This window comes from Panthera leo, chromosome D1 (assembly GCF_018350215.1).
Source record: "Panthera leo isolate Ple1 chromosome D1, P.leo_Ple1_pat1.1, whole genome shotgun sequence".
Taxonomy (NCBI): Eukaryota; Metazoa; Chordata; class Mammalia; order Carnivora; family Felidae; genus Panthera; species Panthera leo.
Window position 1 is genome coordinate 60,876,438 of NC_056688.1, and position 72,089 is coordinate 60,948,526.

The 72,089-nt window shown below is 36.8% G+C and overlaps 6 protein-coding genes, 1 non-coding gene and 1 pseudogene across 7 annotated transcripts; 3 read left to right on the forward strand and 5 right to left on the reverse strand.

Annotated features, from left to right (window-relative positions):
- Window positions 1-11,272: 11,272 nt before the first annotated feature.
- Window positions 11,273-12,220, reverse strand: LOC122199937 (olfactory receptor 52E2-like). Its single transcript, XM_042905327.1, has one exon. It carries the CDS (start codon window positions 12,218-12,220, stop codon window positions 11,273-11,275), a length of 948 nt encoding a protein of 315 aa, XP_042761261.1.
- Window positions 12,221-21,395: 9,175 nt separating this feature from the next.
- LOC122201059 (olfactory receptor 52K2-like) lies at window positions 21,396-22,340 on the reverse strand. Its single transcript, XM_042906951.1, has one exon. The coding sequence runs from the start codon at window positions 22,338-22,340 to the stop codon at window positions 21,396-21,398; it is 945 nt and encodes a 314-aa protein (XP_042762885.1).
- Window positions 22,341-28,321: 5,981 nt separating this feature from the next.
- Window positions 28,322-29,266, reverse strand: LOC122201089 (olfactory receptor 52E4-like). The gene has a single exon (XM_042906997.1). The coding sequence runs from the start codon at window positions 29,264-29,266 to the stop codon at window positions 28,322-28,324; it is 945 nt and encodes a 314-aa protein (XP_042762931.1).
- Window positions 29,267-30,118: 852 nt separating this feature from the next.
- LOC122201213 lies at window positions 30,119-37,162 on the forward strand (annotated as a pseudogene).
- TRNAR-UCU lies at window positions 33,025-33,109 on the forward strand. The gene has a single exon. It is a non-coding gene; the product is annotated as a tRNA-Arg (tRNA).
- Window positions 37,163-44,943: 7,781 nt separating the features above from the next.
- On the forward strand, window positions 44,944-45,894 carry LOC122200626 (olfactory receptor 52A1-like). The gene has a single exon (XM_042906334.1). The coding sequence runs from the start codon at window positions 44,944-44,946 to the stop codon at window positions 45,892-45,894; it is 951 nt and encodes a 316-aa protein (XP_042762268.1).
- A 10,780-nt stretch (window positions 45,895-56,674) lies between these two features.
- On the reverse strand, window positions 56,675-57,619 carry LOC122199267 (olfactory receptor 52D1-like). Its single transcript, XM_042904155.1, has one exon. It carries the CDS (start codon window positions 57,617-57,619, stop codon window positions 56,675-56,677), a length of 945 nt encoding a protein of 314 aa, XP_042760089.1.
- Window positions 57,620-65,131: 7,512 nt separating this feature from the next.
- Window positions 65,132-66,076, reverse strand: LOC122200859 (olfactory receptor 52D1-like). The gene has a single exon (XM_042906638.1). The coding sequence runs from the start codon at window positions 66,074-66,076 to the stop codon at window positions 65,132-65,134; it is 945 nt and encodes a 314-aa protein (XP_042762572.1).
- Window positions 66,077-72,089: the final 6,013 nt, after the last annotated feature.

The following is a 72,089-nucleotide window of genomic DNA, read 5'->3' on the forward strand; positions in this document are numbered from 1 at the left end:
AAAACTTAAAATTAAAAAAAACTTCTAGGACACATTATATTAAAGAATAATAATCAGATATACTTTTTAAATTATTGAACTGAATTTCATAAAATTTAAGAGTTTTTGTTTTTCCAAAATACAATTAAGAGAATACAAACACAGGTTACAGAGTTCAAGAAAATTTTGCAAATTAAATATGTGATAATCGACTTTCATTTAGTATACACAGAGTAGTTTCAAAATTAGATAAAGAAAACTAACCATTCAATAGAATTGGAAAAGATATTTTAGTGAATTTTTCATCAAAAGGTATATACATATTGAAAATCACTGCATAAAACATTCTCAGTATCATTAGTAATTAGGAAATCTACTTAAAATCTCAGTGACATACAACACACTATTATGATGTCCAAAAATTAAAGATACTGACTGAAAAATGTGTTGACTATATTTATGGGGACCTATTTCTGGCTCTATTCTGTTCCATTGACCTATGTATTTATTCTTTTACCAATACCATACTGTCTTAATTATTGTAGACTGATAGTAAGTCTTCAGGTCAGGAAGTGTAACTTCTCCAACTTTGTTCTTTTCCTTCAATATTGCATTGGCTACTCTGGGGCTCTTGTTCCACTTCATATAAACTATAAAATCAGTTTTCCAGTATACACGAGTAACTTCCTGGGATATTGATTGGGATTATAAGAAATCTATACATCAAGTTGGGAAGATCTAACATCTTGACAGTATGTCATCTGGTTCTGGACTTCTGTTTATTGTTTTCTTTTGTTTGTTTTGTTTTGTTTTGTTTTTGTTTGTTTGTGTTTTCTTTTACTGATTCAATCTCCTTGCTGCTAATAAGTCTGTTCATATTTTTTTATTTCTTGCTGCTTTAGTTTTGGTAGGATATATGTTTCTAAGAATTTATCCATTTATTCTTAGTTGTCTACTTTATTGGCATATAGTTGTCATAATATTCTCTTACAATCATTTGTATTTCTGTGGTGTTGGTTGTTATTTTGTCTCTTTAACTTGTGAGTTTGTTTATTTGATTTATTTCTTTTCTTTATAAGTCTGGCTAGGGATTTATCAATTTTATTGATCTTTTCAAAGAAACAACTATTGGTTTCGTTGAAAAACAGTTCAATAATAGTAATGAAACTATTATTTTCTTAGTTCCTATGTCAATTTTTTCTGGTATAATCTTTATTATTTTCTTCATTTTGCTAGGTTTGTGTTATTTTGTTCTTCTTTTTCTAGCTCCTTTAGGTGTAAGGTTAGGCTGTTTATTTGATATTTTTCCTGCTTTTGATGTATGCCTGTATTGCTCTAAACTACCCTGTTAGAAATTTTTTGCTGTATCCCAAAGATTTTGGACCATTGTATTTTCATTTTTGTTTGTTCCTATGCACTTTTCTTATTTCCTCTTTGATTTCTTCATTCACTCATTCATTGTTTAGTAGCATATTGTTTAACTTTCATGTGTTTTTGGCCTTTCCAGATTTTTCCTGGTGGTTATTTGCAGTTTCATTAACATTGTGGTCAGAAAAGATGAATGATATTACTTTAATATTCTTGAATTTGTTGAGGCCTGTGTTGTGAGCTACTATGTGATCTATTCTGGAGAATTTTCCATGTTCACTTGAAAAGAATGTGTATTCTGCTGTTTTAGGGTGGAATATTTTGAACATATCTGTTAAATACATCTGATCCAATGTGACATTCAAAGCCACTGGTTCCTTGTTGGTTTTCTGTTTGGATGATCTGTCCATCGATGTATATGGGATGTTAAAGTCCCCTACTATTATTGTATCACTATCAATTATTTCCTTCATTAAAAATTTTTTTTATTAGTTATTTTTTATTTTAGAGAGAGAGAGAGAGAGTTTGTATGAGAGCAGGGGAGAGGGGCGTAGGAAGAGAGTGAATCCCAAGCAGGATCCATGCCCAGCACAGAGCCCAGTGTGGGGCTTGATCCCACAGTCCTGGGATCATGGCCTGAGTCAAAATCAAGAGTCTGATGCTCAGCCGACTGAGCCACCAGGTGCCCCTTTATGTTTGCTTTCCTGTTAGGTGCATAAATATTTACAATTGTTTTTTGTTTTGTTTTTATTTTAAAGAGAAAGAGAGAGCTCGTGAATGGGAGGGGCAGAGGAGAGAGATTCTTAAGCAGGCTCCACCACACCCAGCACAGAGTCTGATGCAGGGGTTGATCTCACAATGGTGAGATCATGATCTGAGCTAAAATCAAGAGTGAAATGCTCAACCAACTGAGCCACTCAGGTGCCCCAATATTTATAATTGTTACATCTTCTTGTTGGATTGCCCCCTAAATGATTGTATAGTGTCCTTCTTTGTCTCTTGTTACAATCTTCGTTTTAAAGTTTATTTTGTCTGAGATAAATATTGCTGACTTGGCTTTTTTTCATATCAATTTGCATTATAAATGCTTTTCCATCTCCTCACTTGCAATCTGCATGTGTCTTTAGGTCTGAAATGAGTCTCTTGTAGGCAGCATATAGATGGGTCTTTTTTTTTTTACATCCATTCTGTCACCCTATGTCTTTTAATTGATGTTTTTAGTCTACTTACAATCAAACTAATTATTAATAGGTGTGTATTTATTGCCATTTTGCTGCCTGTTTTATGGTTGTTTTGTAACTCTTTTCTGCTACTTTCTTTCCTTGCTCTCTTCGCTCACAGTAAGTTGGTTTTCTTAGTGATATATTTATATGGCTATATCTTTATTTTTTGCATATCTTTATTGATTTTTGATTTGTGGTTACCATTCAGTTTGTATATACCACCTTCCATATATAGCAGTCTATATTTAAGTTGATGGTAGCTTGGGTTTGAACCCATTCTTACTCCTCTCCTCCCCACCACTTTTTGGGAAAAAGTGTCACACTTTCCATCCTTTTATTTTGTGAGTCCCTTGATTGATTTTTATAGATATGCTTATTTTTACTGCTTTTGTGCTTCTTGCTTTTCTAACTCTTTCTTATGGTCTTTCTACTCAAAGATTCTTCTTTAACATTTCTTGTAGGGTGGTTTAGGGGTCATGAATTCCTTTAACTTTTTTTGTTCGAGAAACTCTTTATATCTCCTTCATGATAACCTTGTTGGATAGAGTATCCTTGGCTATAGATTTTTTCCTATTTATTTATTTTTTATTTTTTATTTTACAGAGAGAGACAGAGCAGCATGAGTTGGGGAGAGGGACAGAGAAAGAGAGAGAGAATATCTTATGCAGGCTCTATGCCCAGTGCAAAGCCCAATGCAGGGCTTGATCCCAAGACCCTGGAATCATGAGCTGAGCCAAAATCAAGAGTAGGACACTCGACTGACTGAGCCACCTAGGTGCTCCATTGGTTGTAGATTTTTTTTTCTTTTCAGCATTTTGAATATGTTTTGCCACTCCCTTCTGGCCTGCAAAGTTTTTGCTGAAAAATCAGCTGAGAGCCTTATGGGTTTTCCCTTATATATAACTGCTTTCTTTTCTCTTACTGCTTTTAAAATTCTCTCTTTATCAATACATTTTGCCATCTTAATTGCTATGTGTCTTGTTATAGACCTCTTTGGGTTGATTTTGTTTGGCAATTTCTGTGCATCCTGGATCTGGATTTCTGTTTCCGTCCCCAAATTCAGAATGTTTTAAGCTATTATTTCTTCAAGCAAATTTTCTGATCCCTTTTTTTTCTCTTCTCCTTCTAAGATTCCTATAATGCAAATATTATGACACTTGATGGTGCCACCAAGTTCTCTAAGTCTATTTTCATTTTGCATAATATTTTTTCCTCTCCCCTGCTCTGCTTGATTACTTTCCATTTCTCTGTCCTCCAGTTTGATTTGTTCTTCTGCTTTGTCAAGTTTACTATTTATTCCATCTAGAGTATTTTTAATTTCATTTATTGTATTCTTCATCTCTGTTTGGTTCTTTCTTATTCCATTGTTAAGGGTCTCACTGATGTCTTCTACTCTTTTCTCAAGTCCAGTATCTTTATAATGATGACTTTTTTAAAGTTTATTTATTTATTTTTGAGAGCAAGAGAGAGAGAGAGAGAGCGAGCAAGGGAGGGGCAGAGAGAAGGAGAGACAGAATCCAAAGGAGGCTCTGCAACATCAGTGCACAGCCTGGTGCTGGGTTCAAACTCATGAACTGTAAGATCTTGACCTGAGCTGAAATCAAGAGTCAGACACTTAACAGACTGAGCCACCCAGGTGCCTCTATGATCATGACTTTATATATCTCTATCAGGCATATTACTTACCTCCATCTTGCTTAAGTCTTTTGCTATGATTTTGTCCTGTTCTTTGATATATACTTTTCTGTATCCTCATTTTGTTTAACTCTGTGTCTGTTTCTGTGTGTTGGAAAAGATAGCTATATCTCCTGCACTTGAAAGTAATGGCCTTATGAAGAAGTCCTGTAGTGCTTTGCTGTGCAGTGTCCTTTGTTCACTGGAAACTGGCACTTCATAGGTGTCTTTTATGTGTGATGTGTGTGCCCTACTGTTGTGGCTGGGCCACTTTTTCCTTCAGTCCAGTCATCTGAAATGGCTCTCTTTGCCTTTTGTGGGCAGTGTTTGGTCCCTGTGGTGTTAGTGGGCCAGTCTGGGGATACCGTGGGCTTTAGTTGACTCAGATCAGGCATTTTCCAGAGACGCAGTAGCACCAAAGGGTGTTTTTCCTGTGGTGTCCTGAGAAGCTTTTTTTGTTGGGCGGAGCCTGCAAATCAGACCAGTTGTCTCCTTTCAGCCCACTGCTGGGTCTCTATCTAACTGGTATATGAGGTTATCTCTCCTTTTCTCTAGGGCAGGACTCACTTAGGAATGGTGTTGACACTGTAGTGCTGCTTGCACACTGCCTGGTCTATGGCACCTCTTTGTGTGGGCTCTTGCCAATAGCATATTGGAGAAGGCAGATCTGCTGAAGTACAATGCAGCAGGGTGCCATGTGCCAGGGCACCTACATCACCCAGACTGAGGCAGGCTGTCCAGAGGGGTGGATTGGTGGAACCACAGTGTGTGTGTGAAGCGGTGGAGGGTGAGGCAGTGCTAGCAAGTTAGGTAGGGAGTCCACAGTTGACGCTGTGTTTACCCTGGGGAAGGGAAATGGTGTTTGCCAGTTGTCTTCCTGGAGGAGTTCCCTAGAGATTTCTATCCCTCCAGGACACATTTTGAGATTAGTAAATAACTCACTCCTAGGCGTCTTTCAAACTGCTGCTTCTAGGTTGTTTGTTGTGCTGTCTCTTTAAGGGCAAGGACTCAGTGTCCTCTCCTTCCAGGCTCTCTCAGAGGCCAACACACTGTTTGTTTGTTTGTTTTTTAATTCCAGGTTTTAAGTCCTTCTGGTTGTAGGAACTTGGTGTTATGGTAATGTTATGGTGATTTGTCTTCTTCATGTGGGCCCCCTGTTGTGAGGGTTTGATTCTTTCCCCTCTATATGCCTGCAGCATCCCTCACTCTTGTGGACAGTCCCAAAAGTCTATTAGTTCCAACTGCATTGCCTTTCTACCCTTTTAGGTGTGGTCTCTTCTTTATATTTAGTTGTGGAGTTTCTTCTGCCAGTCTTCAGGTCATTTTCTGGGGTATTACCACTGATGTGAGAGTTATCTAGTTGTATCTGTGGGATGAGGTGAGCCCAGGGTCCTCCTACTCTGCCATCTTTCCAAGAAGTCTGGGAAGTAATTGACTTTTGTATATTAACCTTGTATCCTGCAACCTTGCTTATTACTGCTATGTAATTTTACCTATGATAATTGCATCATACGTCCACAGACAGTTTTATACACAAACATTCAGAGTTGCTTTATTCACAATGTCCAAAAACTGGAGCCAACTCAAATATTTATCAATTATGACTTGATGGAAAAACTCAGGTATATCCACATACTATAATACCATTGAGAATTATAAAGGAATAAGTTGATGATACATACCACATGTGGATAAATCTTAAAATAATATGCTTAGTGAAAAAAGAATATACCAGAAGAAAATAGACATACTGTATAATTACATCTATATAAAATTTGAAAGCAAGCAAAACAAACAAACAAAAAACAACCAAAACAAAACAAAAAAACCCAAACTAATCTACAGATGAACTACTATTGCTTGGGAAAGCAGGGTGGATTTCAGGACAAGACAATAAGTGTGTATTTCATAGTCACATGAAGAAATTTAATAAAAGGTATGTTTATTATCTTGGGAATTCTTTCACAGTTGAATACATATGGAAAAATATACTAAATTGTATATTTTAAATGTATTCACACTACTGTATATCAGAAAGGAATAAATTTGTAAAAGCATATGAAAAATATCCTCAGTGACTGCCATTCTTACTCATAATATAAGGCAAAGACATTAGCATTACCTGGGTGTTCTACATGTGGGGTTGAAATATCCTTGAACTTTTTCTTCTACTGTTTCTCCTTTCCATTCTCCATATGACTCTCAAACTATATTCACTTCCTCATTTCTTTTAGATTTAAAAGACAGTGAAAAATGTAGTGCTTTTTTCTTCCAATTTCCTCTTATCAGAGTTTGCCCTGTTAAATCTCCTGTTGTTTTCAAATACTTTCTTACATACCATCTACTAAATGATGTTTTCTTGATAACCCTAAATAGAAATATACCTTCCACCACATACACAATAACCTCTCAGTCTGCTATCTTTATTTTTTTCCATAGCATTTATCTCTGTTTTACTATATTTATGCTTAAAATTTTGTATTGATAATACAGGCCAGTCTTGCCAAAATGCAATGAGTCCACTATAGCCAATTTCTCCAACAGATTAAAACTAAAATCTGAACAAAATACAAAACAGTTGCCACAGATTTCTATAAAGTTAGCAAATCAATCAAGTCAAAACAGGAAGTAAATTTGGAAGAAGCAACTTGTATCATGTAGGTTCTCAAGAAAATTTTTCCCCTATGTATTTCCTTCCATTGATTAGAAAGCAAGTATCCAACAGAGAGACAATAGATTGTACAGGGAGCAAAAATGCAAGATATACCTCATTGTTTTCTAGATAGAGAATCAGGAGAAATGTGTCTGTGAGCTGGAGACAAAGAGGAGGATCCTCCTATTTCTTCTTTGTTTTTCTACTAGATCTGACTGAAAGTTATATCTCAGTCACAGAATAATACAAACAGCTAAAACCCCAAGAGAAGGTTTATCTTTCTGGCCAGAAAGAAATAAAAAAAGAAAGAGAAATAAGGAAAATAAAGAAATAAGGAAATAAAGAAAAAAAGAAGGAGGGAGAGAGGAAGGAAGAGATGGATAGAAAAAGGGAAAGAAAGAAGGAAGAAAGGAAGGGAGAAAGGAAGGGGGAAGGGAAGAAAAGAGAAGGCTAATATTTGAGAATGTGTGTGAAATTCTTATTGTTATCCTTTGTTTTCTGTCTTCTTTCTTTCTTTCTTTCTTTCTTTCTTTCTTTCTCCCTTCCTTTCCTACTTCCTCAAGGGCGGTACCCAGTTTGATGATATGGTGATACATACCGGTAAATTCTACCAGAAAGGCTGTCTTTCTGGTCATGGAGATGTGAGAGGTGACTCCTGACAACTACAGAATGTGAAAATAATCCTGGAGAAGAGAGAGCTGAATAAGTAGCTCCTTAAATTCTGTATATGAACTGACACCAACTATGAGCTTACTCCTGAGCTGCACATGCATAGGACAGATCCAACAAAACACAGTAAAGGCACTGAGAACTCAATTACTATATAAACCATCTCCAAATGTCAGGATGAGGGACAAAAGCATCCATTAGAACCATCACAGGAAGCAAGATAGGACTTGCAGTCTGAACATAACCAAATTGATTTCCCGGAAAAGATAAAATCAACCTTATACAAAGGATTTTAACAAGATCTATATTCAAAATGTTCATGATAAAAATTTTTTTAAATATTAAACATATGAAAAACCAGAAAACATGTGACTATCAAGGGAAGGAATGATCCACAGATTCCAATCCCAATATCAGTCAGACGTTGGAACTGTCATACAAAAACTCTAAAGCAGTTATGACAATTATTCTTTATGACTTAAAGGTAAACACTGTTGAAGTATGTGAAAGAGAGGTCGTACACAGAGATAACAAAGTATAAAAAAAGAACAATGTCATCATTTTATAAGTAAAGGTCTTAAATCTGAAATTCATCAGATTAGCTCAATAGCAGAATGAAGAAGAAAGTGTAAACTCGATTAAGAAAATGATTCAATCTGGAGAATAGAGAAAAAATATTAAAATCATGAACAGAGCTTCAAGGATGTAGAACACATAAAAATCTCTAATATTCATGTCACTGGTGTCCCAGAAGGAGGAAAAAAAATATTGGGCAGAGAAATATATTTAGTGAAACAATAGGAAATTATTTTTAAACTTGGTATAAGGCATAAATTCATAGATTTTTAAAACTTCTTGATCCCTAAACAAGTAAACTTAAAGAACAGCATACATATAGAAAGAACATATTGAATTGGTAAAAATCAAAGATAAAGAAAATTTATTGCAAAGAGCCAGAAAAATAAGTCATTATGTGAAGATGAACAATTTGAATGAGTGTAATTTCTCATAAGGAAGCTTAAAGTCCGGAAGACAGTGGAACAGTATTTTTAAGCGCTAAAATTTATTTAAAAAAAAACAGTTAACTCAAAATTCAATACACAGAGAAAATATATTTCAGGAATGCAGATGAAATAAAGGCTTTGCCAGCTGAGGAAAACCTGAGAGAATCCATCACCAGCAGCCAGTCTCAAAATGAAATTCTAAAATGACTTATGGTTGAAGAGAGGTTATACAAATTTGAAAATTAGGAGATCAGTAGTAAAGGGAGAGCAACAGAAATTATAATTATATGGTTAAATATGAAACTCACTTGCTCCAGTTGCTTAAGATAACTTTTACATAGCCTTTGTGGGGTTTCCATGCATGCAGATGTACATTTGACAACTGCAACATGTAGGGAAGTACAGGATCCCATAAAAGTAAGGTTCTTTTACATTTCACTTGAAGTGGTAAAATATTAACTCTAAGTCAATTGTGAAAGGTTAGGTATGTATGTCACAATCTGTATATCAGTGGTTCTCAGTCCTATTTGCTCCCAGTCAGACATTTGGTAATTTCTAGAGATACAATTAGTTGTTAGCAGTATCTAGCAGCCATAGACCAGAGAAGGTGCTAAACATCCTGCAGTGCACAGGACAAACTTTCCATCAAATTATTATCTGGCTGAAAATAGTAACAGTGTCACAGTTGGAAAACTGTAATCTAGAGCAATCCCTAAAAAATAAAATAAAATAAAATAGATTATAGCCAAAAACCAATAGATAAATTAAAACTCAATACTAAAACTATTTAAATCCAAAAGTAAGCAGTGGGGGGAGGGGATGAATAAGAACAACAAACAGATCAGACTTATGGGAAACACATACAAAAATGGTAAACTTAAGCTCAACCATATCAGTAATCACATTAAATGGTACTGGTCTAAACACACCAATTTAAGACAGAGATAGTGAAATTGGATAAAAGAACAAGATCCAACTGTATTTGTGTACAAAAAACTCCTTTAAATATAAATACATAGATAGGTTAAATTAAAAAGTTGGAAAATACATGCCATGCAGACAGTATGTAAAAGAGGCAGAAGTGGCTATATTAATATAAGACAAAGAATTCAGAATAAGAGATACTGTCAAGGATAAAGACGGATATTATATCAAGATAAAAGAAGATAAATGCATATGCACTTAAGTGCAGAGTTCAAACTACATGAAGAAAATTGATGAAATGAAAGAAAATATTGTCAAATCCACTACTGTATTTGGAAAATTTAAGATTCCTCTTTCAGTATCCATCAGCAATCAAAAGGTGTGGGATACAACCAGAAGTAGATTAGACTAAAATTTGTAACATTAAATATTACTAGAAAAGTCCCCCTTATAATCAGTATACATTAATTACTTTCATTTACCATCTTTACTTATTGCCTATCAGCTTCACTAAGGGAAATAATTTGGCTTCTTTTGTTTACTGTCATGTCTTCTATGCCCATATAAGTGTTGGGCACATTACAGATACTTACTAGATACTTACTGAGTGGATAGATGAATGCAAAATCAGTCACCATTTTATTTTATTTGCTCATTTCAGGAATAACAGTTCTAATTCTTTGAAATTTTCCACAAGTTTGAAAGATACACAGTGTTTGCACTAGCAGTGGAAATGACTCACTTTGCAATCCATATCAATTCTCAAGGGAGTTCCTAACATGCATCCTTCTCATAAGTTGCAAGCTGAAAGCTCTATGGCCTACCCAACATTTTTCTCTTCTGCCCATCTCTCACCAACTTTCCCTATGGTTACAGTGAGAGGACAAATCAACCCAATGCAGACTGCCATCTGGATTATCTAGTTGAAAATTCCCCCATTAAAAAAGATAAAAAGGGGGGCGCCTGGGTGGCTCAGTTGGTTGAGCGTCCGACTTCGGCTCAGGTCATGATCTCACGGTCCGTGAGTTAGAGCCCCGCGTCGGGCTCTGTGCTGACAGCTCGGAGCCTGGAGCCTGCTTCCGATTCTGTGTCTCCCTCTCTCTCTGACCCTCCCCCATTCATGCTCTGTCTCTCTCTGTCTCAAAAATAAATAAACTTTAAAAAAAAAAAATTAAAAAAAAAAAAAAAAAAGATAAAAAGGGGCATCTGGGTGGCTCAGTCAGTTAAGCGTCAGACTTTGGCTTGGGTCATTCTCATGGTTCTTGAGTCCGAGCCCTGCGTCAGGCTCTGTGCTGACAGCTCAGAGCCTAGAGCCCGCTTAGAATTCTGTGTCTCCCTCTCTCTGCCCTTCCCCAGTTCATGCTCTGTCTCTCTCTTCTTCAAAAATAAATAAACATTAAAAAAAAAGCCACAGTCAGATTGATGTTCTTATTTGGTTAATCTTATAAAATAAACTAATAAACATGTTTCATAAAGACACTGAGAAAACAAACGCATAACACAAGAAGAATTATTTCACAGACTGAAATAATATCTTTATTAGGTGCTACAATATACTAGAAACAGTACTAAACACTTTGTAACCATTAACTTATGACATAGGTATTGCTGTATCTGTTTTACATATGCATGTTAGTTAAATATAACTTCCACTTATGGAAATAGTAAGTAAGAATTAAGATTCTAATACTTGGTCTTGCTGAAGCTAGAATCCAAGAAATTTATACCACAGAATTACAGGAGGATGGGAATAAGTGGAAAAATAAGACCCAGAATTCTCAGCTGATTTTAGTCATGAATAATTGTTGAACACATTCTCGGATCTGTCTGGTCCTTACTCCATAGATGATAGGGTTCAGCATAGGTGGTACCAACAAGTACATGTTGGCCAGCAGGATGTGGGTGTGGCGTGGTATATGCTTACTAAAACGGTGGGTGAGGAAGGAAAAAAGAGCAGGGATGTAGAAGGTGAGGATGACACACACATGGGACCCACAAGTGCTGAGGGTCTTCAACCTGGCATCATTAGAAGGGAGATTAAATACAGTACGAAGTATCTGTACATAGGACAGAGAGATGCATGTCACATCAGTCCCAACAATTAAGACAATGACTGCCAAACTATAAAGACTATTGATGGAAATGTCAGCACAAGCCAATTTCACCACAGCCATGTGCTCACAGTATGTGTGGGGGACTACATTGGACTGGCAATATGGCCTTCTCCTTACCAGAAATGGATGTGGTGTCATTAGTACTAACCCACGTAGAAGTGCCACTATGCCAACTTGAGCCACCACAGTATTTGTAAGAATGGATGTGTGTCTCAGCGGATTGCAGATTGCCACATACCGGTCAAATGCCATGGCCACAAGAAGCCCTGACTCCACCCCAGAGAAAGCATGGATGAAAAACATCTGAGTGAGACAGGCATGGAAGCCGATTTCATGATAATTGAACCAGAACATACCCAACATCTTGGGAAGAGTGGAGGTTGACAAGATGAGGTCTGTGATGGCCAACATGGAAAGAAAATAGAACATGGGTTCATGGAGAACAGTCTCAGCTTTGATGATAAAAAGGATAAGTATGTTTCCCATGAGTGCCACAATATACATTGAGCAGAAAGGGATGGCTATCCAAATATGCAAATATTCTAGGCCAGGTATGCCCATCAGGAAGAAGGTACTAGGATTGGTGAATGCAGTGGAGTTAAAGTCAATCATGGTGATTCTGGCTACGTGAAGATATAGTCTTGCTTTCTTTCCTTCCTTTGTCCCTGGAGTGGTCAAGTGCATATATACTCTGGTAAATATACAGTAGGATTACTTAGGTAAAAGTGCAACTGAGCAATTTTATTCATATTTTAAGTCCTCCCTGGTGAGCTTCTCTGAAATTACATGTATTGCATTACTCACTGTCAGCTATTAATCTCATTAAGGACTAGCTTGAGTAAAGACTATCTCCTTAAACTCAGAAACTCCACAACATTCTGCCTGACACTAAGTCTTCTCCTGTCTGTGATAGCCAGGGTGAGCAAAATCTCTTTTTCTTTTCTATTCTTTTCTTTTCCTTTCTTTCTTTTCTTTCTTTCTTTCTTCTTTCCTTCCTTCCTTTTGCAAAATTTCTGATAAATAACTCAAGTTCCTCACATTCTAACCAGGAACCTGTAACAATGCCTTCTCTGAGACGTACCCCTCCAAAGTAATTATGGTGTTGGAGAATTTGGCATGAGATAAATTCTAAATAGGGATTTTTAAAAGCAAGACATGAAGGAATAATAAGCTTTCCACACTTGCAATGCTTCAAAGGACAATACTTTTGAAATTTGCTGCCCTGGTGAATTTCTGGCCATAAAAGAACCAGCATCTGATCACTTAAATGCATAATAGCTTTAAGATAGCAACAAAGTCATTGACCTTACATCCAAAAAGTATGCTCCCTGGATTTTCCAGGATCCCTGGAAAAATGTTACTTTGGCAGATTGTCCATGCTTTCATGATAATTCATACAAATATATATATATATATATATATATATATATATATATATATATATATGATATAAATAAATATATGCAATATTAATATAATATCTAATATACAAATATATAATATAAAATTTACATTCCAACATCTCAGTTGATACCAGCTGTTCACTGTGAAACTAATGGTTAGTATGTTATTTCTTACTAAATTATTCTTAAGCCCAGAGAATATACTTGCATACACTTACTTTCCCAGAGTTGGTACCAGGTACCTTGTGGACCAGAATTTCTAAAGGATGATTGGGGAAAATGCCAAGAGCATCCTGATCTAACTTATTAGTGGCTAGTTCTATGTGGTGGGACTACACCAATTTACCTGTCAACAAGGAGGCAATACAGAGAAGTCTCCAACTTATCTTCAAAGGGACCACCGTGTCTTCCTCTATTGCATGCTCTCAGTTTATTTTCAGCACAGCTGAGTCTCAAGAGTCCAAAGTAATTTTGAATATTTATGCCTGAGTTCTAGAAAGTCCTTCTTCACACCAATATGCTACAGTACCCTCATCACTGCCTCTCTCATGTCTTAGGTTTGAGTAAACATAGACAAGTTGTCTATATCCCTCCAGATTAATTGTGTTGTGTTGAATTAAAGCTAGGAATTCAGAGATTTGAATTATTCCCTCATGAAATGCTAACTTCAGATTTTATAGCTCCACTGGAGAGTCCCAACGGCTCAAGCACAGCAACAGATGTTTCTGTAGCTTCTGAGAAGTATAAATGGTGCCAGAGGAAGTACACAATTACTCTATCACATGATGTCCGTGGACAATGAAATTTGATTTGAGCGAGACTTTAAAATGGATTTTAAAAATCAGGAATAACTTTAAAAAGTTAACAAAGAGTCAGTGGAAATTTGCAACTAGTAATATGTTCTGGAGATCTAATTCACTGCAAAATGATTAGAGACAAAAATGTTGCTATTATAAACTTCAAGGTAGCTAAGAGATTAGATTTTAATTTTTCCTAACTCCAAAACAGAAATGGTAATAAGATAATAAAAATATACAAAATAAGATAAAAAAATAAGAAATGATAAAAAAGATATGATTAAAGGTGTTAGCTAATGCTATGTGGTAATCATAATGCAATATAGAAATCTGCCAAATTAACAACCGTACACCTTAAATTATACAATGTTATAAATCAACTGCATCTCCATATAGACACATTTTTTAAAAAGTTAATAGAGTTTCAGAAATCATAGAGATCTTAAAAGCAAATGGAGTAAAAAGATAGTTGGGGTGCCTGGGTGGCTCGGTCAGTTAAGCGTCCGACTTCAGCTCAGGTCATGATCTTACGGTTCATGGGTTCGAGCCCCACATCGGGGTCTGTGCTGACAGCTCAGAGCCTGGAGCCTGCTTTGGATTCTGTGCCTCCCTTTCTCTCTGTTCCTCCCTTTCTCTCTGTTCCTCCCCCTGCTCATGCTCTGTCTCTATCTTTCTCTCAAAAATAAAGATTAAAAAATTTAAAAAAAAAAATACTCTTCGTGGGGCACCTGGGTTTCTGTGTCTCCCTATCTCTCTGCTCCTCCCCTGCTTGTGCTCCCTCTCTCTCAAAAGTAAAGAAATAAATATTTTAAAAAATACTCTTTGTACCTCAAATATGTGACCCATATCTTATGATAATCTATAGAGGGAAGGAAAGTTTGTGCCAGAAACAGGTATGGAGGGTGAGGATTTTGGCATTAGCCAGTAATATTTGTTTTAATCTTAAAATTCAAAAAGTGAAAGAAAGCGTAAACGTTACCCTAGGGAAAGAAAACACACTACCTAAAGTCATATTTTGCTCCATATATCCACTTCATAAACACCGCCCCGTAATTACTGAAAACAGCATGGGTTTATTTTGCTTATAGTTTCACTAAACAAATAAATAAGAACAAAAAGAGGCTGATTTTCAAGTGAAAACTAGATAGTTATTGCCCTGATTATGTCTCTAAAACTTCTTTTCTATCAGGCTTATTTTTTCTCTTCATTGGAAAACTGTCGTTTTACTTAGAAACTGTGTATAAAAGCAAATTGCTATTTTGGATTGAAAACACTTACTGAACCTAGCATAAATCAATTTCTGTGAATGTGATCAGACTGATATGCAAAGACAAATATGAATATTTGGTCCATTTAAACGGACCTTGATTTATGGTGTTACTTGATCTTTATGTTACTCTCACTTTGTAAAGTTCAAAGAAAGCATCTAGCCATACCTCTCAGATGCATCACCAGAGTGACAGGCAGTGTGCACTACTTCAGAGTTTAACTACCTCATTGACCATTACTTTTGGTCTTAAATACCTTTCAAACCTAGAAAACATTTTGTTCAGTTGCATGCACCAGTAAGCCCATAAAATATTACGTTTAATTAATTCTGTTCTTGTTTATAAATAGTCTCCATCTTAAATTCCCTAAGTGCTGCCTTTCCTTTAGTCACCTTACCCTCTATGGGAGACCCTGTAGATGCCCCTACAATTTAGCCATGGAAGTAAAGACTGGCATGGCAGGAGACCTTCCTGATGCTGCGTCTGTGCTATGGTTGGAGTCCATTTGTTGCTCACTATCCTTGTCATATAAGCTAGTAAGTATTTTTAATTCTTCTGTTTTTCTCTCGAGTAGAAATGCCTGTCTCACGTAGTCCTATTTCTTCATCTGGCTGGGTTTTGCCTGGGGTTGCACTCATCTTGCAGACGCCTACAAGACAAACCAGCTGCCTGCTGCTTCTTGCTCTGGAGCCATAGGTTTTAGGAGGGTTATGCAAAATGAATGCCCCATGGGGATGGCTGTCAATGATCACCAATGAGAATGTCTCTCTTTGTTCTTCTAGAGGAATCTCACTGACCAGACAGATTACAGCCTTCTGAGACTTTTGCAGTCATTAGAGGACTAACCTCAGGAACCAATAATCAAAAGTGTGTGGGTACTAGGGTCACAATGATGATTGTTTAATTGTACTTTTGTGGAACTGAACATTGCAGATTGTATAAGGAAAACATCGGTCTTCACAGCATGAAGCTGAATAAACTTTCTATAGTCCCACATTTTCGAACAGAGTTATAAGTCAGTATTGTTTAAAGCAGCGTGAATAAAGTGTTACCCATGCAGTGGCTGCCTCATAATCACCTGAAATGATCATCTTTACCCAGATATTCCCTAAAATTTCATATTTCCCCAGACATTGCATGAGGTACAACAGCTTAGTTGATGCTAGTTCCTTATCTTAAAGAGGAGGATAATAATATCTTCTTTTCAGGAGTTATATAATATGAAAATTAATAATGTATACAACAAAATTCCCCATTTACTGTTTGACAAATAAAAAGTCATTTTTTATTTACTATTACTTTCGTTATTTAATTTTGCCTTTCAAATGTAAGCCTGGGATTTCCATTTCCAAATGGATGTGAGGGACTAGGTAACAATGTCAAGTAGTGTAATTAAATTCCCTGTTGCTCTTTAGTTGCTAGCATTGGAAGGAATCTGTGAAATTAGAACTAACAAACACTGATGACCAATGGATGAGGTATACCAGACGTAAGCCAACACAGAAAACATAATGAGGCATTTTGTCCCCTTTTCTACCACTTCTCCTGTCCTTAGTCTTCTCTGACCAGTCTACACTTGCAGACTTCCCTTGCCACCCACTGTATCATTTATTTTGTCTCTGATGTTTATATTATCCATTGAGATAGCTTCACTAGAGCTCATAGGATAAATGATTTGCCAAAATCAAACAAAGAGCGACTAAGGATGTCTCAAAAGAACACATTTAGCACTGTGAGATTTAATATGTCAACTTGAATGGAAGGGAAAAAATATATATATATAGTGCTATATAACATATTTTATCCCAGGATCTGAGTTTCCCTTCTTAAAGACAAAATTCCCTGTTTCCTTTTTCTCAGTCAGTATGGTGTAAAAGGTCCCTATTTGATGTGTAAAGTACAAGGAAAGCATAGTGTTATTAACACCAGGAGTCTACTCCATAGATAGCGTTAAATATCAGGGATTGCATATCCCATTTCTTCTCTTCTTTTTTTAAATATTTAATTAAAAAGATATAGATATATCGATATGCAGATAGATATGCAGACATATATTTCTACATCTCTGATTACCAAAATAATCTAGAATACTTTGAACGAAAGGCTTTTAGTCTTCTGGAAACGGAGGGAACTAAGTGGCTAATGCTTCTAAATGGACAGACCTTCTCTTTGCTGTTAACACCAGCATGAGTGTCATTAGGTAAAATGTGATGAACCTCATGCTGTAGAGGAAGACCTGTCTTCAGAGTTGGCTCTGCTAGTATTGGTTGTATAACTGTTTTCATGTAATTTCATCTTTACAATCTCAAATTTCTTGAACTTTAAAATATGAATACTAGTAGTACATATATCATATTGTCTATATGAAGCTTAATGAATTAATATGGTTATGGTATTTAATACAATGAATAACATAATAATCACGTTAATAAGTGGTAGTGGCAACTAATCATGATGGGAACTGAAGTGGTAATAATAAATGGTACATAGATTGTCCTCCTCTGAGACTCATTGGATTTAAAGATTTCCTCATTGGAAAGGGAAATCCCTTACCCCCTACAGCCAGTTGCCTTTAGGGAGCTCCAATTATGTCAGCTGGTCTAGGCTATAAATTTGACATACAAAGATGGATAGCAGGGGCACCTGGATGGCTCAGTCGGTTAAGCGTCTCTTTGTTTCTGCTTAGGTCATGATCTCACTGTTGATGAGTTCAAGCCCTGCGTCAGGCTCTGTGCTGACAGTGTGGAGTCTGCTTGTGATTCTCTCTCTCCCTCTCTCCCTGCCCCTCCCCTGCTCTCTCTCTCAAAATAAATAAATAAACTTAATAAAAAATGGATAGCAATAAAGCACTGACCATGGATGACTGGTAATTACGTCTAGATTTCATTACAATAAAAATAAAGGCAAAGTTCATGCAGATGAAAGCAACATCCTCCAAAAGCAGCTCTATTTTTAATAAAGGTATATTTAAAACAAAGTATTTGCTTTATTTTTAAATATTTTTAAAATAATTTTTATTAGGGGGCACCTGGGTGGCTCAGTTGGTTAAGCATCTGACTTCGGCTCAAGTCATGATCTCGCAGTTTGTGAGTTTGAGCCCCGCATCAGGCTCTGTGCTGACAGCTCAGTGTCTGGAGCCTGCTTCAGATTCTGTGTCTCCTCCTCTTTCTGCTCCTCCCATGCTCTGTCTCTCTCTGTCTCTCAATAATGAATAAATGTTAAAAAAATTTTTAAATAATTTTTATTAAGTTTATCTATTTCTTTTGAGAGAGAGAAAGAGAGAGAGAGAGAGAAAGAGAGAGAGAACAAGCAGGGGAGGGGCACAGACAGAAGGAAAGAGTGAATCCCAAGCAGGCTTCCCACTGTCCACACAGAGCCCTACCTGGGGCTTGAACTCACAAAATGTGAGATCATGACCTGAACTGAAATCAAGAGCTAGATGTCAACCGACTGAGACACCCAGGCACCCTATCAACCGAAGTATTTTATATCAGTATATCTATATTTATATCTGTATATCTATACAGATACACTGTGTGTGTTTGTATGTGTGTATGAGTGTGTCTGTGTGTGTTTACTCAATTAGTGAACAGTATGAGAAAATGTTTCACAATTTGTATTGTTTCACACACAATCTGTGTGTGTTTGTATGTGTGTATGAGTGTGTCTGTGTGTGTTTACTCAATTAGTGAACAGTATGAGAAAATGTTTCACAATTTGTATAGTGAAGAATCAGATACAAGAATTTAGATAGTTGAGGATTTCTAAATTTGAACTTAAAGGAATATGTGGGGACATTTGTTTTTGGACAAGTTGGAGTAACAGGAATGTGCATGAAAGAACTAAAGTACCATAAAATATGTGAAGTAAAGGCACTCAAGGTATTGGACATCAGATAATGAAAGACAATGGAATCTGTGGGATGGGAAACTAATGAGGTTATCCTTTCAATTGCCCAAGCTCTTACTGCATAGGGAAAGTTACCAAAACACATTAGGGAAAGGTAGAGCCCAGGCAGAGTACAACATGATTCTTAAATTCAGGATCTGGAGCTGGGATTCTTCTTCTTTCCTCTTTCAGCTTTCTTCTTTTTTCTTCTTCCTCTTCCTCCTCTTCTTTCCCTTCCTCTTCTTCCTCTTCTTTCTTCTTCTCCTTCTTCTTCTTTTAAGATTTCTGTTTGTTTGTTTGGGGTGCCTAGGTGGCTTAGTCGGTTAACCATCCAACTTCCAAGCTTGGCTCAGGTCATGATCTCACAGTTCAGTTCATTGAGTTTGAGCCCTGCATCGTGTGCTGACAGCTCAGAGCCTGGGGTCTGCTTTGGATTCTTTCTGTGTGTGTCTCTCTCTATCTGCTCCTCCCCTGCTCATCCTCTGTTTCTCTGTCTCTCAAAAATAAATAAACATTATTTTTTTTTAATTTTTGAAAAAAAAGGAATTTATTTCTATTTTTATTTTTGAGAGAGAGTGAGTGGTGAAGGGGCAGAGAGAGACAGAGAGGGAGATAGAGAATCCTGCTGTCAGCGCAGAGCCTAATGCGAAGCTTGAACTCACGACCCCATGAGATCATAACATGAGCTGAAGTCAAGAGTTGGATGCTTAATCGAATGAGCCACCCAGGTGCCCCTGGATCTGGGATTCTTGGAAGAATAAAACAGAAACAGTAAATCAGTGTACCAAAGAGAAGAAATCTGCAGAGAGACAACTTCTTTGTTCTTCAGAAGGACTGCTTTAAAAATTACTTCAATACTGATTAGTTCATTGTGAACTAATTAGTTCAGATTAGTTGGAGCAAAACCTCTGTGAACCAATCTACCCAAAACCACACACACAAAATTGGGACAATATTTGAAGCCAACCCTTTTTGAGAAGTCACTGAGGAATTTTTCATAATTTATTGTGATATAGGAAAATATAGGGAAACCAAACAGTGAGACAAAATGAGAACTAGATGAAATATTGCTCTGGTTTCACACTGTACAGCCTAAAACAAAATCTGACAAGCTTGACCAATATTCAATCTAATTAAGTCCCAGAACAAAGCCTGAAAACATAGAAATACAAAAAAGAATTTGTCATCCCACAGGGTAAAATATATATTGTTTTTTTCATATTTTATATGTTTATATATGTTTTATATATTATCATATATAATTATGTATATAATCCATTCCAACCTATAAGTCATGAAAAGTAATAGAAAAACAAAATTCATAATAAGTAAGAAAAATTAATCAATTGAAACTGACCCAGAAATGACACAGATATTAAAGTTAATCGACACAGGCATTTAAAGTTTTTAGAAATGCATTCTATGTCTTTGAAAACCAGCATCCTAGCATCCAAAAGAAGGGACAAAATTGGTTTGGCAGTCCAAAAATCACTATCAAAATAAACTGTCACTATTTGACACAACAGGAAGCTTGAAAAATGCTCTATTCAAAAGGCTTGTTTTTATTTGACATGACTCAGAAATCAACCTATGAGAAAAAGGCATTTGTAATGGCAATTGTTTAACATTAAAGTGTCCTAAGACAAACTTACTAATTGGGTTAACAAAAGACTGACTATAAAACTCAAAACAAACCAGCCAACAAACAAACAAAACAAAAACAAGCAAACAAATAAAAACAGAGAGTGAGATGTTCATAGGAGGATTTGAAAAGTTCCAACATATTTTTAGGAATATAGAAGGCCACCTACCCATGTGCATAGTGCATGCACAAGATTTCAAAAACAAAACAAAACAAAACAAACAAACAAAACCCACTCCAAGTAAAAATCTTGCTTACGAATCAGACTTGATATCAGCTATTACAAATAAGTTCCAAGAACTAAAATAAACCAAGTCTAAAGAAGAAAAGGAAGAGTTTGAGAATCATGTGTCACCAAATACAGAGTATAAATAGACAGGAATTATTTAAAAAGAACCAAATATAATGGAAATGTATAATAAATGAATGTAAAATCCACAATAGGTGCTCAAAAGCATATTTAAACTTAGAGAAAAAAATGAATAAGCAAGCTTGAAGAGAGGCCAATTGAAACTATTCAGCCTGAAAAGCAAAAAAAAAAAAAAAAAAAGCCTATAAAGAAAATCCTAGAAGGACAGGAGAGACAGAAATAACATTTGAAGAAATAATGGCTGAAATTTTTCAAAAATTGATAAAAAAAAAAAAAAAAAAAAAAACTTCTATCCTCACAAACAAGAAGCTCAACAAATTCTAAGCAGAATGAAAACAAGATATCCTTACCTAAAGTATCAGTCAAATGTTTAAAAGAAAAAGACAAAGGGAGAATCTTGAAAGCAGCAATATATGCTTTCAAACACATTTGATTATTAAGAATTTAAAGAATCCCTCCCGGATTCTCTTGGTTTTTACACCATAAATAATAGGGTTCATCATAGGTGGAATAAGAAGATATATATTGGCTATAAAAATATGGATATGTGGAGCGATGTGGTGGCCAAACCTATGAGTGAGAAAAGAGAAAAAGGCTGGTGTATAAAACACTAAGATGACCCATACATGGGAGACACATGTACTTAAGGTCTTGAGGCGGGCAGCTTTCGAAGGCAGATTAAAGACAGTGAAAAGAATAAGGACATAAGAACAGATGATCAATATGAAATCCAATCCCCCTGTCAGGAATGCCACAATTAGGCTGTAGGCTCTACGAATCTTGGTTTCAGTGCAAACTAGCTTTATCACAGCCATAAACTCACAGTACGTATGGGAGATGACATTAGTTCTGCAGTAGGAAAGCCACCTCAGTAGAAAGGGATGTGGACTGAGGAGTACAGCTCCTCTAAAGACAATGCCCAAACCGAAGCCTATAATCACTGCAGGGGTCAGGATAGTGGAATGTCTTAATGGGTGGCAAATGGCTATGTAGCGGTCAAAAGCCATGGCCAGGATAAATCCAGATTCCATAGTAGACAGAGAATGAATAAGATACATTTGAGTGAGGCAGGCTTCAAAGTAGATCTCTCTGTAATTGAACCAGAAGAGGCTAAGTATCTTGGGAAGTGTAGAAGAAGTAAGAATCAAGTCAGCCACTGAAAGCATGCATAGAAAGAGGTACATAGGTTCGTGTAGTTTGTGGTCTGTCTTGACAATTAATAGAAGGGCAACATTTCCCATTAGTGACACGAGGTAGACTAGACAAAAAGGGATAGAAATCCATATGTGAACAGCCTCCAATCCTGGAATGCCAAGCAGTAGAAAGCTGGTAGGGTGAAGACTGGTCCTGTTGTAATTTAACATTATGCAAACAGTAGATATTCCATGACCCTGTCCAAATTAAAAATCACAAAGATTATAAATATATGAATATCAATGTTTTTCTTCCATTACTATGGGTTTGGAGAGATGCCAGTTATTGAATTATTTCTTCAGTAGTATAATCTCGCAATGCATTAAATATATGGGATTGTGCTTTTTTGGGTAAGAAAAATTAGTAGAAAAGTATCTATCTATCATCTATCTATCATCTATCTATCTCCTTGCCTTTTTTTTTTTCCAGAAAGTGTTGTTCAGTTAGCCATATGCATTTCAGTAGTATTATAGTATTAGAGAGGTAACAGGTGATATATTGCTGAGTATGAAGATATAATTTTCTATAATTTGAGACAAGCAAAAAAGGGTAAGTCCAACCATTATGATTGAGATCAGTGATTTGTGATATTTAACCTCTCTCACCCCCTTCTCAATGATAGGGCTTATAGATATAATGAAAAGGTGACTTGGGAAATACTAAAGAACAATTGGGGAAATTAGCTAAAAAAAAGGAGAATGAAGAAGTATGAACCAAACTGGTCCTATTTTTAAAGGTGAGTCACTGAGCTAATAAATCAAGGACCCTTATCTTCATAAAATCAGCTCAACTGAACAATAAGAAAATCACTTAGCAAAGGACTATCCAATAGAAAAAATGACTAAGTCTGGAAAACATGGGTATTCAGATTACCAGATATTTGTGTTGTTTTGTAAAAGATCAATCAAATTCTTCCAGAAGGTGAATAATACATTTTTCAATCACACAGTACACTTCACACTGACTTCTGTTTCCAAAGCTAAAATTTTTTCCCTATATGCCCAATGCTGTGCCTTTTATTCCTATAACTTACTCATTCCATAACTGGAAGGCTCTATCTTCCATCTCCCACCCCTCTTCCCTCTAGCAACCATCAGTTTGCTGTCTGGGTTTAGAGGTCTGATTCCTTAAGAAAACTTTTAAATAAAACTCTTGATTTCCAGAAATTGGCTTACCAGAAATCACTCCTTAGAGTTTGTGAGCAATTATTTTGGAAGGATATCCTAACAATACTAAATTTTGAATTGATAAATAATTATCTTGGTTCAAATATTGGTATATGGTGAGCTTTTATAACATGAAGTATCCTTTCACTCTGAATAAAAGAATTATTTTTAAAAAAATGTTTTGACCAGTTCAGTTTAGGACTAAATCCTAGAAGTAGATTAACAAAAATTATGAATGAACAAACTGTTCATTTCAGCTTAAATATTGAGTTCATCTTGTTCTACCTTATTTTTTGTCAAGAAGTTCAACCATCTTTCAGAGAGCCACAAGTGCTGTCTTCACCACTTAAGACTGGACCTAGAACCCCATCCTAGGTTCCATCATTCCCTTCTTATGGAAGCATTGAGTTTTCCAATCCCAACTCAACTACAACTCTGCAGCCTGTAACCAGGTTATCTTACCTCTATAATGAGATAGCCCCATTGTTCACTGTGAAGGTCAGCTTAATATATGCTATACTACAGCAAGTTTCATTATATCTCTTATCCTGGGGGACCAGATGCCTGCAAGGAATATCCTACCTATCACCTCCTTCGAGAATGTTGTCTGATTATAAGCAATTTCAATAATTTCTCCTAGTCTCTTCAGGAACAGTTTGGTCTCTTGAAGGGAATCAATCTTGTAGTGTCATTGCCACCCAAGCTAGCTCTGAACTTAGAAACCAAGAAGAGATGGTCTCTGGACTCCGAGTCTCTTGAGATACTTGATTTATTACACTTCTAGGGCTTAAGCACATGTAGGCACTGCGAATTAATGCCTTCTCACAACATATGTGATGAGAGCTAGACAGAATGGAGAATATCAGAGAGGCACATGGTTATTAATTAATTAGGGTATCCATATTAATATCCCCATATGTCTCCAGATATTAAGTAACTTACTTGAATCTTATCTAGTTCTGAAAAACAACCAAAGCTCCAGGATACTTTCTAGTCATGTTTCTATTACTGAATCCTCTTGAATTTTACTTGTTTAATCAAGTAAAGGATATTCATTATCCCTATATACAAAAGAATCATTATGTGCATTTTCGTTGCAATGTTATGCATATATTAAATATGTCTTCCTTATAAACTTGTCCTTCCTCAACTTCTTCTCCTTTTTCTGTATTTCAGGAGCATTGACCATTGCAGGCTATGTTTCCCAGGATCACAGATCATCTGTATTTATGCTGGGTTTGTTCAGTGTAGGTACTGGCAGGAAAATATTAGGGAAGAGGAAAGAAAGGTCAGGTCATTTCTCCCTATTTCTCACTCTCTTCAACTGCATCTACTCCAGGGCTCCAGATCCTGCCAGAGAGGACTTCCATGGTTTCACCTTCCACTGGGAGACTCATATCTTTGAGTCTGGAACTGCTGGCTGCCCCCTATGTTTCACTGACCTAGAGCTGGTATGGCTTCTTATAGTTCTTAATTTCTGGGAGTCTTTATTTTTAATATTTCACTTCTCAGAAGCTATATAATTATATAAATAATTATCAGTATTAAAGATGTCCTGTCCTAAATATTCAAATTTTTTTTGTGTCCTGGTTAGATTCTTACTAATATAGATACCTTTAATAATTCTATAGGGCTTTGGTAATTGGTTGATTTGAAAGAATGACGGTATTTCCTAGTTAACTGTTATTAAATATTAGAAAGAGGACAATAAAAAATGACCAGCAACCTCAACCTCAACATAATAAAGGCCATATATGATAAGCCCTTGTACTAACATTGTACTCAATGGTGAAATACTGAAAGTTTTTTCTTTATGATCAGGAACAAGAGAGATATGCCCATTTCTATCGCTTGTATGCAACATAGTTCTGGAAGTATTAGCTATAGCAATTAGACAAGAAAAATAAATAAAAGGCATACAAGTTGGGAAGGAAGATACAAAACTATGTTTGCAGATGATTTGATCTTGTAAGAAGAAAACCATAAAGATATCACACTTGTATGCACACACACACACACACACACACACACACAAACATACCTAATATAACCAATAAATAAATTAGCAAAATTGCAATATTCAAAATCAACATGCAAAACCCCAAAATTGCATTTCTATACACTAACAATGAGCAATCTGAAAAGGAAATTACATAAATAATTATATTTATAATAAATTCCAAAAGAATAAAATAGGAATAAATTTAAGCAAAGAGACAAATACTTGTACACTAAAAACTACAAAACATTGTTGGAAGATATTAATGAAGACACAAATAAATAGAAAGATATTCCATGGTCATGGATTGGAAAACATAATGTTAATATGCCAATGCTACCCAAAGTCATCTACAGATTCAATGCAATCCTTACCAAAGTTGCAATGACATTTTTGTAGAAACAGAAAAATCCAATCTAAAATTCATACAAAATCTCACACAAAATAGCCACACACACAAAAAAATCTTGAAAATAAGAACAAAGTTGAGGTCTCATACTTCCTGATTTCACAACTTACTACAAAGCTATAGTAATCAAATAAGTATGGTACTGGCCTAAAGACAGACATATAGACCTATACAAGAGAAAAGAAAGCTCCCAAATAAACTCTAACATATATGGTCAGGTAATTTCTACAAGAGAGCCCAGATCATTCAATGGAGAAAGAACAGTTGTTTTTTTTTTTTCAACAAATGGCAGTGAAAAAACTAGATATCTACATGCAATGGAATGAAATTGAACTCATATCATACAGAAAAAAATTACTGAAAATGGATCAAAGACCTAAATAGGAGAGGTGAAACTATCAAATACTTAGAAAAAAAATAGAAAACCTTATGACATTGTATTTGACAATTTCTTGGATAAGACACAAAAACATAGGCAACAAAAATAAAAATAAATAAGCTGGACTTCACCAAAATTAAAACTTTTGTACTTAAATACAGACAACAAACTGGTTGTTGCCAGAGGGGAGGTGGGTGACGAAATGGGTGAAATAAGTGAAGGGGATTAGGAGTCAACTTACTGTGATGAGCACTGAGTAATGTATAGAATGTTGAATCATTATATTCTACACCTGAAACTAATATAGCATTATATGTTAATTATATTTCAATTAAAAAATGAGCAGGAAAACAATACTTTTGTGCATCAAAGGGCACTATCAAGAGAGGGAAAGGCAACCCACAGAATGGGAGAAAATATTTGTAAACCATATATCTGATAATAAATTAATAGCCAGAATATATAAAGAACTTTTAAAGCTCAACAGCAATGACAACAACACAATAGATTAGAAAATGAGCAAATAACTTGAATAAAATTTTTTCCAAAGAATGTGTACAAATGGCAAATATATACATGAAAAGATGTTCAACATCACTAATTTTTAGGGAAATGCAAATCAAAACCAAAATGAGACACCACTTCATATATATTAGGATGGCTACTATTTTTAAAAAATTAAAAAAATTAGGAGTGCCTGGGTGGCTCAGTCGGTTAAACGTACGACTTCAGCTCAGGTCGTGATCTCACAGTTCATGGATTCAAGCCCCACATCAGGCTCTGTGCTGACAGCTCAGAGCCTGGAGCCTGCTTGAATTCTGTGTCTCCCTCTCTCTGTGCTACCCCCTCCTCACTTCCTGTTTCTCTGTCTCTTGAAAATAAATAAACATTTAAAAAAATTAAAAAAAAATCATTGGTGTGGATATGAAAAATTGGAACCCTTTTGCATTGCTAGTGAGAATGTAATATGATGCAGCTGCTGTGCAAAAAGAGACATGGCTATTGCTCAAAAATGAAAACACAGAATTACCATATAATACAGCAATTCCACTTCTGGGTATTTATCCAAAAGAAATTAAAACAGAGACTAGAACAGATATTTATATAACTACATCCACAATAGCATTACTCATAGGAGGCAAAAGTTGGAAGCAACCCAAGTGTCCATCCATAGATAAATGGATAAATGAAATATAGATAGATAGATAAGAATCTGTATCTAGATATATGTCTGTTTTATCTATGTATCTATAGTCCACTATAATATTTATTGGAAATATTATTCCACATTAAAAGGTAAGGAAATTCTGACGCATTCTACAACATAAATGGACCTTGAAGAAATTATGTTGAGTGAAATAAGCCAGTCACAAAAAGACTAATACTGTATGATTCCACTTATATGAAGTACCTAGAGTAGACAAATTCACAAAGACAATATAATGGTAGTTGCCAGGGAATGTGGGGAATGGGAAGTTAATGTTAATGGATAGATTTCAGATGGGAAAGATAAAAATCTCTGAAGAAGAATGGTGGTGATGACTGCACAGCAATGTGAATGCATGAATTACACTGAACTGGACAATTAAAAATGGTTAAAATAACAACTATTATGTTATGTATATTTTACCACAATACTAAAAAAGCCACCAGTAAATGTCCTTTAGTTACATTCTTATCTTAATTGCAAAAAAGCATAAGTGGTGATGTTGGATAGATACATAGATACATGGATATATAGATCGATGATAGACTGATCTTCATGGTCTTTTCTTTATTACCAACATACAAATATATATTAACAAAGAGAAACATCAAGAGAAGCTTATTGCAGTTGTACACTGAGCTGTTCCATAAATACAAGTGGGAAACTGTCCATCATTTAGTTCTCTATAGAAATCCTTTTTTTCTATATTGTTTACTTATCCTTTTTCTCCTTCCACTGTTCACTCTCTGTTTGTAATTATCCTCCATAAGACATACAGTTAGAAGGAGATTGACAATTTGTCCTCAAATATTTAATACATGAAAAAGCTGAAATAACTTGTTTGATTAGAATTTTTGGAATTCACAGACATATAGTAAATAAAAGAACTTTCAGATGGTAAATGCAATTCTGCTTGTGAGAGTAAGAGCAGCTAGTTATTTTAATTATATCACTTCTTTTATTTCCATTTATTTTATCAATTCAACTACAATCAAGCAACTTTGACCATTAATGTCCTAATAACATGTTCCCGTATTTTCTTGGTCCTTACTCCATATACAATAGGGTTGAGAAAAGGGGGCACCAAAAGGTACATATTTGCAATAAAAATATGGACATGTGCAGGCACATTTTTCCCAAAACGGTGAGTGAAAATGGAAAAACCAGCTGTGGAATAGAAGACAAGAATAACACAGACATGTGACCCACATGTGCCCAGAGCCTTAAAGCTAGCTTCTCGGGATGGCAGACGGAATACAGAGCGGAGGATGAAGGCATAGGATACAGCAATGAGAATTGCATCACATGAGCCAATGATAGAAGCCATACTGAGGCTATAACTCTTGGTGGCCCCTATGTCCCTACATGCCAGCTTCACCACGGCCATGAACTCACAATAGGTGTGGGCAATAATTCGTGATCTGCAGTAGGGAAGTTGTTTGAGCAGGATGGGATGTGGAGAAAAGAAGGCTACACCCCTAATCACCACAATAATACTCATTATGGTGATGCGTGCATGGGTGAGAATGGTAGTATGGTGCAGTGGATGACAAATGGCCACATAACGGTCAAAGGCCATGGCCAGAAAAAAGCCAGATTCCATAGCAGTAAAACTATGAATGAAGAACATTTGGGCTAGACAGACATCAAAGGCAATGTCATAGACTCCAAGCCAGAAGAGACACAGCATCCGAGGCAGTGTAGATGTGGAGAGGACCAGGTCAGTGACGGAGAGCATGCACAAAAAGAAGAACATAGGCTCATGGAGACTCCGCTCTGCCTTCACCACGGCCAGGATGCTCACATTCCCCACCACAGCCACCACGTACATGGAGCAGAAGGGAATCCCAATCCAGACATGCAGGTGCTCTAGTCCTGGGATGCCCATCAGCAAGAAGGTGACAGGAGAAGGATGAGAGGTGTTGAAAGGAGGCATGATGCTTTTTCCCGGGCTTATCAGTACTTCTAAAGATAAAGTTGCTATGACAGATGATCACAACCAGATGCTAAAAACATGGAGATTCAGTTCAGGAAGACCCTTAATGATCTATTGCTAAAAACAATTCAAATTCATAATCAGGTGTATTTAAATTCACTAGGACCATAATACCAAAATTAGTAATAACTAACCAAATGACTGTGTTTAGAAGTACAGAAAGATAATACTTATATCATATTATCCCAGGGACTTATAAATTACCTTGTCCCTTCATTTCCAGTAAAAGATTCCATCTGTAGTCATACCTGAACGTAAGTCAACTAATATTTACTGAATGTCTTCCTTGAGTTACCATTCATTATTTCCCGTATGTCAGTGGGCTTTCCCCTAACTAGAAGTGATCAAGCAGAGGCACTGTGAAAACATCAAGTAGTTATTGAAAGGACCCTTATAGTCCAATCTGGCATTCACATGGGGAATAGAAATAAATGGTCTTTGTCCCTCTCTGGACATGATACTGAAGTCTTTGACACAGCTTTTGAAGTAGAATCAACTCAGTCTTTATCTTTAGCCTTTCATTTACCACTGTGCACACGTGACTAATCTGACAAGATTACAACTTGCTTTTTTCCTATTGTTTATTTCTTTCTATCATGTACTGTTCAAGTAGGCACATATTATGTTGTTTTGAACCAACAGATATCTATTGGTAAGGATATTTCTTAACATTAACCCCACTCACTACACTTTTATTCTCATTTTTTTTCCCAGATTTAGATTATTTCACAGTACAGACGGATACTAATTGTGCTCCTTCATTTGTTGATCTAGAAACTCAAATTCTCAAACATGCACAACGGTTTATTTATTGGATTGGTAAATTTATACCTGATGATGCTTGAGATATCAGTTATGGACTATAGTAGATTTCTTTATACTTCGTCCTATAATTCCAAGCAAGTCAAATCCCCATAGCAGAGAAGTTCTGGGATAAAGTGGGTGAGCATGAGGCAGGAGTTGAGAAGGTTAAAGAGAAAAACTAACTTCTAAGTCACCACAAATGCTTCAGTTGTAGAGTAACCCTTGGTTACTAGTTTTCTGCTTCTCCTAGCTCCCATCAAGGCAGTACATAGTACTTATGTAGAACTTCCATCAGTTTTTAAAGATAATATGCTCTCCTTCTGTCCCAAACAAATCCTTATAAATATAATATGTACTAATAAGAACTTACACAGAGTTACCAATACATATGCTTTCCTGAATCATGCCAGAATACTTATTATATCCCCCATATATTATTAACCAAACAATTTTTTCCAGGCTTTTATATGTACTATAACCTAGCTTTATTACAGTGAAAAACAAAAATATGTCTTTTTCCTGATTTAGCTTTAAACAAGTAATGGTAGTGTAACTTTCAACACATAATTTATATGGCCAAAACTTATCCCAAAGCTAAGGGAAGGATGAGTTATACAGAAATGATACCAAAGGATCAAATTAAGCTTCATGAGTCAAAAAAAGTCTTCTTGAGTAAATGGAACTTAGGTTGGAATGTGAAGATTATATGACTTGGTCCTATGGAATCTGAATATAGATATTTAGGTATAGATAAAGATAATATGTATCCGTCTATCTGCACCCACATGCACACACACATAAACAAAGCAAAGGAAAGGGGCATAAACAAAGTTCCACTGGGAAGAACAATCATGATGTAATGAATTAAATCTAGTGTAGTTGAGACTCAAAGATTACAAAGCGATGGGGTGCCTGGGTGGCTCAGTCGGTTAAGCATCCCACTTGAATTCAGGCCATGATCTCATGATTTGTGGGTTCAAGCCCTGTGTCATGTTATGTGCTGACAGCTTGGAGCCTGAAGCCTGTTTTGGATTCTGTATTTCCCTATCTCTCTACCCCTCCCCTGCTCAGGCCCTGTCTCTCTCTCTCTCTCTCTCTCTCTCTCTCTCTCTCTCTCTCTCTCAAAAATAAACATTAAAAAAAATTTAAAAAATGATTATAAAGAAATTAAAGTGAGATAAAATTCTGTGGGTAAACAAAGGTCCCTACACATTCATGTGTAAGCACATAACCAGCAGGAAATTTTATAATCTAGACCAATTCAGTGGTTGTCAGGTGCTTACTAGTAACTGTTGGAGTTACAGATACAATGCAGAGCATTGTAAGCACAGAAGTAGAAAGTGCACACACTCAGAGATACACACACTGGTTTCTAAAACACTTTTTTTTGTACAAAAACACATGATATAATAACTGTGAGATCATCTCCCTGAAAATGCCAACCTGAGGTTGAGTATGGAGATCATGAGGTATCCTTCTTCTTGTTCCTTCAATAGATTCACACAATATGAAATATGGTCAAAATGAGAGAAAACTTTCTATGAGATCCTTAAAAAAGATCTTCGTTTCCTACAATCTATTTTTTTCTTCATTTCATCCATAAAGAATGAAAAATGTGTATTCCTTCTGTTTCAAAGAATTATATCTTCTTTCTTGAAACTAGGACATTTGGAAAGTAAAAAGATGTTAAGAAAATCCCATGTCTTTGAAAGTTTTCCTTAGATTGCTCAGACTATCTTTCTCTCCATCCTTCTTTAGTTTCATAACCTTAACTATCTCACAAGGAAACGGACTCGGAACCAAGAAGCAACCTAAACATGTAGTTTCCATATATAGTAGCTTCAGCATGGTAATCTCAGAGGATAAGCAAGAATAACAAGTGACACAAACAGGTCCTCATGGAATCACTAAGAAAGGGGAGGGGGGTATTTGTATTGTTGGTAAATATTTGATAATCTTCCTAATTGCAGGAATCATAGTTTATCTGTACACTCCCTTGGGTTTACAGTTGCAGATATAGCCATCTCTTAGTATTTTGATATAATCTGTCAACCACTTAACAGGACTTGAAGGGAACTGAAAAGATAGAGAACACATTCTTTATTCCTTTAACACATCAGCTTCATTCCATTGCAACTTGGGACATAAACTTTGCAGGCCAGAACAGAGGGGGGTGCTATATGTAAATTATTAAAAAAATATTCAAGAATTCCTTATCTAGCAAAAGTGTCCTTCCAAATGAGGACAATAGGATATTCCCAGACACACAAAAGCTGAGAGAGTTCATTATCTCTAAACCTGCTTTACAAGGAATGCTAAAGGGAGTCCTTTCTGTTGAAATGAAAGGAAGCTAGAGAGTAACTCAAATCTATACAAAAATATAAAGTTCTTCAGCAAAGATAAATACATACACAGGTATAAAAATCAGTATTATCCCAATTTTGGTTCATAACTCAACTTTTTATTCTTCTACAGGATATGAAAGACAAAAGCACAAACAATTATAAATCTAAGTTAATGCATACAAAATATATAAGGATGTACTTTGTAACATTAATAACATAATGTCATTATGTGGGTGGTGGAGTTCTAAAGAAGGGAGTAGAGCTTTTGTCTGGGACTGAAGTTTAGTTTAAAATATATTGTTATAACTTTGGGATGTTATATGTAATTCCTGTGGCAATCACAAAGAAAATATTTGTAAACTATACACAAAAGGAAATGTCAAGGAATCCAAAAAGTGTCATTACAAAAATTAAGCAAACACAAAGACAGGCAATAAAAGAGGAAACGAGGGACAAGAAAGTTATAAGACATAAAGGAAATAAATAACAAAACAGTAATGGTAAATCCTTCCCTAGGAATAATTATTTTAAATGTAAATGTTTCGGGGAGCCTGGGTGGCTCAGTCGGTTGAGCATCTGACTTCTGCTCAGGTCAGGATCTTCCAGTTTGTGGGTTCAAGCCCCGTGTCGGGCTCGGTGCTGACAGCTCGGAGCCTGGAGCCTGTTTCGGATTCTGTGTCTCCCTCTCTCTGCCCCTTCCCTGCTCATGCTCTGTCTCTCAAGAATGAATAAACGTTAAAAAAATAATTAAAAAAATAAAAATAAAAAATAAATGTAAATGTTTTAAAATCCCCAGTCAAAATGAAGAGTGGTAGAATGGATGAAAACAGCAGGATTCAGACTTCAGTTTGAATCTCCAGTCTGGCATATGAGAATATGGAAGTTCACACTCTACCCTAACAACAAGTAAAAAGCTGAACCAACTGAGAAGTCAGCAACTCTTCCTAGACTCAGAGGTAAGGTCACAGGGCAAACTGCTGTCCCCCAAACTGGAGAAACCAATAAGTGAAGACAGAAAAATTATAATTTACCAGAGCAGAAATCTCTAAGAGAAGCAGTGCCAGGATAAGAAAATACAAACTACAGGGGCGCCTGGGTGGCTCAGTGGGTTAAGCGTCCGACTTCAGCTCTGGTCACGATCTCTTGGTCTGTGAATTCAAGCCCCGCGTAGGGCTCTGGGCTGATGGCTCAGAGCCTGGAGCCTGCTTCCTATTCTGTGTCTCCCTCTCTCTCTGCCCCTCCCCCGTTCATGCTCTGTCTCTCTGTGTCTCAAAAATAAATAAACTTAAAAAAAAAAAAAAAGAAAATACAAACTATAATTGACAAGTTGCTGGGGGCTTAGTCTGGGAAAACATGAGAGATAAACTCCAGGCGAACGCAGTCATTGATGGGTCCCTACACTTTTTTGAGTTTTACTTCAAGAACCATTAGCTCAGTTGTGACATTCGATGTGACATTCGATATCAGGTACTACTCATATTGTAAGACATCACAGTCAGAGGTGCTTCAGGATTTAAACCACAGCTAATCATTCACAATACAGTGTAAAGGTATTAAAAAGCAAAAGTAGAGAGTCTACCATGCAAAACAGGATATGCAATCTTAACCAGAGCTCAAGAAGTCTAGTGATCCAGTGATCTTTAACAGGGAAGAAAACATAATTACACTAACCTAGCTTCAGAGTATGTCTAAAGTAGCCAGATTCTGCTTTTCTTTTATTTATTTATTTATTTATTTTTGAGAGAAGGAGTAGCAGAGTAAGTGCAGAGAGAGAGGGGGACAGAGGATTCGAATTGGGCTATGTGCTTCCAGCAGAGAGCTTGACTTGGGGCTCTAACTCATGAACCATGAGTTTATGACCTGAGCCAAAGTCGGAGGCATAACTGACTGAGCCACCCAGGCACCCCTGCTTTTTTTTTTTTTTTAATACACTACCCTATTTTAAATTGTCCATTCTTCTTGAATTTGGTAACTGTGCATCCTTTTCTTTTTTTTTTTTCCCTTCTCTTTCTTCTTCTCCTTCCTTTTCCTAAGCCCCAGTAAAAACAGACTATTTCACATTCCCTATTCCACAAATCTACCCTAAATAAGTGAGCCTTAATTACTTTAGAGAATTAATTTCATCTGGCTGTATCTGAAAGATGAACACCCTCTTCAAATTTCTTCTAAGGACCACGTTGAGTGCCTGGAAAAGCAGTAGTTTGTTCAACATTTTGATAAACGAATGAGTTAATATAAGGAAGATAAACCCTTCTAACAAATCCCATGGGGAACCAATGTTAATGACTCTGAGATAAATAACTCCCTCTCTGGCACCAGGAGTAATATTGAAGTAATATTGAAGGCTCTCATAGGATTATATATTAATGCACACACAGTGACAGAAACAAGATTTCTTCTAGGACATCAAGACTGCCAGGAGAATTTCCAACTGCAGTGAAACTGGGTTGGCATCTAGGTAGATAAAGAAGGAACACTTAATGGTGGCTTTCAGGCAAACTAGGCTAGAGCTGATGACAGATGGCAAAAATCAGTGTTCTCCATCTCATGGTTTCCATTTCCACAAAAACGAAGGCAGGAATACTGAAATGTTCCCATTTTTTAGCTCAGGTTAAGGTCTGCAGGATTGTTTGCTTCTACCGCTCTGACATTATTATTATAGAACTTCATCAGAACATTCTGGCCATACTGCCATCCATAGATCTGAACTTACTTGCTCAATGCTCAATGGTTGAAAGATAATGGTTGAATGATAGTGAGGGATGAAGCCTCTTCATTTCTCATCCAAGTTTCCTTCTGCAGGTGTCAGAATCAGCAGCAAGAAGACAGAATACCAATGTCTATGGCATCCATCAATACATCATATTTGACCCCAGAACTGTAATCTTAATCAGAATTCCTGGACTAGAACATGTGCAGTTTTGGACTGGGTTTCCCTTCTTTGCTGTGTGCATAGTGGCTCTTCTGGGAAATATTATTTTACTAATCATCATTGCTACAGAACGCAGCCTGCATCAGCCCATGCATAACATCCTGGCAGTGCTGGCGGCCACTGACATAGGACTCTGCGCAGCCATTGCTCCCAGGATGTTGGCCATCTTCTGGTTCAGATCTTGTTCCATGGCCTTTGACAGCTGCCTGACCCAGCTGTTCTTCATTCATGCCTTGCAGTGCATGGAGTCTGGCATTCTGTTGGCCATGGCTTTTGACCGCTACATTGCCATCTGTGATCCACTGAGACACATCCATCCTCACGCCTTCCATCCTGGATCAGATGATAGCAACAGTGGCGATCCAAGCTACAGTGCTGGTTGGTCTGTCACCCACTCTAATCAAAAGATTTCATGTTTTTCATTCCATTCTGATTGCCCCACTCTTACTGTGAGCACATGGCCATGGTCAAGCTAGCTGCAGAAGACATCCAAGTCAATAAAACATGTGGTCTCCTAGTAGGTTTTACAATACTGGGATTTGACATGATTTTTGTCCTCATTTCCTATATCCATATTTCCAGGCTGTTTTTTGTCTACACCAAAAGGAGGCACGGCTCACAGCATTTAACACATGCACAGCTCATATTTTTGTTTTCCTTGAGTTTTATATTCTTGCCTTCTTCTCCTTTTTCAGCTACCGTTTTGGACATGTAGCTCGCCCTACCCACATTCTCCTGTCTACCATCTATCTCCTTGTGCCACTCAACCCTATTGTCTATGGTGTAAAAAATAAGGTAATTCGTAAGCATGTGGCATGGATTTTTCTTCTGAGTCATGGATCCCACCGTGATCTATCAAATGTTTGTGGTCAGGTAGAGAATACTTTTATTTCCTAGAGATGGAGAGAGTTTGGACTCCGTGCATTCACTGTTGGGGATTCACATCATTAGGCTCTATCTTAAAAGCTTTTAGCTCCAAAACCACAGCTAGGTTACATAAAAAGTATCCAAACTAACAATGGTACTTTCTATCTGTAATGCATTTGACTTCTAATCCAATCTTTATCATGTCTTTCCTTTTACTTTCTTTGTGTTTAATTTGCAGTTCTTTTTACTTATTCATAAAGAAGCTTTGATTATTGGTTTTCAAACTTTCCCTTTTGGAATTTATGCATTTTCAAGTAGGGATTTATTTTAACCATTGCTTTTTCACATGTTACACATTTTGATATCCTCTGTTTTCATTTATTCAATTACAAATAAAATTAATATTTATTGTGACTTCTGTTAACCGTGAAATATGCAATATACTCATACATGTAAGGTCATTTGTTTTTTGAAGAAGATAGATAAGTGATGTAATGGAGATTAGATAGTCTTCCTGAAATGGAGAGCTGGAGCAAATAATTGTATGAGAAAATGAACTTGACATCTACCTCATATGACATAGCAAAATTAACTTAAGGTGAATCATAGACCTAAGCATTGATGAAAAAAACTATAAAGCTCCGGTCTGTTAACTAGACCTCATTAGAGAAGGAAGAGCCTTGGATCACTGAGAGACAGAAAAGTGGCTGTGATACTGCTTCAGTGGAACGTGCCACAAGTCCACCTTGTAGGATGCCAGGGCTCATGAGGAAACGGCTGGCCACTGGGTGCTGCCTCCTTCATTTATTGCAGAATTTGGGCCCTGGAGGATTTGCAAGAGCTGCAGGAGCCTACTGTCGACTACAGATGGCAAACAAACTGCACTGAGTCTGTGGAGTGACCATGTAGGAACCAGGAAGCAAAACCCTCCCCTCCTTCAGTTCCTTACCCATGCCATCCACGGACAAAGTGTAGCATTTCACGAGCTGTGAAGACAAAGTAATCAGAGGGCCAAGGCACATTTTCACAGAGAAGGCAAAAAGTGAACCTGGAGCTGAGAGGCAATGAATCATTAACCAGCACGCACTTCATGGCAAATAATAAAGTTGTTGGTACATGCACTGGGAACACAATATACAAGCAGGACCAGTCAGCCATTTATCTTTAGTGAGTGTTGTGCTCACAGCAGCCATCACCTACATAGCTGACAATCAAATATTCTCTTTGACATCTGCTAAAGAAAAAAAAAAGTAAGAAAGCACAGACTAAGCATAAACACTCTGCTCTCCTGACATCAAAAGTGAGGATATTTTTAAGAGCCAGGCTGGAAGGGGCAGCTGTGTTTTCTAATTGGCTATGTGAGTGATATTCCTATTTTGCTCATGACTAGATATTTATTTTTTATTTTTTGCTTGAAAAAATATTTATTTATTTTAGGGCAAGTGCAAGCAGGGGAGGGGCAATGAGAGGGGGATAGAGGATCCAAAGCGGGCTCTGAGCTGACAGGCTGACAGCAGTGAGCTTGATGTGGGGTTCAAACTCACAAATCCTGAGATCATGGCCTGAGCCGAAGTCAGACGCTTAACTGACTGAGCCACCAAGGTGCCCCTGGATATATGCTTGTTTGTTTGTTTGTTTATTTATATTTTTAATTTATTTTTATACTTTTAAAAATGTTTTTATTTATTTTTGAGAGACAGAAAGAGACAGAGCATGAGTGAGGTGGGGAGAGGCAGAGAGAGAGAGGGAGACACAGAATCTGAAGCAGGCTCCAGGTTCTGAAATGTCAGAACAGAGCCTGATGTGGGGCTAGAACTCACAAACTGTGAGATCATGACCTGAGTCAAAGTTGGACATTTAACCAACTGAGCCACCCAGGCACCTGTAGATATTTATTTTTTAAATGAAGATTGCACATAGAACTTTTGAAAATTCTTTTTCTGCATATATTGATATGAACTTTTGTTTCTGGTTAAATCTTATTGTGTTGGGTTCCTATTAAAATATCCAGAACAAGTGCTTCTGGCCACCTCATTTACTAAATAACTACCTGGTACAAACCATTAATTTTTTTCTGGACATTGCAGTCACAATGTAGTAGATTGTATTATTAGTCCCTAATATTTATGAAACTTTCTTAATAATGTCACCCATATCAGTCTGTGCCATATTAATCACATTTTTATCCATATTAATCGCATCAGTATTACATCATGTGACTTCCTTGTCAGTGAAATAGAAATGGAGAGACTTATGTCACTTATGAACTAATAATTTAAAATTCATCATTTACTGGGGTGTCTGGATGTTTCAGTCAGTTAAGCGTCTGACTTCAGCTCAGGTCATGATCTCAACGCTTGTGGGTTCAAGCCCCGGTCAAGCTCTGTGCTGACAGCTCTGAGCCTGGAGCCTGCTTTGAATTCTGTGTCTCCCTCTTTCTCTGCCCCTACCCTGCTAGCACTCTGTTTCTCTCTTTCTCTCTCTCTCTCTCTAAAATAAATAAACATTAAGTTCATCATTTACTTTCATAGTCTCTCTTTCTCTTTCTCTGGTGACACAACAATAGCAGTGGTTAATAAAAGGGCTCCGCCTCCAGCCTAAGCCCTGGATCAAAGCAGCAAAACTGACACATAGGTGAGAAGTATATCTTTGTTGCTACAAGTTCCTGAGATTTAGGGAATTTATTTTACTACAACATTAGTTGGTCTATGTTGATTGATGCAGGTTATAAATGGCTCCCTGTCTCAACTATTTTCCACTTATATCAATTACCAAAGGAATAGCCAGGAAGCTTACTTAAATACAGTTGAGAACATTAACACTTCTCTACTACAAAACCAAACTCAATTTCTCGCTTTTTTTTTTTTTTTTTTAAGAATTAGAGCCTAGGTCTTACAATTGCCCCACTCTTATCTCTCAAAATTATCTTTTATTTTAGTTTTTAATGTTTATTTTGAGAGAGAAGGAAAGAGCATGAGTGGGGGAGGGGCAGAGAGAGATGGAGAAGAGAAATTCCAACCAGGCTCCATGGTGTCAGGGCAGCTAGATCAGGAAGCGTGAGGTCATGACCTGAGCTAACATCAAGAGTTGAAATGCTTAACTGACTGAGTCACCCAGGCACCCCTCGAAATTATCCTTTATAAGTGAATCCCCCTTGCTTATTCCTTTCCAGTTACCCATGCCTCCTTACAGCTACCAAGCATGCATTGTATATTCAACTTCAATGTCTTTGCATTTTCTGTTGTCCTTGACTGCAACACCCTTCCCCCAGTATCCATGAGGCCCATACATACCCTATACTGGAACACACTATTGCAATTCACCTGCTCTCTAATCCTTGTGTATACCCTTATACACATGTGTGTAGACACCCACACACACACATTCAGAAAGAGAGAGATCGAAAAAACTTGTTCCTACAGTTTTAACCCTCATCATTAGGGGAACCTAATATCCATTTTTAAAATTAATCTCTAAGAAATGAATAGTGAGAGAATGAAAATGTGAGGCATTTGACAATGTTGGCATAAAATAAATATAGTAAGTAATTTCAAAGTTTGTGTTAGTCATGTAAAAGAATTATGAACACGGTAATAACTTTCATGGAGACAAGGAAGCACTTGCTCAGGTTGCTAATTATAAGCATGAGTGGCCTCAACAAAATGAGTCCAAATATTTAATAGAGACAAAGAAAACAATACAATGTTGTGATGAAAACAAGAGTAACTGGGAAATGAAAACTTTGCTTTAGCAAAAAGGGGGAGATAGTTTTATAGAGGTCCTTTAGTTTCAATTTTAAGTTTCCAACATAATTTTGCATGCTATGAGTAGTATTTATAAAGATAAGCATCTTTTCTATTCTCTTAAGCCACAAGTCTGGCCATAGGCCAGAGGGTGAACTAAATTGTCTTCCCTCTTTTCCATCTACAAATTTTCCACTTCCTAGATGTCCCCCCCCCCCCCACATTTCTAATGATCTCAGATTCACCATGATCTGAACATAACCCATAATTTGAGATTCCCTGATTTTCATTCTTTGAAAATAACTTCTTACGGAGTAACAGTACTTTCTGGCTATGTGCCCTCCAGCAAAAGATACCTTTCTCCTCCAAAATGGGGCTGAGTTTCAGTCAGGTGGTGAGCTCTCTAGGCCAGGTCTGAAAATTGCCCTGGGATCACCTCAAATTCAAAGGCCAAGAAAAGCAACAGCTAAAGACAGATGATAAAAGACACTTAGCTATTAGTACCTTTCCAAATCAAAGCCTAGCGGAAAAAAAAAAAAAAAAAAAAGAAGAAAAGCTGCTTCATCCATTGATCTTACATTGTAGCCAGCTCTCTCTTTCTCTGGGTAAATTTCTTCTCCACTAACTGGGACCTGAGTATGGCTCAGTGTTTCTAATTGTAGCAAATTTTAAGAGGAACCAGAAAGGACAGTGAATTAGATGATCCTAATCCTGCTCTTTCAGTGGCATACTTTCCTTTGACATGTCACATTTTCTCTGACCCAAGTAGATTTGTCAATAATATTAGAGATGGACTAGATTCATGTCATTTAGAGATGGAAGAGATGCAAAGGTAATACAGTACCATCTTCTTAATCCCATGTGAAGAAAACTATGAACTGCCATCCCAGTTAATTAGTGGCGGGGCAAAAATAAAATAAAATAAAATAAAATAAAATAAAATAAAATAAAATAAAATAAGGTTTTCAAGCTCCTTCTCTAGTGTTTACTACAAAGTAGTTCTAGCATTGCTTGGTTTATAAAAAATAAGAAGATAATCCATGTTTTTGAATGGTGTGTGTTTGTGTGTGCATGTGTTTGCAGTTTGAGCAGGAAAGCTTGTAAGGTATGAAGAGAAAGTAAAAAATGGGAACGTCCTATTTATTGCCTTTAATAGTTTTGCTATCTGGGCTTGTTGCCACCATAAGCATAGCTCATAACTCATCTTCCTAAATATAGTTTTCTCTTTATCTGGGGCATCAAAATCTAGTGTATTTGCCTCTTGTTTTTTATGCTTTACCCTGCCTCCATTTAAGGCATCTTCCTATTCTTCTCTCCTTCTCTTTTACTCAGGGACCAGGAATGAATATTTTTCTGATCTGATTAATACAGAAAGATTGCATAAGATGTATGCCTTTATGGCCTTAGAAGCTACTAGAAATTAGTTTTCCTATTTATGGGTTTTCCATCTACCTACTGACTTTATTTATTTTTAAGGTTTTTTTTTTTTAATTTAATTTTTTTGGGGGGTGCAGAGAGAGGGAGAGAGAGCCCCAAGCAGACTCCACATTGTCAGTGTGGAGCCCAATGCAGGACTCAAACTCACAAACCATGAGATCATGACCTGAGCTGAAATCAAGAGTCCAATGCTTAACTGACTGAGCCACCCAGGTGCCCCTACCTACTAAGACTTTAAAGGAGTACATGATTATTTATCAGGTGAAGTGGTCAAATTAATTAAAATCAGTGAAATATATTGACTCCACCACAGTCTGCACATGATTGGGAAGTCATTTTTTTGTTGTTGTAACAATGATCATTTCATCTGCTTACACAAATGTCCAATCCCATAGATCAAACTGAGGGAGTGTATTCCACTCCAGAAAATTCAACATCTCATGAAGTTTTAATCAACTCTTTTTTCAGGAAGTTTCTCATGCGCAGGATTGGAGGAGGTGTCAGCGTGAGCCCGATGTGGGGGTCGATCTAATAAACCATGAGACCATGACCTGACCTGAGCCAAATCAAGAGTTAGATCCCCAACCGACTGAACCACCCGGGTTCCCTCATTTCCATATTTTTGTTTTACCTTTTGTTTTGTCTTTCTCAAGAAGGCAGTGATGTGTCTGTATTCTAAGAAGTTCTATACAGGTTCTGACAAGCACTAACTACCAAACATTGAGTGTTTACTTTCTTTCATACATTGTCCTGAGTTCTTCACATATAAACTAACACAGTTCTCACAATAATTCAGTGAATTAAGTGCCATTATTACTCCCATTTACAGTTGAGAAAAATTAAGGAACTGGGTAAGATTCCATGTAACATATCATAGTGCCAGCAATAGATGATATGCTATATTTCTAAATTCTTATCCCATGATTTTACATACTATTTATCTTTTTATCAGATTATCAGTATGCTGCAGCCTCAAGAAAAAACAGTGGAGAGGCTCAGGAAAACAGAGGTAATCATACCAATAGGTCCTAGAGACAGGAGACACAGAGGCCTTGCAGGGCCAAATAGAAAATCACCAGGGTGATCAGGAGGCAGAGGAAAGGAGGGGGAGGTGGGGAGAGTGGCAAAGGCAGAGCATTTAAGTGCTTAAGCTCTGGACTTTGTTGGTATTTCCACAGGAAAGGAAGGAAGGAAAGTGTGAACAGTTTAGAATTGGTTAGTTGGAATAAGTTTGGTGGATTTTGTGTTAGAGGTATAGTGTCTAGTTTCCTGGTACTTGGCCCCAAGATAATTAAGGCAGAAGGATACTGTTTCCTGGCAGATAAAGGAGGTATGGACTGGTTAGTTTGCATATCGAAGGTATGATCCTGGCTGGACCCTTTGTTACTTTAAGAATTAACTAACCCAGCCAGAGAGAGGTGGGTCTCTCCCAGCCAGAAAGGTTTTGTAAGATATCAAAACATCATAATATACAAAAAATTACATATACATATATATTTATATATATAATATAAAACCTTACATGTAATGTATATTTTATCATATACAAATTTAATTTATATATATATTTTGTTTACATTTATACATTTTATATTTTTATATTTTCTTATATATTTATATAATATAAATTACATACACAAATGTTTATATAAATATGTATTTGTCTAATATAAATTTATTTTATATAATATGTAATCATATTACTTGTATAACTATTATAATTATTTTATGTATTATAAATATACAAATAATGCATATATGTATTTGTGTTTATATAATACACATTTATATTATTTATATATAGCATATGCTATACTATTTAGCATTTTATCCTTATACCATCAAGCATTATAAATATATCTAGTGGCCTTTTACTGTTCCTTTAGGTTCTGCCTTTGTCTACTCATGTCACCTTAGTAAGATATATTCATGTTTATCAGTAATCTCTTCTAGAGAATCCACTACTTCCTCACCTAACCTCGTTATTTGGGCATCATAGGGAATTTCCTTTCACAAAATTTCTATAATATATAGCTTCTTATTGCCTTGGTCATAGTCCATTGGTATATGTAGCTACAGAAGGTCATATAATGATCTCCTACTTTCAATCAAGCAGTAAAGTATTTTAGATTTTATTGCATTAGGGACTTCTTAGTGATAGCCACATCTATATTCCTACTGACTGTGAACCAGCCTGTTTTCTCCTATGATGTTATAGCAGTAATCCTTCTAGTTTCCCTTCAAAGAAAATGTGTAAAATCTCATTCAGAGCGGTATTCTCTATTCAATGATTTGGCTGTGACAAAATCATAAGGAAAACAAAATGAAACTTTTGGATGATTTTAAGCTTGTAGAATGGCTAATGAAAAAGTAAAAAAGAGTACATAAGGTTTACTGAATAAATTTATAAGGAAAGAGAGCAAATTATAAAAATTCCAGAAGTTTGAGGTGGGTGTGAAATGGGACAGTACAATCAAAAGGAGTAATTATTTTCTTGGCCAAATAACACCAGTAAAATGAACGAAAGCACCTAGGTTAGGTCGAGCTCCATTATGGACATTACAGTGGCTCACAGCCAACCCTGCTTTTTTGCATCTGAAACACATTAATATCGTCAGAATATTTAAGCTACACTGGTTTTCCAATTGATCTGTTTCTGTAGGTTACTATCCTATCCTAATTTATGGTGCCTGTTTATTCAATTGACTTCCTATCAATCTTCACAACTTTCTGTCTTCTCTAGGATCTGTGACTACTTATATCACCATCTACCCCATTCTGCTTATATATCCACTTTGAAAGCTAACCAAACAGAATTATCTCAGTGAGTCAAATACACTCTGCCTCTACTGATAAAAGAACAACTCCTCCATATCATTTCCATGAACCTGGATAATGGGTCTGCACATAGTCAGCTCAACCAGTATTTGCAGAAAGAACAAATATCCTCATTCCCCACTCTGAGAGTCAATTCCTAAGATCTGTGGGACAGTATTTTACTCCCTAAACCACAAAGAAATGGGAAGACTGGGAAAGGCTGCCACTTTCTGGAGATTCTGAGCTTTGAAAACAATGGACAGGTCTATGGGTTTGAGAATCTATCCTATGCCTTCAAGTGCCCCAGTGGGATTTCTCTTAATCTGAAAGGTGTCTGGAGTTTGGAGATAGATATAGACAAAGGAGCTAATATTGTCCTCTATACCATCTGAGAACACTTCAGAACCTAGCAAGATCAATGCTCTTAGAATCATAAATTCCATTTCTACAATTTCTTCATGCAGATACCCACACTGGCTTTGGGAAAAGATATTCAAGAATCCTGTTCTAATAGTGACTTGTTGATTCCTCAAAATTAAAAGTAGTGGCCACATTTCCATCTATGTTTTTTTATGTTATAGAAGACATGATGAGAATTCCCTTATTTTTCATCCATAATTTTTCTCTGAATAGGTATCAGAGTCAGTGGAGAGAAAAGGATTTATCACCCTCATGGGATCTACCAACATGTCATATCTGAACCCAAAGACTGTGACCCTGACTGGGATCCCTGGACTAGAGCATGTGCAGTTTTGGATCGGATTTCCCTTCCTTGGAGTGTGCCTGGTGGCTGTGCTGGGGAACATCTTCTTGTTAATCATCATCCTTACAGAACGCAGTCTTCACCAACCCATGTACATCTTCCTAGCAGTTTTGGCAGCCACTGACCTAGGTCTCTGTGTAGCCATTGCTCCCAAGATGTTGGCCATCTTCTGGTTTGGCTTGTGCTCCATGGCTTTTGATGCTTGCCTCACTCAGCTCTTCTTTATCCATGCCTTGCAGGGCATGGAATCTGGTATCCTGTTGGCCATGGCCTTTGACCGCTATGTTGCCATCTGTGATCCTTTGAGGCACACATCCATCCTCACACCTCTCTTTCTAGTTCAAATCGTACTGATGGTAGTAGTCCGGGCAACAGTGCTTGTTGGAATTTTACCCATTCTGCTTAAACGCCTGCAACTTTTCCAATCTGTGGTCATTGTCCATTCCTACTGTGAGCACATGGCTGTGGTCAAGTTGGCTGCAGAAGATGTCCATATTAATAAATCATATGGGCTCTTTGTGGCCTTTGCAATTCTAGGTTTTGACATGATCTTTGTCTTCATCTCCTACATTCTGATATTTCAGGTTGTTTTTCGTCTTCCCCAGAAGGAGGCACGACGCAAAGCATTCAATACTTGTACTGCCCATATTGTTGTCTTCCTGGAGTTTTATATCCTTGCCTTTTTTTCCTTCTTCAGCCACCGTTTTGGACATGTATCACCCTATGTTCATATCCTCTTGTCTACCATCTATCTGCTTGTGCCCCCAGCCCTTAACCCCATTGTCTATGGTGTGAAGACCAAGGAGATCCGCATGCGGGTTGCTCAGATTTGTATTCTGAAGCCTGACACCCAGAAGTGATCTAAGAACAGAATGACACTGGAAAAATGTATATTTACCCATTTATGATGGAAACTCCTTGTACTATGTCTATGTTGGTGGGACTTTCACATTATAAGGATCTCCCCTAAATAATCTATATTCCCCAAACAAAAGGAATCAGAAGGTGAGATAAACTTGAGTAACAAGTATATAAGCATCTCATTAATTCCTATAATCTCCCCCATCTCTCTATTCCTTTCTTCCTTTATCTTTTCTTTTACCTTCCTTCCTTCTATCAATCTTTCTTGTTTTTTTCTTCCTTCCTCATTTGCACATCTATTGTATCTTTCTGCAATACCAAGAAGCAGTTTATCCTTTATGTGTAACAGTGACAAAGACAGATTCCATGATTTCAAAAGATGAGAGTATAGCTACAATATAAAATACTGAGCAAATATAATTTAATGTTATTTAGGCCGTGGTAAAAGAATAAGAAAATATCTACTTTCACATGTGAGAAGCAACTAATTTAGATTTTAAAAAGAATTGGAGAAGACCTCATATAGGAAGTCAAGACAAATGTTAGATTTGAATAATGCATTTTACTTAAAATGATAAAATGTTATTAACCAAGATTTCACATTTTTAAAACACTATCATCATAACTCATATAGATGTGGAGAAGTATGTGCGGGTGTGTGTGCATCTAACCTCCTTGAGCAGTGATTCAGGAAAAAGCAGGCTCATCTGTGCCTTTGTTAGTGATCAATAATACACAGAATTCTGAAGTAGGGAATTATGTATTAATATATCAATGTCTGACACATGGTTTTATTTAGTTGTACAAATATAGTCCTTTTATTGGATAAATGAACAACTCAACTTCTCAGAGTTGCCATTGACTAGCTTGTGATGGCCTTGGAAGGAGTTCATTCTCTGTATAGTCTGGTAACTCGCTATGAACTTATTTTTTTTCCCTAAATGATATTAGGAGATACTTCCAACATTTTTGAGATGCAATCCATCAACATGAGCAGTTCTCTGATGAGGGGCATGAAACTTCTCAAAGGGCTTACAAGCTACTGAAGAAAATCCAAAGACTTTGAAGTTTATCTATATCTCCTTTAGTTACCTTTTCATGTCAGACCTTCTTGTCCAGCATCTCTGTGGCTTGAGAGCATATACACTACCATTATTATCACCATATGGACACCAATAATCTTAACTCAGTTGTTTTTTCTATTTACCATAGTGGTTTGTCTCCCTCCTCTTGATGGTCGAGCTAAAGACTTATACTATGTCTTACAGTAGGAATAGAAGATTAAAGTTTACCCTATGATGATCTCAGTATATAAACAGGTGAGTATGGCATAAGAGTGTCTATCAAGGGTTTCCCCAAAAGCAAATCAAAGCAATAATTTTAGTGTATGTAGTATATTTGGGACTTGCTTCAAGAAAAAAGTTTGCAAGGGACTGAGCAAGAAAGATAATGAAGGGAAGTAAGCCATTCATGTGTGCATGACTGAGCAGGTTACTGCTATGGATTACCAGAGCTCTTTCCTGTTGAGGGTATCTGGAAAAGGTAAGGGTCACACCTTGAAACTGTACCAATGAGGGGCTAGAAACAGCATATTTATCTAGAAATCTCCATCTCTTGTTAGATGGTAACTCCTAAAATATCACCTTCCCAACACTTCTCACATGTACTATTTATGGACAGAGCATGCTCCCCAGGTCAGAGAAAGGTCTTGGAGTCATGGGAATCCACTGAAATGAAGAGACTATCTACAGGCAATATACGGAGCAGGTTGAGGGTAAATGGACAGACAGTCTTTTATAATGTAGGTAAGAAAATGTTTTTCTGGGTAAACATGAAAAAAACAAGTAAACACAAGACAGTAAGTTCCTTCATGATTTCACAGACTTAGACAAGGTATGGAACAATGCTAAATGTGTCATGTACTCCAGAGAAAGAATCCCCATGAAATAGATTTGTAGGAGAATTAATACATAGGTCTCAGGTACCAAGCAGTCAGATATTTATGGGAAAAATTCTGAAGTACGAACTATTTAGAAGAACAAATGGAAACACTAGTTTTCCAATATGTGGAGATTTTCCCTGTTACCTGAGCCAATGGAAAACTGAATTTGGTTATATAGCCTTTCTACTGGGAAGGAGGGGGCATCCTTTGTTTCCCAGGCAGACAAGATAAGGCTCACTGGATGATTTTTTTTTTTTTTTGGTATTATCTTGCGTGTCTTCACAAGAAATATTGAGACATATTGAATTAAATTCTTATCCTAAAGTGATTTTTGTAATAAGAAAGATTCTTTTATATATTTTGTGGGACTAGAATTCCATCTAGAGGCTTTTACATTTTTTACTTTAAAAAATTTTGTTTAATGTTTATTTATTTTTGAGAGAGAGAGAGAGAGAGAGAGAGAGAGAGACAGAGTGTGAGCAGGGGAGGGGCAGAGAGAGGGGGAGACATGGAATCTGAAGCAGGCTCTGGGCTCTGAGTTGTCAGCACAAAGCCCGATGCAGGGCTCCAACTCACCAACCATGAGATCATGACCTGAGCCTAAGTCAGAGGCTTAACCAACTAAGCCACCCAGGTATCCCCCCACCCCCATCTAGAGTCTTTTAAAAGAAAGACATACAAAAGGTAGACCAAAAGAGTGAGATTTCCAAATAAGATAAACTAGCTGTCTTCAAAAAAAATATGGAATATACTAGTGAAGGAAACTTTCAATCCTCCTGCCACTATCTGAATCAAAACCCAAAACAGGTGTGAAAGCTATTAATCTATTTATCCATTTATTAATTCATTCATTTTGTTTAAACTCAGTATCTATATTGTGTACATAGTATGAAAGGCTCTGAAAGAGCCTAAATAATGTTCATGCAGTCCCTGCCCTCAAGAAATTCTCTCCAGGAAAACAGTACTGTAAAAATATTAAAAACATGGATATCTTGATCAGACAGATGTAAGCCTGACTTTTGACTCTACTATCTAATAGTTGTGTGTTATAAAAAGAAAATTTAAAAATATTTTAATTGTCTAAACCTAGTTTCCCTCATCTTTATAATTGGGATAATAATAATTCCCTTAAAGGACGATTGTATGGACATAACAATTTAAAATGTGTTTTAAGCATAGCACATAATGATAAGGCGCTTAAAAGATAGTTATTATCATTATTAAAATTGTTAACAATAATAATGAAGACAGGCATTAAAAATTTAATATAAAATGCAAGGAAGTCATTGTTATGACAGCGACCTGAGATAAGGAAAAATAGACGGAGTAAGGAAACACTGGTGGTGTATTTTTTTGTTGCTTCCACAATAAAATTTTAATATATTGAAGAAAATCTTACTATAATAAAATTTATATTTCCTTTCTAGTCCTCTTGATATGAAGCTTCTTGCTCTGAATGGAAATAAGAATACCTATTTTAAAAAGTAGTGCAAATTTGAAACATCCTAAAGGAGATATTTGATACATGGACAGTGTATGACTTCTAATGGAAGTTGATTTTAGGGAAAACCTGAAGTTAAATTCTATAAAAACTCCAATAAATGTCTATGCCTTTACAATCATAGCATATTATGTGTTAATAGATGTTCACATACCAATGCCCAAGTGAGATCATTTAGAGAGAAAATTCTTATGTGTAATCTGACTCAAGCTCCTACTTCATAACCACAGCAGAATTAAATTCTACATTGCATTTATTTCTCTTCCAGCATTGTGGAGATATAATTGACATATAACACTGTTCAGGTTTAAGATGTACAATGTGTTGATTCAAAACACATACAGTGCAAAATGATACCACCACAGTGTTAGCTAACACCAGCATCATGTCACATAATAACCATTTCTTTTCTGTTGTAAGAACATTTAAGATGTTATCTCTCAACAACTTTCAAGTATATAATACAGTATTGCTAGCTATAATCCCTATAATATGCATTAGACGCCCAGAACTTATCTTATAACTGGAAATTTGTACTCTTTGACCAACATCTCCCCTTCCTCCATCCCCAGCCCCTGGTAACCACCATTCTACTCTGTTTCTATGAGTTTGGCCTTTATAGATTCCACATGTAAGTGATATCATATAGTATTTGTATTTTTCTGATTTATTTCACTTAACATAATGCCCTCAAGGTCCAGCCATGTTGTGACAAACAATAGGATGTCCTTCTTTCTCATAGCTGAATGATCTTCCATTGTGTGTGTGTGTGTGTGTGTGTGTGTGTTTGTCCATTCATCCACTGATTGACACTTAGATTGTCTCCGTATCATGGCTATTGTTAATATTGCTGTAATAAACATGGGAGTAGAAATATTTCTTTGATATTCTATTTTCATTTCCCTTGGGTATATACCCTGAAGTATGATTACTGAATTATATGGTAGTTCTATTTTTAGTTTTTTGAGGAACCTCCATACTGTCTTCCATAGTGACTATACCAATTTACATTCCCACCAACAGTCCCTGTTTTCATTTTAAAAATAACAAAAATGGTGTCATATTTTGGAAAAAAAAATGTTTCTTCTCTCTTGTTGATTTCAAACTGCTTGAGTCAAACTTTATGTGCCCCAGATGTTTAAAGATTAATACAGTATTGTTCTTGGTTGATGACATTAGTCAGATCAAGGAGCTTTAAATGCTAGCTGTATTTGGTACAAGGGAAAACACAGCTAAATGATAATGGCATGTAGGAAGGTAAGCTGGTATAACCCAAAGATCAAAGGCTTTGAAGTACTACATATCTGAGATACATTCAGAGTTTATTAGAGGTGACCTTGGACATGGTTGTTTTAAGTTTATGCTTTAATGTCCCAATTTGATGAAAAAAAAATAATATAAATTTTGCAATTGTGATAAGATAGTTAAATGGCAAAATTTAATCTTGCACTTAATCTGTACTAAAAAAGTATAGGGGCACCCAGGTGGCTCAGTTGGTTGAGTGTCTCACTCTTGATTTTGGCTCAGGTCATGATCCCAGGGTCATGGGATCAAGCCCCACATCAGGCTCCACACTGACTAGAGAAAGATTCTCTCTTTTCCTTTGCCCCTCTCCCTGGCTCACACTCTCCCTGTCTCTCTCTAAAATACATTTTTTAAAAAAGTAAAAATATTATTTCTTACCTATGGGGTGGAAAACCTTGAAAGTCATCTACAAACTAAACATTTGTTGTGAGTAATTGAATTGAAAGTGACTAATGTTATTAAGGAACTTTGAATTTTTACCTTTATTAAAGTAGAATTTGAAGTCTCTGGTAACTGTCACTTCAATTGCAAGAATACGCTAGACAAAACATATTTCTTTTGTGGCCACCAGATCTTATATATTTCAGGAGTGGATGATAAAAAGGTAAATTTGAGCTCACTATTGCTAAGAACTCGAGGGAAACACAATGCCATAGTGTGAATTATGTAAATTATGCCACATAGTGCCATTAGGTGTGCATGTGGAGGAAGCTCTCTATCAGAGGAGATTTTCAAATAGCAATTGAGCAATCCTTTCTATGGATCGACATTCTTCATGCGGCAGATGGAATTAGAAGAAAATCACAGCAGCTATAAGTACCACTGGTTGGGTTGAGTCAGAGCTGTAAGGAATGATAATTATTTTCAGTGGGTAGGCATATGAACTAACAACTGGTTGTTGGTGTATTTAATCAGTGAGAATATTTGAGTATTTCTTTTTTCCATATGACTTTACATTCCATAACTGTACCCAATCCAACTTTTTTTTTTTCCTGGAATAGAAACTAGAGTTGATTGAGAGTCTTTTCTCAATGGAGCAGGAATCAGAAGGGAAGCTAATTTTTTGAGTCATGGGAAGAAAATTGCTATTGTATAGAATTAGGCATGTTGTCTTGGAAAGGAATAGATGTGTGCTGGTGTGCCCTGGCTGTCATGAATCCCTATAAATCTCTGTATCCAAAACACCTTGGCTGCCTTGGAATCTCTAGAGAATAAAACTAATTCACAAAATCGAGAGTAGACTGATTATATGTATGAGACCTAATATGGGAAGCACTGGAAAATCATCATTGGTGAGCAATGATAGAAATGTTTAGGAACATAATATGGAGCCATTGAGAAGAGGTAGAAACTGAAAAATCATTTATGATGGAAGTGAAAGAAAAGTTCAGTGTGGCAAATTCTATCTTCCAAGAATGGCTAATAACCGTATCTTCCACATCACACACTTTTCTGTTATGTGCTCTTGCCACTCCTCAGTCAAGAATGGACTCTTCCCTATACCCTGATATGTTTAGGGCCCTTCATCTGCCATGAATACAACAGAAAACAATCTGTGCCAGGTCTTGGTAGAGACCTTAACTAATACCACAACCTTTTCTGTTTTCATGCCACCATGTAAGAACCCACCTAATTCTAATCCGATGGAACAGGAGTCAGTGTGGAGGTAGACTGCAATGCCTAACATATGAATGAAGAAGGCTTGAGTACCCAGTCTTAGATTCCTGTTCTAAACATTATCTGCAACTGCTTGAGAGACTCCCAAGTGAGAACTATACAGATGAGTCCAGACAATCAATAGTACCTTGAGAGAAAAAAAAAATCATAAAATACCATTTAAAGCCACTAAGTTTTGCAGTGTTATATTACACATCACCAGTTAAAATATAAAGGGATGCCTGGGTGGCTCAGTCAGTTGAGTGTCTGACTTCGGCTCAGGTCATGATCTTGCGGTTCATGAGTTCGAGCCCCACATCAGGTTTGCTGCTGTCAGCGTGGAGCCCACTTCAGATTCTCTGTTCTCCTCTCTCTGCCCCTTCCTCTCCTCAAAAATAAATAAACAATAAAACACACACACACACATACATACATACATATGAAAAATGATGTTAACAACTAGATTCTGCAATAACAGAAACCCCTAGAATATGAAGCACTGGCTTTGAGCGGACAGACAGAATCTTGAAGAATACCAATAAGACTGTTAATGAAGGCATTAAATAGAATGACAAACTTGTCATTGTGTACCAGAGAATAAAGGTATCTGTGGATGGTGGAACTTTTTTTAAGGTAGAAAATAAAAAATGAAGGAAACTTCCAGACAATGCTGACAATGCCACTTGTAATAAAATATGTATAGAGAAAAATGAGTTAAAGAAGTAAGTGTTTAACTTGCAAACACTACTCATAACAGCCACAGAAGCCTCAGGTATTTCTGAGTTCGAACACAAAATTGTTTCTCATTCACTTTTTCTCTAGACATTATATACTCTTAAAGCATGAGCTAGCTTCTGGATAAAAGTATGCATTTTCAAGATCCTTTACTAGTCAGAAGAACTGCCTGGTTAGATTGAAAAGCACAGGCATCTCAAAATGAAAAGAACCACTGGAGTCCCCAAACTATAGGCTTAGGAAGATAAAATGAAAATGTGGTCCACTTCTTTTAGAAAATGAGTGATGATACAGAGTACGGGATCTAGGTCTCAGCAGGTAAAGCCAAGAATCACAAAGAAGCAGAATTATCCTCATGGAGCAGGGTAAGAACTTAATCAAGAAGCTGAGAATGTGTGCCTTAGATTTTAGCATGCTAGGGACCAGCGACTCCCATGCTCCATCTTTCTTCCTCTTTTGGAATGGGAATGTTTTTACAGTTTTCTAATTGCTGTACTAACATTCTATGTTGGCAGTGTAAGAGGCAGAAGACTTATCTCTTCAGTTAATAGATATTCATAGAAAAAGGAAATTGTACTCAAAGAACTATATCTAAGGAACCAAACCTTTGAAGCCTCACCTACATCTGGGTATGACTTAGATGATGAAATTCTGGACAGATATCATAATAGGATGAGGCCTGGAATTTTAGAGGAGATGTTAAGTATATGCTGCCTATGAAAGGGATGTGAACTGTTGTAGACAGAGAAGAAACTATGCCAGACTGGATCTGTCAAAGATGGCTATAACAGTATTTTCTAAATTCAATGTTTTTCTGCAATCTAATCATCAATAGTGAGACTACTTTCCAACCCCTTGATTTGGTCAAATCCTTTGACTGCTTTGAGCAATAAGATACTACAAAAGTGATGCTGTCTAAGTCTTGGGTATAGACCATATCTGGTCCAGCAGCTTCTGGTCTTTACCTCATGAAGCCCTGAAACACCAGGTAAGAAACCCAGGCTAATGTTATGGAAAGAGAGCCTAGGGGGAGGAGCACTATGGCACCAGGCTTGTCCATGAAGAAGCCACATTGGATGTCCATTCTCACCGACTCTTCACAAGATTCTAGCCCCACGCAACCCTTTTTGCCATGCAACCATGAAAGAAAATGAAATGGGAGTATTGAGCCCAAACAATCCCAAACTCTTAATTTGGGAGTTGTTTATAGCCTAGCTAAATTAATTATAACAATTGAGAAGGGGAATTATATTTGAGGGAACACCAATGGTACACTGAAGGTGAAAGAACATGCCCTAAATAATATTCAGAAATGGAGTCGAAGAGATTTCACTATAATATTATATATTTAATTTTAGTGTAGAAAAAGATCATGTAAAGAGGCAATTGTCATATGAAGTAATCATGTGTTACAATTAAGGGAGGACTGAGTGACACTGGAGACCACTGAAAATGAACCCAATAGAGAGTAGAGAAAAAGAAGAGAGGGGAGGTCAAGGAAGGCTTACATAGAAAGTATTGCATAAAATGAGTCCCAGATAATGATAAACAGCATGTGGTAGGGGCATTCGGAGAGGAGTCGTTAATTTATCTGAGCAAAGTTAGGTCTCTGAAAACTTGTTCAGGCAAACTGCAAGGAGTTTAATCGTGGTTTTGCATATTTATGGACGTAATTAATATGTACGTCAGATACACGTGTACATATATGTGCTTGTGAATGCTTGCGTTTCTCAGGTATGGTGTATGAACGTGTACAAATATGAATATGATAGCATGTTTCAGAGAGAGACTGAGAGAAAGAGATGTTTATAGACAAATAAGATGATTGTAAGCATGTACATGAAACAAAAAGCATGTATATTTGTATACATTTGTGCGACATAAATGTAATTTTGTTCCAGTTAGACCTAGGGATATCTAAATTGTGAACATTAGAGATAGGAAGATGGGTATGATTTACATGTATAGGTTATCCCATGTTTTATGAGTTGACGTTCAATACTGTTTCTGAAAAACTAAGACAAGGAGGATTACAATCTGCTTATGTGCAGTGAAAAATTCAGTTTCTGGGCATGGCCCTTAAAGAAATGTCAGTGTAAGGGTAATGGGAAGGCATGCAGACCAGCATCTGAAGTATAGGCCAGATCAAGGAAACCTAGTGTCTGGCAATACAGAAAATGACTGAGTGATATCATCTGAAGGCAGGCATTAAGGAAAACAAATTGAAGTGTGAGATGGGAAGAATTTTGAGTAAGAAAGACCAAGTGAAAATGCCTCCAAAATGGCATTAAGAATGAGCTAAAGTAGCAAGAAATGTGTTGTTTCTTTTCAAATAAAGCAGTCAGCTTTAGCTGGATTGATGCCTAATTATGATTTAGTGAAAAGAAAGCACCTGGCAAGGCAGATGGGCATCAAGTCAAGCAATAACTTGAGTGCTGGGGAGTTTAGACTTTGTCTTGAGGCATAGGCTGCTGGAGATTTAAGTGGACAAAATGAGATATTTGCTTGGGAAAGACGTGTTGCAGTGCTAATAATAACTTTGGATAGGAGAGAGAGATTTGGTATAGGAAGGTTAGGAGAATCTGCAGTACACTGATGAAAGTATGAGGTAGAGAAGTAGAGAGTGGAAATGTGCAGGCATGTCTTGGTCACTGGTTGGATGAAGGAAAAGAAATAAAGACAACTAAGTAATTTCAAGCTTTTTAATTTAACTGAAGTCAAAAGAAAAAAATGGGGAATGCAGAGGGACAATCAAGCTAGGAAGGAGACTAAGAGTTTAGTTTGGGAAGATTTAAGTTGAGGGTATATATGAAGAGTTGTTCACAAGGCTATTATAATGTGTTTTTTTTTTTTTTTTTCTGGAACACAGACATAATTCATGATTTAAGATACAAATTCGGGTGTCTTGAATATATGAAAGTATATGAGGTCAGGTAGGTGGAAGGGAGAAAACGAAGCTAGTGAAAAAATAACTTTGTTAAAGGCCTTCCCCCCCCCCCCCGCTGCCTTTGTAAAATACTTACCTACCAAGTCCAACCCACTGTATATTGGTTCCATATTTAGACACCAATAGTAACTCTCTAAAGATGACTCTTCTGCATTAAAACCATTCAGACCAAAAATGAGCTCATTAGTCAGACATGATCATAGATATTTATACATGTTTATTCCCATTAGGATTGTTTTTTATGATATATAATTTTATGTTGGTATAATATCTGAAAACATAGGTGTGGAAGAAAAATCATGGAATCAACAAAAAATTTGGATAATTATTTTTGCCCATAGATCATGAGAATGTATGACTAAATTCATTTTTTACATCATTTGAAAAAAAATGAGCTTACAATTTATGTTCTCTGATGGGATTAAATAATAGAATTAACAACAAAATATCTCCTACTTTATAACTTACATAAACATTTGGGGAAGGTTCTGGTCATGAGAGTTTCATAAAAACTACATTCTGATGGAGAGAACATGCCCCCCATTATGTGCCCACACTCACCGAATCCTTCTCTTGCCTTTGCTATTCCTTTGCCCAGGAAGCCTGAAATCAGGCAGCCATTATCTCTACCTTCAACCTAACAAGATTTCCAGCTCCATATCACAGGTATCCTGTCCACCTCAGATATCATCCTCAGTTTCTATGACAGCGGAGGATCCGTAGTACCCGCTCCCGCATTTGCTTAGTCCGGGCTCCATAAATCAAGGGGTTGGCCATGGGAGGCACTAGGAAGTAGAGGTTGTCAATGATAATCTGGATATAGGGAGCCATATGGTAGCCTAAAATCTGGGCCAGGACAGAGAAGACAACAGGAGAATAAAAGAGAGCTATGACACAAAGATGGGAGCCACATGTACTGAGAGCTTTGCCCCCTGCCTCCCAAGAGGGGATCCGAAAGACAGCATGAAGGATCAGCCCATAGGACAGAATGATAAAAAGCAAATCAAATCCCACAGATGTTACAATAACCATGAGGCCATAGACAATGTGGTTGGAGATGTCCCCACAGGCTATCTGTACCACAGCCATGTAGGCACAGTAGGAGTAAGAGATGATGTGGGTTTGGAAGCTTTCCAGTCTTTTTGCCAGGATGGGTGCTGGAGTCAGCACTGCCACTGCCCTTGTCAGGACAGCCAGGGCCATCTTCACAAGTATGTTGTTAGCAAGGATGGTCGTATATCTGAGAGGGTACCAGATAGCCACAAATCTGTCAAAAGCCATGGCTAGGAGGATCCCAGACTCCATGACATAAAATGAAGGGATGAAAAACATTTGTGCGAGGCAGGCATTAAAGCTGATGTCTTTGGCATTCATCCAGAAGATCCCTAGCATGCGGGGCACAGTGACACTGACCAGGGACAGGTCAACAACAGACAGCATGGCCAGGAGGAGAAACACGGGCTCATGAAGACTCTTCTCCACCCAGATGATGCATAAGATGGCGGCATTCCCAATCATTGTAATGACAAATACCAAGAAAAAAGGCACAGAGAACCAGCCATGGGAAGATTCCAAGCCAGGAATTCCAGCCAGGACAAATGTCAAGGGTTGAGGAATGGACTTGTTGCAAGAGGACATCCCTAATCTGAACTCCTAACAGTCTGATTCCTAGGGAGAAAAAAACAAGGGACATTTTGAAATCACAGCATCATTTGCACCTAAAATGCTGGGTATTCCAGTAGCTTATGGTGATAATCATAATTATACTGTATAAACTAATGATCAAAAGCTTCAGTTACTTAAGGTGTGGAGGGAGATAATCCTAGGCTACTCTCACTGAAGAAGGGAGAAGCAGTCTCAGGTATAAATTTTAAATTTTGAAGAGCCCCCAATAAGAGTGGCATATCTGCTAACATACTACTGTAATGTTTATACATCATAAATTGAGATCTAAGTATTTCATGTGTCAACTGCATTTGCCAAAAAGCACACGATAGCCACAGGATAGTCAGACCTCCTCGAAGGTAACTTGGGATAGTTAAAATAGCAAAGCCTTTGAGAAAACACATGTCTGGGATACAATCTCAGTCCTGCCACTTAAGTGACTTGATCAAGCTGTTTAAGACAAAGCCTCATTTCCTCATCTCAAAATTGGGATGAGGCTTACCTTTCAAAGCTTGAAGTGAGGATTAAATCCATGATTAAATTTCAATATTGTATAAAACATGCAATGATCCTGGCATAATTTTCCGAATGTTTTGATATTCTATAAATGCAAATTTTCTTCTTTTTCTATAAGTACAAATTTTAAGTGAGATATGGAGAAAGCAATGTTCTTTTGGTTGTTTCTTGGAAAGAACTGTAACGAGGATAATGAATACTCTTTAATTGACACCATAAAAAGGAATATTTGATGGCCCTAAATAACTTTATCCTCAAATACTAAAGAGCAAAAAAAAAAAAAAAAATAGTGTCACCAGAAATAGGTATCCGGCCAAATAAAGGATGTTAAAAAATTTTAAAAGGTGCATTTTAGTCCAATAGGGGAAATGATCCTATCACAAATTCAAATAGAAAAGACAGTCCTGTGACACCAGAAACTCACTATCAATTGGACTTTTCAGGTAGAAATTGAATTATGAACCATGAGGAATAATGTAGATAAAATTTCTCCATGTGATGGGGACATTAGGACATTATAGAGTTTTAACAACATGGTGAAGTTCTGTCTGAGCAATCACGAACAGTTGCCAGGAACAACTATATCAACATTAATCATAAGTAAAGACACCACCAATTTAGACATAAAAATTAGAAATATACTTATTTTCTAAAGAGTGTCACTGGGTATCCTAAAGATTGTAGATTCCAACCATGGCCTTACAAGGGCTGGTGATGGTAGTAGGTGGATTAAAAGAGAATCTCTTTTTCCCTCCATGACCTTGCATCCCAGGATTTTCTACTCTTTTCCCTCCTTTTCCTCTCTTTTCCTAGAGTAAGTAGTACCTGTAGATGGTTGTGAGTCTAGTCACAGTGGGACTGGGAGCAGCAAAGCATTCATTTACTGAAGGTATGGGGAAGATCTGCTGATGACCAGAATAAAAGGCAGATTTATGCTGTTTGTTCTGGTCCTTGGGGATCCCTACTGGCCTCTCTGTTGGCAAAGTGCCTTATTTAGCCTGGATATCCTGGAAAACAAATCCTAGAGCCAATCACTAAGGATACCACGTACGAATAAGAGCAGATATTAAGGAGCACTGTAAATCTAACTGTTCATAAGGTTTAGAAACCCTAGAGAGAAAGAGTAAGGGCTGGAGAATCATTGAGGATGGAAATTAAAGCACACCTGGAGTAACAGAAGGCAGATGTGTGTGAAGCTATAAGCATTTTAAAATTGCTACAGCTTGCTTCCAAACCAATAGTTGAAATCATTTTCATTTCCAGTGACTTTGGGGCCTCTATAAGCAAAACTTAAACTAAAATTAGGAGTCTTGATTTCCTAGATGCAATTAAAATCCACAAAAAGTTGGAAAAAAGGGGGGGATTAAGAGCACACTTATCTTGATGAGCCCTGAGAAGTGTACAGAATTTTTTTTTAAGTTTATTTATTAATTTTTGAGAGAGACAGAGAGAGAGAGAGCCCAAGCAGGGGAGGGGTAGGGACAGAGGAGGGCAGAAGATCCAAAGTGGGTTCTTTGCTTATAGCAGAGAGCCTGATTTGGGGCTCAAACCCACTAATTGTGAGATCATGACCTGAGTGGAAGTCGGACGCTTAACAGACTGAGCCACCCAGGCGCTCCCAGAATTTCTGAATCATTATACTCTACACCAGAAACTAATATAACTATATGTTAGTTACGCTTCAAAAAATGTATCCACTGAAATACATCTTAAGTGACTAAATAAGGCCCTTGTTAGGTAAGTAAGATATATAAAAAGAAACATAAAGGAGTGAGATTAAAGTAGGAACAAGAGAGGAGCTCTATAAAAAAAAATTTTAAAAAGCACAATACTGGGTTTAGGAGAGACTGAGTTTCAGAAAGACCTTTGGCAGAAGTCAGAAGCTCAATCTGAGAGTAAATGGTAAAGAGAGGGAAAATCTGTTAACTGTTTTGCTGGTGGTCAAATATAAAGATCCTAATGATAGTGACTGGATCTTGTTTGTTCACGGTTATTTCCCCAGTACCTGGTGAATTGCAGGTCTTCCAATGTTTACATATGAATAAATGCACACACTCTGCCCCTGCCCCCACAGGTCTCCACTCTAGACTCTAGGCCTATAATAACACCTGAAGGGTAACCAACAGTCCTGCAACCTGTGAGCTTGTCAAAGTCTTCATTAAGCCATTTTCTCCTAGCCTAAAGTATACTCAGGGTACTCAAATAAATTTAATTCTTTCTATCATGATTGCTACCAACTTGGATCAAATTATTATCATATTGTCCTCAAAAACTTTTATAATGTTCTAAGAGGCCTTTTGCATTCCTTTCTTCCATTCTTTGTCGCAAAACATTTTCCTCACTGTAGTCACAATGGTCTTTTTATTTTCCCTGTATGTTTCCTTATTTTTGAGAGGGGGAGAGAAAGAGAGAGAGTGTGCATGTGCAAGAGAGAGAGAAGGGGACAGAGGATCTGAAATGGGCTTTGTGCTGACAGCAGAAATCCCCATGTGGGGTGGAACTCACAAACCATGAGATCATTACCTGAGTCGAAGTTGGATGCTTAATGGACTAAGCTATCCACATGCCCCACAATGATCTTTTAAAAACACAAACATGATGTCACTCCTGTGCATAAAATGTTCACAGTCTTCCTCTCATTTTTAGGATAAAACTGAGAATCCTCAGCCCCAGACATCCACTCTTCACTTCACTCTCTGTCCTTCAGCCCACAAAATGGACTCTCTCCAAGTTTTCAAACATATGGTGCCACTTCCTATCTAAAGATCCACCCACACATGTTCACATATCGTGTTCTCTTTCCCTGTAACATCACCAGTCCCATTTCATGATCTTTCTTTTCTCAGCTGCTTAACTCCCACTTGGCATTCAAATATGTTTTTTTTTTTTTAATTTTCTTTTTAATGTTTATTTTTGAGAGAGAGAAAGCGAAAGAGAGCAAATGAGAGAGAGTGCGAGCAGGGGCGGGGCAGAGAGAGGGAGACACAGAATCCAAAGTAGGCTCCAGGCTCTGAGCTGTCAGCACAGAGTCTGATGCGGGGCTCGAACCCACGGACTTGGAGATCATGACCTGAGCCAAAGTCGGAAGCCCAACCAACTGAGCCACCTAGGCGCCCCTCAAATATCATTTTTAAGGAAGCTTTCCTTGACTCCCTTAGACTAGAGCAAAACCCCATGTTATGTGCACTTACAGAAATCTTTGTTTCTACTTGACAGCCCTTAGTATCCAGTATAATTATGCATTTGAGCATCATTTAATTATTTCACATTACATTTCCCCAGAATGTAAAGTCCCTGAGACATGGACTTGTGTTTTGCTCACCTCTCCTCAGAACCTAGCACAATCTGGCCCATTTTAGCCACTCCATCATTTTTTGATGCATGAATATATGAATAAGTTGTATATCTTCCTTCCTTTAACTAGAATTCAATTCAGAATCTTTGAAGATTTAGATTTAGTTTTGTGTTTGTTATTGTTGGACATTTCTTATTTGCCATCCATTGGTATATAATCTGTGAGCATAACTCCTTAGTTTTTATTTCCAAACCTAACATGTAAGCAATGCTGATACTTGTCAGGGGATATATTATAATTAAATTCCATGGTTCATGGTACTCCAAATAACAAAAATATAGCAAGAAGGTCCAGACTTAATAATTTGTCTTCACGAAACATCCAACATAATGGTAATAGTCTCAGAGTTTACGTTTCCTTAAGACGTCTTTTCTCTTTAGACTGGGAGAGATCTGTCTCTACTGTCATTGTCATTACTCTCCATTATCTTACAAAAAAAGATCATTGAAAGATATCCTTATGGCTTTAATGCAGGTCCCTTAATTACAACTATCACATGATCGGGAGTTCTAAAATACAGGAAATGTGAATTCAAACATCTTATTGCTTTATTCATTCCTTCAGAATCATTCACTGAACACATAGGTTCACAGGACACTTGGAGGCATTATAGATAAAAAGTAAATGGGATTTCAAAAAATACAAAAACACTAATTCAAAAGGATATACACACCCCTATGTTTATAGAAGCATTATTTACAATAGCCAAATGATGGAAGGAGCCCAAATATCTACCAACTGATGAGTGGATAAAGCAGATGAGGTATATATACACAATGGAATATTACTCAGCCATAAAAAGGAATGAATCTTGCCATTTGCAATGACATGGATGGAGCTAGAGAATATGATGCCAAGTGAAATAAGTCAGTCATAAAAAGGCAAATACCATATGATTTCACTCATATGTGGAATTTAAGAAACAACAAACAAGGGGAAAAAAAGGAGAAGAAAACCAAGAAACAAGACTCTTAACTATAGAGAACAAACTGATGGTTACCAGAGGGGAGATGGGTGGAAGGATGGGTTGAATAGGTGATGGGATTAAAGAGGACACATGTCATGATGATCACTGGGTAATCTATAGAATTACTGAATCACTATATTGTACACCTGAAACAGATAGAACATTGTGTGTTAACTGTGCTGGAATTTAAAATAAAATTAAAAAAAAATAAAATAAAAGTAAATGGATTTTAAAGTGGGATTAATTACTGTCATTTTTGTTTAAATCCAGACTATACCACTTAGTCAATATGTGACTATGAGCAAATTATTTAATCTCTCTGAGTCTAAATTACTCATATGTAAAATCAAGACTAATAATCTAGTGATTATGGTGATAATTATATAATTTAAATTGCATGTATACATATCAATGTATACATTTACCCACACACATATATACATATAAATGCACACCTATGTCTTGCAAATCTGACATATAATAAATACACAAAATTATACTTGTTATGATAATCCACAATGTTAACTATGTTAAGTGTTTTATATGCTTTCATTCATTTAATCCTTAAAATTCTACGGGGCAAGAAATCTTACAATCCTCATTTTATTAATTTTGACAACAAGGTCCAGAAAGTTTGGACAACTTGCCTGTGAGCACACAGATAGAAAGTGACAGAGATGAATAATGAACTCAGCACTCTGCTTCTAGAGCCAGTGCACTTAACCCCAAACCATACCAAGAGTTTAATTGGCAAAAGGCATATTAAGAATTTAACTAAAATATATCATGGCATTTTTTACAATAGAGGTGGGGGGAATTTTTAGTTAATTTGACTTGAGGAAAGAAACGTAATCTTTCTGATAAGGTGGGGGAGTTTAAACAAGAGCTGGATCTTGAAGGATAATTAAGTTCTTCCCAGGTGACAAAGACAATAGGTAGGAGAGAAACATTCTAAGCAAAACACGAAGATATGGAGAGACGTATTGTTTGAATGAAGGCAGGGGACTTTATGAACAGGACCAGTTCAAATGATATATAAGAATGAGAAGAGAAGGAGCAGAAAAGAATTTCATTAAGTTTTGCTTTGCTATTCTGGTGCTTACATGGGTCTGACATATCAATTCTGTTTGTTTTCTTTTTTTTAATTTTTTTAATGTTTATTTATTTTTGAGACAGAGAGAGACAGAGCGTGAATAGGGGAGGGGCAGAGAGAGAGGGAGACACAGAATCCGAAACAGGCTCCAGGCTCTGAGCTGTCAGCACAGAGCCCGACGCTGGGCTCGAACTCACGGACCGCGAGATCGTGACCTGAGCTGAAGTCGGACGCTCAACCGACTGAGCCACCCAGGTGCCCCAATTCTGTTTGTTTTCTAAATTTTTATGAGGATAACTATGATCTCAATGTAAAGGATGTATTAGACATAGTAATTAAAAACTAATGCTTTGAACATATCAGTGGCAACTGTTGAAATATCCCAAATTTAAAATTATAAAAGCTTGAACAACATTGCAACAGAGTCTAAGGAAAAGGAATACAGAGACGTGGCCCAGATATTTACTTCTAAGAAGCTCCTATACTAAACAGAAGAAAGAAGATACAAATAATACTTTACAAATAGAAAACCACAAAAGAGAACATCAATTCAAGGAAATTCAGCATGTGTTTATTGAGTGACTCTGGAGTAATTTCCATTTTGTACAAGCCAGGAAGTGAATAAATCATATTTTTTAAAGAGAAAATATTCAGACTTTTACCAGTAAAATACTTATATTTTTTTAAATAATTTTATTTTTAATTATCACCAGGAGCATAATCACTAAAAATGTATTAATTGAGTTATTTATAATGATAGATACCTCCTTGAGCAAGCACATGTAATATCTGTATCTAGTTCAGTGGGCTTGGGCCTAAGCTCTGGGCAAATTCCCAAGTAGATACATACCATCAAGCATAAAGTTGTTTCTGGTTTCAGGATAATTTGTGATGAAGGTAAAGAGAATATCTTTAAGAGACCCAATCTTAGTTTAGGTAACAAAACAATAAGAGGCACAAGTTATGCTTTGTGGAGACAGAATATTCTATGAGCAATATGTTTAAAAATTCTGTGGGCTTGATTATTGCACTATTGAACTTTTCCACATTTCTGCTTGACAACTTGTCTTGTGTGTGTCCATTCTTGTGACTAAAATACACAATTACTATGTCCTGTATTAAAAAGACATCAATCCTATTATATTGCCTCTTCTGTAGAATATTGATAGTGATCATTAAATTTTCAATTGCAAATACTTTACATGGAATTTTTGAGGTTCTCATGGGCTTCTTCACTTTTTTTTTAAATCACGCCTACTTCAAAATAAACTACCACGCCCAGTTACAACACAGATCAGTAGCAGCAAGGAGCAGAAGGGGACTGCTTTCCAATTAAAAAAGCTTTAAGGAAGCTCCTTAAAATCCATGTGTGCACAAAATGTCTCATGCCCTCTAGTTTCACTACAATTGTGGAATTTCTATTATGTGTGGTCACTCTTCTCTGTGTCTGATTTCAGTGGGAGAAAATTCCATGTCATTTATGAAAATGGGATCAATTATTTCCCTACTTCCCTTCTGATTATGATACCATCTCTGCAAACAATTCCAGGATAATCAAGTGACTTTTACCTTTAGAGAACTAAGGACATGGTCTCGAATTTTTTTGGTTCTAATACCATAAACAATGGGGTTAAGGAAAGGTGGTACCAGAAGGTACATATTGGCAATAAAGATATGAATTTGGGGGGCCACATTGTGGCCAAAGCGGTGAGTGAGGAAGGTAAAGACAGCTGTGGAGTAGAAAACAAGGATGACACAGACATGAGAGCCACAGGTTCCTAGAGCTTTAAAACTTGCTTCCTGTGATGGAAGGCGAAAGACTGCACGGAGGATTAGGGCATAAGAGACAGCAATGAAAAAGCCATCGCAGGAACCAATGACAGAGGCTACACTGAGGCTGTAACGTTTGGTAGCTCCTGTGTCCACACACGCCAGCTTCACCACGGCCATGAACTCACAGTAGGTGTGGGTAATGACTCGTGTTCTGCAGTAGGGCAGCTGCCTGAGCAGGATAGGATGTGGGGAAAAGAAGGCCACTCCCCGGAGTACCACAGAAGCTCCCATTTTGGCAATGCGAGCATGGGTGAGAATCGTGGTATGGTGCAGCGGATGACAAATGGCCACGTAACGGTCAAAGGCCATGGCCAGGAAAAATCCTGATTCCATAGCAGTAAAGCTATGGATGAAGAACATTTGAGCCAGGCAAGCATCAAAGGCAATGTCACGCGCTCCAAGCCAGAAGAGACAGAGCATGCGAGGCAGTGTAGATGTGGAGAGGACCAGGTCAGTGACAGAGAGCATGCACAGAAAGAGGAACATAGGCTCATGGAGACTCCGCTCTGCCCTCACCACGGCCAGGATGGTCACATTCCCCACCACAGCCACCATGTACATAGAGCAGAAGGGAATCCCAATCCAGATATGCAGGTGCTCTAGTCCTGGGATGCCCATCAGCAAGAAGGTGTCTGGAGATGTTTGAGATTTATTGGCTGGTCCCATAGTACTGCTGCTCTCTGTCTTTTGTGGAAGCAATCCTCCTTTTTAGGGCAAAAGTTTTCTGGCAAGATCATCACAATCAAATCTGGCAACAAATGGAAAACAAAACTGGAAGACCCCAAAATATCACATTAGAAAACATTCAGGTTATAATTTAGAGTGAAAAAAACTTAGTAACACTAGGCAAAACTATGCAACCCAACACAAAGCCCTTATTCTCAATCAAGTCATGAATTTCACAAATTTGTTCAAAACAAAGCAGAAAAACCCAACTTTGTAACATCCATGTACAATAAAACTCAATGCCACTCCTTGAATTCACAATTCGATTCAGTCATAAGGCCAGATTAGCTTTTGCTAAAATATCTGGTGTTACAGGCAAAATGGATCTTAGAATTTATCTAGTCCAGCAGCCTTCTCAATGTCATCCTGAAATGTAATTTTCTAGCCGATGTCTCACTTTCTCAAGTATAGTTACTCATTTCTCAGACAGTCCTGTTTTTTCTAGTGCTGTCACAGAACCAAGCCCCAGGAGCTGCAAGGCATTACTGGCCTTTCTGATGGAGCATTACAGACTCACCTGTCTTCTGCATAGTCTTCACAAAGTCATTTAATACTCATGCTTCCACTAAGTTCTCTTCTGTTCTGTACATTCTGTGTCCAGTTCTGAACTTTTATTACTTGTATTTGAATATGCTAGTCACTACAGAGATACATGCACTTGTTACCTCTTTTGATTTCTACACTATTAGTGTGATTTCAGTTCAAATTATTTTTTATACGAAGTAAGGAAGAAAAGTAATACTTAGTTGATCCTAACATGAAAAAAGACATTGTCCTGGAATCCTTCTATTTGTTCATTTTAGCTAGAAAACCAATGCAAACCAAATATTTTTCTGCCAATTTTACCAGTTAGGAAACAGAAACCCAGAGTGCTACAGATAATGCAATGGCAGCACAGAAAGTCTGGCGAGAGATCAGAACTCTTAACACAAAACTCTGCATGACTGCCAAATCCATGATATTTTCATTATGCTATACTCAATATTTCGTGGCACAGTGGTCAGTCTTAGTCAACTATAACCTATTAATATTTTTCACAATCTTCAAGTCAGATTTCTCAAGATGATTTCATTTAATTTTTTTTAAAGGTTATTTAGTTTGAGAGAGAAAGAGCGAGCAGGGGAGGGGCAGAGATAGAGGGAGAGAGAGAATCACAAGCAGGTTCTGTGCTATTAGTGCACAGCCTGATGCAGGGCTTGAATTCACAAACCGTGAGATCATGACCTGAGCCAAAATCAAGTCAGTCACTTAACTGAGCCACCCAGGTGCCCCAAGGAAGACTCTCAAAGAGATTTTAAACAAATGATTAAAAAATTAGCCCTTTCATTTAAACTTTATAATCTGTAACATTTTAAAATAATCATTATCATGTGTTTCTTTTGTTATTATTAAGCATTTATCCACACACATACATCTACATAAAAACAAGTGAAATATAATTTTGATGTAAGTAGATTCCAATAACAGGATTCTTTTTATGATCCTAGAATATTGTATTGATCCCTCTAACATGGTGTGTATACTGTTTATTAGTTAGAAAGAGACCTATTAAATATAATAATAATGAGATTACAAATACTGAATCCTGTTTGCTACATTATAATTTAAAATTTTTTAAATTTTTTACTGTTTATTTTTGAGAGAAAGAGACAGAGTGCAGGCAGGGGAGGGGCCAAGAGAGAGGGAGACACAGAATCCTAAACAGGCTCCAAACTCATGAGCTCTGAGTAAACCACCCTGGCACCCCTACATTATAATTCATAAACACTGGTCAAATGCCTTATTAAACTGGAATATGACTTACACTACCCAGTATTTGGGGAAGAATGTAGAACACATCAGACTGATTATATATTTGATTAGAAATATTCTCAGTGTTATTGGGAATTTTTCTTAGCTTGGCCTGGGCCTTATAAAATGATCATTTATATAATACTTTCAATTATTACAATATTTGGCTCAGAAGAAATAAAGTTCAACAAACCTTGAAATTGGTCAAGTATCACTAGTGATGTTATCATTGTTTCCCTTCCATCTGATTATTTTCATTCTCATCATAGACTCTTCTTATGTCTTTTTATCAAATGCATTTATCTCCATAATAAGATTTAGGTTGTCTTATACATACTGACTATGTCTTTTTCCCCAGTATTGTCTTCTGGAAAGTGGGTGAAACAAAAACTTGCTGGGAGGATTAAGTTAATTAATACATTAACAAATTAGAACACTATCTTACAAAGAGCAAGAATTTAAGAAACTAATCATTCTAATGGAATTTGGTAATCATTCTATAGGTAATGAGCTCCAGTAAAGTTTCTAAGTATCCATAATAAGATCTGCATTTTAGATAACAACATAAACCATTCTTTCCGGCTTTTTCACCAGGTACTCTTTCTATACCCTCCATGGGGTAACACCAACCTTCTAAGTACTCCCCAGTATGTCATGCTTCTTTGTAAAATTGTGCTTTTGTTCACATACTTTTCTAATTGCAACTTTCCTCCCCCTCCCTTTTATTCATTTCCCTTTGCAAACTACTGCTCTTCTTACAGTGTCTAGCTCAAAAGTAATCTCCTCTCTGACTTTTTGCTGAATTACCTCGGACAGAAATTGGCAGATTATTTCTCTTTGCTCTTATTGCATCTTTACAAGTCTTTTACACTTCTTTTTGACAGATCTTATCAAGTTGTGGAATATTAGATTCATAAATATATTATTATTATCACTTTCATAGGATTAAATTCTCCTCAGTACAGAAATAATAGCATAGCTAGATATTACCATGACCCAGCCCTGAGACTGGCATTGGATGATGCCTATTAACACAGTAACACAAGTAGCTGCACAGCCTGTGTAACTCCACATCCCTATTTTCACTGACAAATCTATCGTGTTTCCCAACACTTTCACAAATGCAATGCCATGTCTGATATTTATCAAGATTTCCACAAGATACCTAGATATCAGAGGTAAGATAAGAGAACTATCCCTGTCACCTCTGCCCATAGTGAAATAAAAGAGTTTCTGCCTTTGATCTTTATTACTGCTTTGCTCTTCCATGATTCTGAGACAGGACTCCAGGGACAGAGAGATAAAGCAACTAATTGAAAGAGGATTTCAATATAATTACTGTTTTATCTGAGGGCTTCAAGATCCTGATTACTCACATCTCCACTTTCAGAGAAACACAAAGCTATCACATTTCTCTGTTGGCTCCCAACACGTTTTAATTAACAAATTGAGGAGTACCTGGGTTGGTCAGTCGGTTGAGCGTCCGACTTCAGCTCAGGTTGTGATCTCATGGTTCATGAGTTTGAGCCCCACACTGGGCTCTCTGCGTCAGCACTGGGCCTGCTTCAGATCCTCTGTCTCTCTCTCTCTGTCTACCACTCCCTGTTCATGTTCTCAATCTCCTTCTCTCAAAAAATAAACATTAAAATAATTTTTAATTAATAAATTCATTCAGAGAAGATCTAGATACCTGTACTCACATATGCCTAGAGGCCCAAACAAGCAGATATTTTGTACATCTGAAGTTTTCTTTTGTATTGTCATAAATTATGTTACACTACATCCAGAGATCCAAGCACGCAAAGACTCTTCAACTTTTTGAATACAACATAAAGCCTCCTTCAAAAGCACACCACTTTGATGCTCAAAAGTGCATTCAAATATGCATGGATATATTAATAATCTTATATTTTAAAGCACAAGCAAAGCACTTTGTTATACCTACTAAAACATACCCTGCATTTTTTCTTAGAATTATTAGTCTTTCTACACTTCAGCCTGGAAATCAACATGTGGGTGTGGAGGCGGCACACAGAAATATCAACTGCCTTCTTTTAGAAAATCCATTTAGGTGAAATGTTTATGTCCCACAAAGGTTTACAATGAAGTATTTCTATACTTTGTACTGTCTCTTATCTGTGCAGATTAACTAGTTTGAAGATGAACTACATCAAATATTATGATAGTTAATGTGACTAAGAGAATGTAGGAGTCTGGAGTGTTTTGAAAATAAAGGCTATAGGGAGAAAAGGTTGGCTATGGCTTGATCTTGCCCAATTGATCACCTCAATAAACAGACACAGTTTTTTCACCTTATTCCAAATATTTTTCCTCCCATAAGATTTGCAATGACACATCACATCTAATGTTGAGCGGAAAGAAACTGTTCTTTGTTCACAGCTGTCTCAGACCTCAAAGCCTATCTGGTCAAGCAGCTTTAATGCTATATTAATTCTAATTTGGGGTATATATGACCTTGTGCTCCCTATACTTCAGAGCTAATTAACCTATATTTTTATCAGTTATGGGGAAAAAAGGTCCATTCTACCTTCTAAGTATATTACATGTCTATGATCTTTATTCTGAGCTTTACTAAGTGTATTTGAAGAGATGAATAAATTACCTTTTTGACGATCTCATAATTCTATAAATGCAGATGTTCGAATGTAGCCCTCTCCTCTCCTTCTCTGTCTTGTATCTCTATCTTAACTCACCCAAATCAAAAGCTGGGAGTCATCCAGAGAGTCAGTTTCTACAGGGAGTAGATGCTAAGAAGTGTGCTCAGTGAACATGAGCTATCATTACGTCCACCTCTAAATTCCACTGGATTAAAGAGTGTAGATGGCAGGGAAATCAGTGGTCCTCTGGGACACAGGGCCTTTTCCCCAACTACAAGAACTAAATTACTTATAGGTATAACAACCATTATTTACTATCCCTTAAGATAAAAAATAGAAACATCATTATTTCCTAAAGGTCTGCTGAGTGCTTTGACATGGAATATATTTGCAGAATTTATCAGGAAAAAATATTATAAAACCATAGAATCAAGGGAAAGGATTATGTTTATGCACTGAGAGATCATCATTTTCTAGACCCTAGGCTTAGTGCTTAAAATCCCTTCTCCCACTGAACTTCCAAAACTTCTGGAAATAGAATATGATCACTAAGTATATGAGGAAACAGAGAGACTGACAGATTAAATATTTTCTGTAAAAGTTTACAGCTAATAAGGAGTAATATCAGGATCTGAATCCAGATATCTCTGGCTCCACGTTTCATTTACTTAACTACTCTATCACTAAGGTTTGAAAATGAAGTATGCTTGAATTAAGGTTTATATTCTTTCTTATGCAAAGCAGTAAGGGGCCTAGATTACAACTGATAACATCCAATAGAACTAGCAAATGCCTTTATAATCTGGTCCCTACTAGCCCTTTGGCATTACCTTCTGCTAAAGGGCTCATCTTTGAGTTTTCTTGAGTCTCAGCCAACCTAGACATTTTTAAAATGTCTACTTTAAGATTCTGTTTCATGTTTTTGCTTCTGCCTCTAACATTCTCTCCATTTCTCACATCATGTCTTCTCATTTCCTGCTAATTTTAAGGTTACAGATAGAGTAACATTGGACTTTTTTTTAAATCAAGTTATGTTTGTTACATTTCTATTCCACCTGTATTCTTCTACTCTCTCATTTATCACATTAGTAAATATTTATTAAACCAATATTATGACAGTCTAGGGGTTTAGTAGGCAGTGATGCCAGTCATATATCCCTGGGGACACTGACCTCATACAGTGATGCCTCTGGACTTAGGGAAAGGAAATTATGTCTTGTTGTGTACCATCGATATATTAAAATGTTGTTGAATGAGTGAGTCAATCCATGAATGAATGAATGAATGAATGAAAGGAGAAAATGAATAATTTAAAATGCCTTAGGAAAATTCTAGGTTAACACCCTTTCCGGAAAACAATTACAACATCATCATTATGATTGTAATCATCACAATTAAAACATTCATCAAGTGCTTATGATATACCAGGAAATTTGCTAAATTCTTCATAAGTGTGATAATCTCTCTTTATAGGCACGCACACACTCACACACACAAACACACTCACAACCTTATAAAGAAGGTGCCATTATTTTCAGCATTTT

Coding starts and splice junctions, on each gene's coding strand:
- LOC122199267 (XM_042904155.1), bottom strand. CDS start 57,619: ATGTCCTCTTGCAACAAGTCCATTCCTCAACCCTTGACATTTGTCCTG.
- LOC122201059 (XM_042906951.1), bottom strand. CDS start 22,340: ATGTTAAATTACAACAGGACCAGTCTTCACCCTACCAGCTTTCTACTG.
- LOC122200626 (XM_042906334.1), top strand. CDS start 44,944: ATGGGATCTACCAACATGTCATATCTGAACCCAAAGACTGTGACCCTG.
- LOC122200859 (XM_042906638.1), bottom strand. CDS start 66,076: ATGGGACCAGCCAATAAATCTCAAACATCTCCAGACACCTTCTTGCTG.
- LOC122201089 (XM_042906997.1), bottom strand. CDS start 29,266: ATGCCTCCTTTCAACACCTCTCATCCTTCTCCTGTCACCTTCTTGCTG.
- LOC122199937 (XM_042905327.1), bottom strand. CDS start 12,220: ATGATTGACTTTAACTCCACTGCATTCACCAATCCTAGTACCTTCTTC.